We start from the raw sequence: 72089 nt of genomic DNA on the forward strand, positions 1-72089 counted from the left end.
ATAAAATGTATTATTAATCAGAGAAGGGAAATAAATGAAACAACATGACCATCAGAGCATGAAATTGCTCCGTTCGCACCTTGAATGAATTCTTTGCTTTAATATTTCTTGGGCACGTGACTACACTCAACTTTATATAGTGCCGCAAGTATATCTACTACTTCCTCAGTTCCTAAATATAAGTCTTTGTAGAGATTCCACTAGATGGACTATATACGGAGCAAAATGAATGAATCTACATTTAAAATGCATCTATATACATCCGTATATGGTTCATAGTGCAATCTCTACAAAAACTTATATTTAGGAACGGAGGGAGTATCTAGCATCCGGGTTGCAAAGAAAATTCTGACGTTTGTGCTGAAAATAGTATAGACTTGTAGGCTCTTTCTCCCCACAGCAACTGGATGTGCAGCCACGCAGCGGTGTCAGCATACACTGCAAGGAGTAGATGCAGCATGCATATGCATGTGAAGGCCAACTGGGCATCGTAACGGGTCTGGCACAGCATGGTGACCTGCTCGTGTAGGGGATAGAAATCAGACATGTACTTGAAGGAAAGAAATCAAGCGACGAGGGAGTCATGTGTGAGCGACCTGTTGTGTTGCATATGATGCTTTGGTAGAAGGCAGAGACGGATGGCCTAGATTGAGCGCTTCATGGTTTCACCCCACGCTTCATGGCGTCGGCAACATAATCAGTAGTGTAAGACATCCAACTTGGCCGGTATGGTGGAAGACATGCATGCAATGCCTCGCTCCCTCGTCGGTGTCTCCGTCTCCATCATCTCCAGTCTTTTATGGAGAAACTGACCTCAACAATGAATCATTGCTATTTAGGAAGACGTTGTGTGAGAAGAATGGGAACGACGGGCATGCAACATTTGTGGTCTAATAATGAGGTATTTAAAGGTGAAAACAATTTCTCAACGCCTCTTGGGTTGCTCTTTGCATGTAGAAGTTTTTTCTTTCAGAAACGTACATGGAAAAGTTGAAGGGCCATGAGATAGTGGGAATATTAAGAACCATCCGTTTCTTTTTTCATCATTTGCGTGGAAGATATGGCGGCCCAGACCGTAGACCGAAGTAAAGGAAGCTGAGCTGGAAGGTTGCATGTCTTAACGGCTGCAAACAAAATGCATGCCGTTGTGGAAATTGGTGACATGGCATGAAGCTGATGTGGACAACGTGCATGTTGAGAGAATTGGTAGAAGTAAGGAGCAACTTCTTAAGAATGTAAGATGTTCTGAAATGTTATATATGTGCTGAAATATTGTATATTTGTGCTGAAATGTTGTATGTATCTACTGAAATGTTGTCAATATGTGTCAAAATGCTGAGATGTAAATACTCAAGTATACACCTAGTTGAATATTTTTACCCGTACGGGTATGTGAACGGTTTAAAACCCAGGGTGCGGGTACAGGTATGGATACGGGCGACAAATTTTGAGACAGCTGCGGGTATGGGCATGTAATATTGTACCCATACCCAAACCTTGCGGGTGCCATGTTAACTACAATACCTGCTGCGTCTCATTGACTATGGGGACAGCACGCTGGCTCCTGGGTTCATCCCACAGCACGACGAAGCCGGGGGCTCCGGCCCCGGCCGTGGCGGCGGTGGCTGAAGCAGAGGCCAAAAGACAGCCTCTACTATCTTCACGTGCGGCAGCGCGCCCTCCGCTCCTTTGCTTGCTTGTCCTGGTTGGTCGGCGTTGGTTTTTCCAAGGAAAAACAAGAACATTCTTTCACGAACATGGGGAGATCGCTGAGTTGCTCCTCATCGTTCGTAGGCTCATACTTGCTGTCTGTCTGTCTGTCTGTGTTAAGTAACTTTAGGTTTTCTGAAACGAGGCAAACGACTTGCCATTCCATTAATTAAGGAGAAGGTGCAATGTAGCCATCAGTTGATATTCGCATAGTACATATTGTAGAAAGCGACTTACAAACTTCCCATATAGCAAATGATTGATTCAGTTGGCAATTCCATGACCATACATACATTACATACAGTGCAGTGCATCCTACCATTGTTTGTAGGCTTGGAAGAGTGTTTCTGAACCTATTTTTTTACCAGTTGAAACCATTCCTACCATCAGAACATGAACTCACTTCAGTCTCAGTGACAACACGACTGAACAAGGCCCATGAAACCAGGCTCTACTACAGGTTGATTCTCTTCTTTCCATCAAGTGCAAGCGCATTGCGTCACATGCGCTTGAGGACAAACATGCCGAAACCGCTGCCGAGGAAGGTGGCGATTGCAATGCCGAATATGCCGGCGAGGATCCCGGGGACGACCAGGGAGCTCCAGCCCTTGGTGGTGGCCATGCCGCAGGCGGTGGTCGGCCCGCCGACGTTGGCGTTGGACGCGATGAGCAGCAGCTTCTCCTCCAACCCCAGCAGCTTCCCAGCGCCCAAGATCACCAACAGGTGCACGGCGATCTGCACCAACGAGAACGCGAAGATGCCGGGCGCCGTGTGGATGACGTCGCGGATGCTCCCGCTGGCCCCCACCACGGCGAAGAACACCTGCATCAGGATCACGGCCATGGCCTCGCCGGCGGGGGCGAGCTTGCCGACGTGCAAGGGGAACAGCGTCGCCAGCGCCACCACGATTGCCGTGATGCAGGGGAGGCTGCCGCCCTGTACGCCCAGCAGGGCCGTCATGTGCCTGCCTGCTCTGCATATCGCGAGCGACACGGCCAGCGCCGTTGCGCTCTCCAGGACCGGCAGCCTGTCGCCGCCGCCGGCAGCCGGAGTGGGCTCGCCGTTGGCGTTGACTCCCCCTTTGGGGTGCGCCGTCTCCTCAGCGGGGATCTTGGCGGCCAGCGCGAATAGCGTGGTGAAGTAGAGCGCGCAGATGACGTTGTCGGCGGCCAGCCCTGCGGCCAGCACCGACGGGGTCACCTGCAGGGCCTCCGCGACGGCCACGTAGTTGACGGCTCCTCCGATGTGCCGGCCCATGAGGGCCGCCGCGATCTTCCAGTTGTCCGGCCCCAGCGACCGCATCGGCACCAGCGCGAACGCCACCACCGTGCCCACCGTCGTCGCCACTGCCATTTCCAAGAATCTTTAGCTAGCTGAGTAGTGGAACTGCAGATCGATGAAGCGCGCGTACCAGATCCGAGGAGGAATGCGAGGAGGAGGGCGCCGGCGGAGCGGACCACGCGGCGGAGGTCGGCGCGGAAGAGGAGCAGCGGCACGGCCAGCGGGAGCAGGTACTCCAGCACCACGCGGTAGGCGGGGGCGTCGGCGGCGACGAGCCCGGCCGTGGTGGCGGCCAGGCCGAGCAGCACGCTCACCAGCGCGCCGCTCAGCGCCTTGCCGGCGCGGGTGCTTTTCTCGGACCAGACGCCCAGCGCGGCCGCGGACAGGAGGACCGTCCAGTTGCCCCAGTGGTCGGAGGCCGGGACCAGAGGGAGGCCGTGGGGCAGCAGGGCTCGGGCTCGAGGGAGCCGGAGCGGGAGGCGCCGGCGTGCAGCGTGGCCGCGGTGGTGGACAAGAGTGGTGCGGGTGCCGGCGCCGGCGGTAGAGATAGAAGAGGGGTGGCTAGCTGAGTGTCGGCTGTGTGGGAGCAGGACCACGAAGGCTGCCGTCGCCGTCGCGGTGGCCATCGATGGTCAACCCCGTCTTCCCGTCGAAAGCCAAGTGAAGTGGATGCCTGGGAGAAAAAAATCCTATAAGACCTTGGTCGTACGCCCCCGTCGTGAGACCACCTCCAGCGGATGACACATGGCAATCCGAATCTCAAAGTAACCTATTCTCAATTCCTCTGTTTGATTTTTTTTCCTGTACGACCAGATCGTGCACAACCAATCGTGCGACCTTCTCCCGCATGCGACACCTGGCAATACAAATCTTAAAGCAACAGTCGTTGCCCCTAGTGTGGTGATGCGCCGCCTTCCAATCGTCAGGCCTTGTTTGGATGTGAGGGTAGATATTTTCAGACAAAAGACGCCCCCCACTCAAAAAAAAAGGCAAAAGACACCCGGGGTGAAATATTCTCGGCAAAACAGAAAGCACGTGGGAAATTCACATAGCCCTTTGGTAGAGATGGGGATAGTGTCGTCTTCATTCTCAACTTACACGATGCAGCCTTCCGTTGCGTTGGTGCAACCAGATTGAGTTGCGGCCCTTCGGTGCTATGGTTCTCGCCGAAGAGCAGCATCATTTCCGAAATCACATAGGGCGTGTTTTGTTGCCCGCATCGAGCCCAACCAAGCCCGCGCGGGAAGGAAGAAGCTTGTTTGGTTGCCTGGTTTCACTGTTGGCCCTGCATCGCACACTTCTCAAAGCAGCCCAGAGCCTGGCTCGCTGGAAACGCTCGGATCGACAGTTTCTTGCGAGCCAGGCTGAGTGCGGTGCGAGGTCGCACGGGCGGGTGCGACGCGAGGGCGAGGGAGGATGGCGGGAGATGGGAAATCTGGCGCGCCGTCCCGGCGCCAAATCTAGCCTCATCCCGATTAGGATTTGTCACTCCGATTGTCGGAGAGGTATCTCTGGGCCCTCTCGGTAATGCACATCACTATAAGCCTTGCAAGCAATGTGACTAATGATTTAGTTGCGGGATGATGCATTATGGAACGAGTAAAGAGACTTGCCGGTAACGAGATTGAACTAGGTATTGAGATACCGACGATCGAATCTCGGGCAAGTAACATACCGATGACAAAGGGAACAACGTATGTTGTTATGCGGTTTGACCGATAAAGATCTTCGTAGAATATGTAGGAGCCAATATGAGCATCCAGGTTCCGCTATTAGTTATTGACCGGAGACGTGTCTCGGTCATGTCTACATAGTTCTCGAACCCGTAGGGTCCGCACGCTTAACGTTTCGTGACGATCGGTATTATGAGTTTATGTGATTTGATGTACCGAAGGTTGTTCGTAGTCCCGGATAAGATCACGGACATGACGAGCAGTCTTGAAATGGTCGAGACGTAAAGATCGGTATATTGGAAGGCTATATTCGGACATCGGAAAGGTTCCGAGTGGTTCGGGCATTTTTTCAGAGTACCGGGAGGTTACCGGAACCCCCCGGGAGAAGTTATGGGCCTTATGGGCCATAAGAAGGAAGCACGCCAGCCCACAAGGGGCTGGTGCGCCCCCTTGGGCAGGAGGCCGAATTGGAATAGGTTTGGGGGGCGGCGGCCCCCCTTTCCTTCTCTCCTACTCCTCCTTCCCTTCCTCTCCTACTCCAACTAGGGAAGGGGGGAATCCTACTCCCGGTGGGAGTAGGACTCCCCTAGGGCGCGCCATAGAGAGGGTCAGCCCCTCCCCTGCTCCACTCCTTTATATACGCTGGAGGGAGGCACCCCATAGACACACAAGTTGATCATTGATCTCATAGCCGTGTGCGGTGCCCCCCTCGACCATAATCCACCTCGGTCATATCGTCGTAGTGCTTAGGCGAAGCCCTGCGCCAGTAGCTTCATCATCACCATCATCACGCCGTCGTGCTGACGAAGCTCTCCCTCGAAGCTCTACTGGATCGTGAGTTCGTGGGACGTCACCGAGCTGAACGTGTGCAGATCGCAGAGGTGCTGTACATTCAGTACTAGGATCGGTTGATCGTGAAGACGTACGACTACATCAACCGCGTTGTCATAACGCTTCCGCTTTCGTTCTACGAGGGTACGTGGACAACACTCTCCCCTCTTGTTGCTATGCATCACCATGATCTTGCGTGTGCGTAGGATTTTTTTTAAATTACTACGTTCCCTAACAATGACTAGTGAGTAGCTTAACATCATCCTTAGTTTCATGCAACACTTTTTGGTATGGTAAGCAACTTAGTTTCATAGATAGGCAACTTGCCAACATTGATGGACCACTTTTTCAATGTATTCTTGGCAACTGAAATAGAAATGGCAGGCAACAGAGCATCACGAATAGGCAACTTAGAAAAAGAACGATGAGAAACTTCCCAATATTAGTAGGCAACTAATTCGTAAAGTTATGCAACTAAGCAGCAATGATAGGCAACTAATTACCAATAACAAGCAATTGGGCAACAGTCTTAGGTAATTTCATATTATTTGTAGGCAATTGAGCACCAATCATAGGCAACTGGTCACTAATGGTAGGCAAATAGACATGAATGTTAGGCAATTTCATCGTATTTTTAGGCAACTAGGCATCAACCATAGACAACTGGTCATCAATGATAGGCAATTGGGCATCAATGTTAGGCAATCACATAGTATTTGTAGGCAACTGAGCATCAACTGTAGGCAACTGAGCATCATTGATAAGCAACTTGGCATCAATGTTAGGAAATTTCATAGTATTTGTAGGCAACTTAGCATCAATCGTAGGCAACTAATAATCAATAATAGGCAACTGAGCAACCATGATAGGCATCTTGGGATAAAGTTAGCAAGATTTACAAGTACACATAGTGTAGTGAAGTTGCTTGTATGTAGCACTAAGGCGCCTCATGTTTTGTGTGATTCTCTTGTTTTTACACAAATTGACCTAACAGGAAGTTATACTAGGCAAAAAAAATAAGAAGTTGCTTCCCTATAGCACTAAAGTTGCCTCCATTCCACCCAAAGTTGCCCACAAAAAATTCATCAAAACATACTGATGGGATCTAGTTTTGAAGAACTCGTCGTGAGGAACCCAACAGTCAAAACAAATCTGAATTCCGACCTTCGAATCAAAAGTTATAGCTTTTTAATTTTTTTGGAACCTCAATTAAATGCACGTGAGACACGAATCTTGGCTGATTTGTTAGACGAGCGTCACGGGGAAAGAGGACAACTTTTTCCAAAACAAGACAGCTAGATGAGACCGACGGTACAGAAAAGCTATAATTTCCTATTTGGGTAGGTCTGCTCGATGGCGCAGACGGACGCACGGGCGCTCCCTAGCCACATCCTTTAGGAAAATACATCCGGCGTTCCCAGGCTGAACCCAGCGCACCGGGGTGCGATTGGGTGCTCCGTCGGAAGGAAAAGGTCGCGTGGGTCAGCTCTATCGGTGAGCCAGCACCAGATCCGCCCTCTACCGACACCACCCCTCTGCCCTCCACGCTGAGAACCGGCGCCCCCACGCCGAAATTAGCACCTCCCCCCCGCCCAAGCAGCGCTATTTACTGTCCAAAAATGTCCTAGGGGCGCTTACTGCTGGAGATGCTCTAATCTTGCTGAAGAGTCGACATGAGGATCTTCATAGCGGGTACAAAATACCCACCTTTTTATTGTGCTTACGATATGATTCTGAGCAACTAATCAGTAGAGGCTTGGAATGGCATCACTGTAGCCTTGGGTAACTTAGTTCATGTATTGTGTTGCATAAGGACTGGTTGTAACATCCCAATTTTCAATTTGGATGTTATACATTGGTCGTCATATGCATATCATATTTTATTTGCATTTTTTGTTGTGATCCTAGAAATCTTAAGCAACTCAAGGACCCACGGAGAGAGTTGGGGATTTCATAATTTTCATATTTGAATTTTTCTCAAATTTGAAAAACGAGGAACATTTTGGTTTTAATAATTTTTCTCTCCGAATATTTCAAATAGCAAAATAAAAGACAGAAGATAATATGGCTTCTTCAAAAAGAGAGAAATATTGGAGGAAATTTTTTAAAATCAAATAAATATTTTATTTGGTTTTTATTCGAGATTTATTTGAATTAGAAAAATTTGTATTTTTAAAATTGCATTTTAGGCCAGAAAAATGTTCACTTTGTTCTAAATATTTTATTTAGACGGTGAAAATTGTTCTCGGCGGAATTTATTTAAAAAAACGTTTCGCCCGACTGGGCCAAGGGCCCAGCCGAGCCGGGCCGCCGCCGCTTTCCCCGCGCGGGAACAGCCCTGCCGCCGCCAGCCGTGTCCAGCTCGGGCACGCCTCCCGAGGCCGGTGCCCCCTCGCCCAAGCCACGCCGCCGCCGCCTCGCCTCCCTCTTTATAAGGCCTGGCCCCGGCCCCCTCTCCTTCCCAAGTCGCCGCCGCCGCCCCACGCAGCAACAGCAGCAGCACCGCGCCCCCGCCTGCCCGCGGTGCCGTCGCCCCACCCCGCCGAGCCGCAGCCTCACCGGAGCCCCGTCTCGCCGGATCTCGCCGCCGCCGGTCTTTTTCGAAGAACCGGTAAAAACCGTCGCCGTCGCCCGATTTTTTTCTGGTTTTCGTTGGATCGGTTAGATCGGGTTTTTTCGGTTTCACTAATTAGCGAACGTTCGCCCGAACGCCTCTGTTCGCGAACGCGTTCATTCATTCGACTCTGATAACGAACGTTCGTCCGTTAGTCTTTTTCTTTTATTTTATTTTCGGCCAGGGACCGATCCGTGAGTATTTTTATCGCAGATTAGCCCCTGATCTTAAATCCCTCGCAACTTTTTAACCGTTCGTCCAAATCCAGTGAAACCAACGCCAAAATCTTCGTCTCGAACCCCTCTTTCCAGTTAACCAACTTGAATATGATTTTGAAAATTTAAAATTTGGTTTCAAGCAGTTTTGAATTCAAAATTTTTTTGATCGTAGTTTGAATTTTGTAGCTCTGATTCGATTGATTCTTTTTGCAAATCGAAGCTCTTTAGTTGAACTTCCAGTTTGGACTATCTCATCTGAGTTTTACCTTCGCATATATGCTTGAGTGCTTATGTATGCTATTGTTTGTTTACGATAGAATTTCCGGAGTGCGAAGCGTGCTACTACGAGTCTCTAGGGTTTGCAGATCGTCAGCAAGGCAAGTAACACTTTGACCATATCCCTTTATTACCCAGTTTTATGCATTAGTTTCAACCCTCAAACATTGCATGAGTAGGATCTGCTGAACATGTGGGTATTGGGAAGTAGTAGTTGAGGTAGTACCTATTGCCCTTTTATTCAAACCTTGGGAGTTACTTCTATGTTATGATATTACTGCTATGCTATGCTCGTAGACGTGGATTGGTTGAGTGTATTCCATGACAGATGTGAGAGTTTTTAATTAATGATTAACTTAAGGTGGCTACTTTAATACACATCTGGGTGGATTGGTTTTGCGGACACCTGGGGAACCTAGTGTTGTCCTAGGAGATTCCGGGGTACCCGTGTGATCATCCTATGGTTCGCCACACAGGCTCAAAGGGATCATAAGATTATTCATGCTAGAAACTTCCGTGTGCAGCCACAAGCCATTATGGGCTCTGGCATAGTTGAGTATGTTGTGGGAATCCTTTCCATGATGGGCTAGCAGATGTAGGGGATTGTAGGTGTACCGGCCTATCTATCGGTTAAGGGGACCTCTTCAGAAAGACTGTGTCTCGGTCATCCGTTTCTCAAACATCATGCCGTGCGAGAAATTCAGCGGAGGAGATCGAGTCTTGTGGGGAAAAGTGCGCAAACCTCTGCACAGTGTACAAACTAACCATGGTTAGCCGTGTCCCGGTTATGGACATCTTGAGTATCTGGTTCTTGAATTACAGATGTGATCTCAACACTCTTAATTAATTTTGTTGGGTTGTTAATTACTTTTTAATTGGGATTGAGATGGGGTTTACCATTCTCAATGTTTTTCAACCAACAATGTAGTAAAATAAAATCATATTCCTTTGCAATAGGGAAAAACTGGCTTTTCGCAAAAACATGATAACCGTAGAGCCCCACCAGCCATATATTCATTTATCTTGTTCTTTGCTCTACAGTGTTATTTTGCCAGCATATTCCATGTGTTGACCCGTTTTCGGGCTGCAACGTATTATGTTGCAGACTTTTCAGATGAAGAGTAAGGTGAGGTAGGTCGTTGTCATGCACTCAGCTATGCCGTTGGAGTTGATGGACTCATTTACCTTCGATGCTTCCGCAGTTATCTTATTTAGATGGCCTTAAGCCATATTATTGTAATAAGTTCTCTTGTGAGACATTCGATGTAATAGGTGTGTGATTGCACTCTGTTATAAATCCTTCAAGTACTGTGTGTGTCAGCATTACCGATCCAGGGATGACACTTATGCACAGAGATTTGACCGTCTGAGGTCGGATCACTACACCGGTTTAAATAGTTCAACGGAGTTCATCCATTAATCCTGACATGTCCTGATATATCATATATGTACTTGGTTGGAATAGTAGGAGTGCAATCTTGGGTAACTTTGACCAAGAATGTGTATTGTGTTGCATAAAGATCTGGTTTAGATGGTGTAATGGAAGGTAATGTATTTATTCGCTGCAGTTGCAACTTCAAACATCTAGGAGTTAATCCAAACTGGTGCAGTTATATTGGTCCTCTCCTTGTCCAGCTACAATGATTGTAAAAGTCCACGAACTTTGAGTTCTTAATGCCACTCTTCATATCTGCATATCACACTGGGTTGATTATACGTCTCACCTTTAGCTGTGTGTGTAGTTCAAGTTGTGAATTCAGAAATTAATTAGTGAGCTGCAGACATACAACCTATTGTTGGTACGTTCTTAAAGATGTATTATCCGGCATTTTGGAAGTTGTTTTATACTTTGTGCTTATCTCTTCGTGCCAAAAATTGCTCAATCTAAACTCTAAAATGACATATAAATGATTAAGATATCCTTGCTTATGGTGACGTTTGCTTGAGTCATCAAGGGAAGTGTTTGTCTTAAAAGTGTTTATACTATCTAGTGAGGTGCTGCTACTGATACGTCTCCAACTTTTCTATAATTTATGGAGTATTCATGCTATTATATTATCCATCTTGGATGTTTAATGGGCTTTACTATGCACTTTTATATTATTGTTGGGACTAACCTATTAACCCAGAGCCCAATGCCAGTTTCTGTTTTTCCCTTGTTTCAGTGTTTCGCAGAAAAGGAATATCAAATGGAGTCCAAACGGAATGAAACCGTCGGGAGCGTGATTTTTGGAACGAACGTGGTCCAGGAGACTTGGAGTTGAAGTCAGGGAAGCTTCGAGGTGGCCACGAGGCAGGGAGGCGCGCCTGCCCCCCCTGGGCGTGCCCCGCACCCTCATGGGCCCCTCGTGGCTCCCCTTACCGACTTCTTTCGCCTATATATATCCATATACCCTAAAAACATCGGGGAACAGAATAGATCGGGAGTTCTGCTGCCGCAAGCCTCTGTAGCCACCAAAAACCAACCGGGACCCTGTTCCGGCACCCTGCCGGAGGGGGATCCCTCACCGGTGGCCATCTTCATCATCCTGGCGCTCTCCATGACGAGGAGGGAGTAGTTCACCCTCGGAGCTGAGGGTATGTACCAGTAGCTATGTGTTTGATCTCTCTCTCTCTCTCTCTCTCTCTCTCTCTCTCTCTCGTGTTCTTGAGGTGGTACGATCTTGATGTATCGCGAGCTTTGCTATTATAGTTGGATCTTATGATGTTTCTCCCCCTCTACTCTCTTGTAATGGATTGAGTTTTCCCTTTGAAGTTATCTTATCGGATTGAGTCTTGATACGTCCATTTTGCATCATTCTTTTATATCGATATTTATTGCATTATGGGTTGTTATTACACATTATGTCACAATACTTATGCCTATTCTCTCTTATTTTACAAGGTTTACATAAGGAGGGACAATGCCGGCAGCTGGAATTCTGGGCTGGAAAAGGAGCAAATATTAGAGACCTATTCTGCACAACTCCAAAAGTCCTGAAACTCCACGAAAGTTATTTTTGGAAATAATAAAAACATACTGAGCGGAAGAAATACAACAGGGGGCCCACACCCTGGCCACGATGGTGGTGTTGGGGAACGTAGTAATTTCAAAAACTTTCCTACGCACACGCAAGATCATGGTGATGCATAGCAACGAGAGGGAAGAGTGTTGTCCACGTACCCTCGTAGACCGATAGCGGAAGCGTTTAACACAACGCGGTTGATGTAGTCGTACGTCTTCACGATCCGACCGATCAAGTACCAAACGCACGGCACCTCCGAGTTCAGCACACGTTCAGCTCGATGACGTCCCTCGAACTCCGATCCAGCCGAGTGTTGAGGGAGAGTTTCGTCAGCACGACGGCGTGGTGACAATGTTGATGTTCTACCGACGCAGGGCTTCGCCTAAGCACCGCTACAATATTATCGAGGTGTAATATGGTGAAGGGGGGCACCGCACACGGCTAAGAGATCAATGATCAATTGTGTGTCTATGGGGTGCCCCCCTGCCCCCGTATATAAAGGAGCAAGGGGGAGGCCGCCGGCCAAGGAGTAGGAAAAGGGAAGGGAGAAGGAGAAAGAAGGAAGGGGGCGCCCCCTCCCTAGTCCAATTCGGACTAGTCCATGGGGAGGGGTGCGGCCACCCTTTGGGGCCTTTCTCTCCTTTCCCGTATGGCCCATTAAGGCCCAATACGAATTCCCGTAACTCTCCGGTACTCCGAAAAATACCCGAATCACTCGGAACCTTTCCGATATCCGAATATAGTCGTCCAATATATCGATCTTTACGTCTCGACCATTTCGAGACTCCTCGTCAAGTCCCTGATCTCATCCGGGACTCCGAACTCCTTCGGTACATCAAAACATATAAACTCATAATATAACTGTCATCGTAACGTTAAGCGTGCGGACCCTACGGGTTCGAGAACTATGTAGACATGACCGAGACACCTCTCCGGTCAATAACCAATAGCGGAACCTGGATGCTCATATTGGCTCCCACATATTCTACGAAGATCTTTATCGGTCAAACTGCATAACAACATACGTTGTTCCCTTTGTCATCGGTATGTTACTTGCCCGAGATTCGATCGTCGGTATCTCAATACCTAGTTCAATCTCGTTACCGGCAAGTCTCTTTACTCGTTCCGTAATACATCATCCCGCAACTAACTCATTAGTTACAATGCTTGCAAGGCTTATAGTGATGTGTGTTACCGAGTGGGCCCAGAGATACCTCTCCGACAATCGGAGTGACAAATCCTAATCTCAAAATACGCCAACCCAACAAGTACCTTCGGAGACACCTGTAGAGCACCTTTATAATCACCCAGTTACGTTGTGACGTTTGGTAGCACACAAAGTGTTCCTCCGGTAAACGGGAGTTGCATAATCTCATAGTCATAGGAACATGTATAAGTCATGAAGAAAGCAATAGCAACATACTAAACGATCGAGTGCTAAGCTAACGGAATGGGTCAAGTCAATCACATCATTCTCCTAATGATGTGATCTCGTTAATCAAATGACAACCCATGTCAATGGCTAGGAAACTTAACCATCTTTGATCAACGAGCTAGTCAAGTAGAGGCATACTAGTGACACTCTGTTTGTCTATGTATTCACACATGTATTATGTTTCCGGTTAATACAATTCTACCATGAATAATAAACATTTATCATGATATAAGGAAATAAATAATAACTTTATTATTGCCTCTAGGGCATATTTCCTTCAGTCTCCCACTTGCACTAGAGTCAATAATCTAGTTCACATCGCCATGTGATTTAACATCAATAATTCACATCACCATGTGATTAACACCCATAGTTCACATTGTCATGTGACCAACACCCAAAGGGTTTACTAGAGTCAATAATCTAGTTCACATCGCTATGTGATTAACACCCAAAGAGTACTAAGGTGTGATCATGTTTTGATTGTGAGATAATTTTAGTCAACGGGTCTGTCACATTCAGATCCGTAAGTATTTTGCAAATTTCTACGTCCACGATGCTCTGCACGGAGCTACTCTAGCTAATTGCTCCCACTTTCAATATGTATCTAGACTGAGACTTAGAGTCATCTAGATTAGTGTCAAAACTTGCATCGATGTAACCCTTTACGACGAACCTTTTGTCACTTCCATAATCGAGAAACATATCCTCATTCCACTAAGGATAATTTTGACCGCTGTCCAGTGATCTACTCCTAGATCACTATTGTACTCCCTTGCCAAAATTAGTGTAGGGTATACAATAGATCTGGTACACAACATGGCATACTTTATAGAACCTACGGCCAAGGCATAGGGAATGACTTTCATTCTCTTTATATCTTCTGCCGTGGTCGGGCTTTGAGTCTTACTCAATTTCACACCTTGTAACACAGGCAAGAACTCTTTCTTTGACTGTTCTATTTTGAACTACTTCAAAATCTTGTTAAGGTATGTACTCATTGAAAAAACTTATCAAGCGTCTTGATCTATCTCTATAGATCTTGATGCTCAATATGTAAGCAGCTTCACCGAGGTCTTTCTTTGAAAAAACTCCTTTCAAACACTCCTTTATGCTTTGCAGAATAATTCTACATTATTTCCGATCAACAATATGTCATTCACATATACTTATCAGAAATGCTGTAGTGCTCCCACTCACTTTCTTGTAAATAAGGCTTCACCGCAAGTCTGTATAAAACTATATCCTTTGATCAACTTATCAAAGCGTATATTCCAACTCCGAGATGTTTGCACCAGTCCATAGATGGATCGCTGGAGCTTGCATATTTTGTTAGCTCCCTTTGGATCGACAAAACCTTCCGGTTGCATCATATACAACTCTTCTTCCAGAAATCCATTCAGGAATGCAGTTTTGACATCCATTTGCCAAATTTCATAATCATAAAATGCGGCAATTGCTAACATGATTCGGACGAACTTAAGCATCGCTACAGGTGAGAAGGTCTCATCGTAGTCAATCCCTTTAACTTGTCGAAACCTTTTCGCAACAAGTCGAGCTTTATAGACAGTAACATTTCCGTCAGCGTCAGTCTTCTTCTTGAAGATCCATTTATTTTCAATGGCTTGCCGATCATCGGGCAAGTCAACCAAAGTCCATACTTTGTTCTCATACATGGATCCCATCTCGGATTTCATGGCCTCAAGCCATTTCGCGGAATCTGGGCTCATCATCGCTTCCTCATAGTTCGTAGGTTCGTCATGGTCAAATAACATGACCTCCAGAACAGGATTACCGTACCACTCTGGTGTGGATCTTACTCTGGTTTACCTACGAGGTTTGGTAGTAACTTGATCTGAAGTTACATGATCATCATCATTAACTTCCTCACTAATTGGTGTAGGAGTCACAGGAACAGATTTCTGTGATGAACTAATTTCCAATAAGGGAGCAGGTACAGTTACCTCATCAAGTTCTACTTTCCTCCCACTCACTTCTTTCGAGAGAAACTCCTTCTCTAGAAAGGATCCATTCTTAGCAACGAATGTCTTGCCTTCGTATCTGTGATAGAAGGTGTACCCAACTGTCTCCTTTGGGTATCCTGTGAAGACACATTTCTCCGATTTGGGTTTGAGCTTATCAGGATGAAACCTTTTCACATAAGCATCGCAACCCCAAATTTTACGAAACGATAACTTTGGTTTCTTGCCAAACCACAGTTCATAAGATGTCGTCTCAACGAATTTAGATGGTACCCTATTTAACGTGAATGCAGCTGTCTCTAATGCATAACCCCAAAACGATAGTGGTAGATCGGTAAGAGACATCATATATCGCACCATATCTAATAAAGTACGGTTACGATATTCGGACGCACCATTACACCGTGGTGTTCCAGGTGGCGTGAGTAGTGAAACTATTTCACATTGTTTTAACTGAAGGCCAAACTCGTAACTCAAATACTCTTCTCCATGATCAGATCGTAGAAACTTTATTTTCTTGTTACGATGATTTTCCGCTTCACTCTGAAATTATATGAACTTTTCAAATGTTTCAGACTTCTGTTTCATTAAGTAGATATACCCATATCTGCTCAAATCATCTGTCAAGGTCAGAAAATAATGATACCTGCTACGAGCCTCAATATTCATCGGACCACATACATCTGTATGTATGATTTCCAACAAATCTGTTGCTCTCTCCATAGTTCCGGAGAACGACGTTTTAGTCATCTTGCCCATGAGGCACGGTTCGCAAGCATCAAGTGATTCCAAAATCCCATCAGTATGGAGTTTCTTCATGCGCTTTACACCAATATGACCTAAACGGCAGTGCCACAAATAAGTTGCACTATCATTATTAACTTTGCATCTTTTGGCTTCATTATTATGAATATGTGTATCACTACGATCGAGATCCCACAAACCATTTTATTGGGTGTATGACCATAGAAGGTTTTATTCATGTAAACAGAACAACAATTATTCTCTAATTTAAATGAATAACCGTATTGCAATAAACATGATCAAATCATATTCATGCTCAACGCAAACACCAAATAACACTTATTTAGTTTCAACACTAATCCCGAAAGTATAGGGAGTGTGCGATGATGATCATATCAATCTTGGAACTACTTCCAACACACATCGTCACCTCGCCTTTTACTAGTCTCCGTTTATTCTGCAACTCCCGTTTCGAGTTACTACTGTTAGCAACTGAACCAGTATCAAATACCGAGGGGTTGCTATAAACACTAGTAAAGTACACATCAATAACATGTATATCCAATATACCTTTGTTCACTTTGCCATCCTTCTTATCCACCAAATAGTTGGGGTAGTTCCGCTTCCAGTGACCAGTCCCTTTGTAGTAGAAGCACTTAGTCTCAGGCTTAGGACCAGACTTAGGCTTCTTCACTTGAGCAGCAACTTGCTTGTCGTTCTTCTTGAAGTTCCCCTTCTTCCCTTTGCCCTTTTCTTGAAACTAGTGGTCTCGTCAACCATCAACACTTGATGTTTTTCTTGATTTCTACCTTTGTCGATTTCAGCCTCACGAAGAGCTCGGGAATTACTTTCGTCATCCCTTGCATACTATAGTTCATCACGAAGTTCTACTAACTTGGTGATGGTGACTAGAGAATTCTGTCAATCACTATTTTATCTAGAAGATTAACTCCCACTTGATTCAAGCGATTGTAGTACCCAGACAATCTGAGCACATGCTCACTGCTTGAGCTATTCTCCTCCATCTTTTAGCTATAGAACTTGTTGGAGACTTCATATCTCTCAACTCGGGTATTTGCTTGAAATATTAACTTCAACTCCTGGAACATCTCATATGGTCCATGACGTTCAAAATATCTTTGAAGTCCCGATTCTAAGACGTTAAGCATGGTGCACTAAACTATCAAGTAGTCATCATATTGAGCTAGCCAAACGTTCATAACGTCTGCATCTGCTCCTGCAATAGGTCTGTCACCTAGCGGTGCATCAAGGACATAATTTTTCTGTGCAGCAATGAGGATAATCCTCAGATCACGGATCCAATCCGCATCTTTGCTACTAACATCTTTCAACATAATTTTTCTCTAGGAACATATCAAAAATAAACATTGGGAAGCAACAACTCGAGCTATTGATCTACAACATAATTTGCAAAATACTATCAGGACTAAGTTCATGATAAATTTAAATTCAATTAATCATATTACTTAAGAACTCCCACTTAGATAGACATCCCTCTAATCATCTAAGTGATTACGTGATCCAAATCAACTAAACCATAACCGATCATCACGTGAAATGGAGTAGTTTTCAATGGTGAACATCACTATGTTGATCATATCTACTATATGATTCACGCTCGACCTTTCGGTCTCAGTGTTCTGAGGCCATATCTGCATATGCTAGGCTCGTCAAGTTTAACCTGAGTATTCTGCGTGTGCAAAACTGGCTTGCACCCGTTGTATTTGAACGTAGAGCCTATCACACCCGATCATCACGTGGTGTCTCAGCACGAAGAACTTTCGCAACGGTGCATACTCAGGGAGAACACTTTTATCTTGAAATTTTAGTGAGAGATCATCTTATAATGCTACCGTCAATCAAAGCAAAATAAGATGCATAAAAGATAAACATCACATGCAATCAATATAAGTGATATGATATGCATAAAAGATCATCTTGTGCTTGTGATCTCCATCTCCGAAGCACCGTCATGATCACCATCGTCACCGGCGCGACACCTTGATCTCCATCGTAGCATCGTTGTCGTCTCGCCAACTATTGCTTTTACGACTATCGCTACCGCTTAGTGATAAAGTAAAACAATTACATGGCGATTGCATTGCATACAATAAAGCGACAACCATATGGCTCCTGCCAGTTGCCGATAACTCGGTTACAAAACATGATCATCTCATACAATAAAATATAGCATCATGTCTTGACCATATCACATCACAACATGCCCTGCAAAAACAAGTTAGACGTCCTCTACTTTGTTGTTGCAAGTTTTACGTGGCTGCTACGGGCTTAGCAAGAACCGTTCTTACCTACGCATCAAAACCACAACGATAGTTTGTCAAGTTGGTGATGTTTTAACCTTCGCAAGGACCGGGCGTAGCCACACTTGGTTCAACTAAAGTGAGAGAGACAGACACCCGCCAGTCACCTTTAAGCAATGAGTGCTCGCAACGGTGAAACCAGTCTCGCGTAAGCGTACGCGTAATGTCGGTCCGGGCCGCTTCATCTCACAATACCGCTGAACCAAAATATGACATGCTGGTAAGCAGTATGACTTATATCGCCCACAACTCACTTGTGTTCTACTCGTGCGTATAACATCAACGCATAAAACCTGGCTCGGATGCCACTGTTGGGGAACGTAGTAATTTCAAAAAAATTCCTACGCACACGCAAGATCATGGTGATGCATAGCAACGAGAGGGAAGAGTGTTGTCCACGTACCCTCGTAGACCGATAGCGGAAGCGTTTAACACAACGCGGTTGATGTAGTCGTACGTCTTCACGATCCGACCGATCAAGTACCGAACGCACGACACCTCCGAGTTCAGCACACGTTCAGCTCGATAACGTCCCTCGAACTCCGATCCAGCCGAGTGTTGAGGGAGAGTTTCGTCAGCACGACGGCGTGGTGACAATATTGATGTTCTACCGACGTAGGGCTTCACCTAAGCACCGCTACGATATTATCGAGGTGTAATATGGTGAAGGGGGGCACCGCACACGACTAAGAGATCAATGATCAATTGTGTGTCTATGGGGTGCCCCCCTGCCCCCGTATATAAAGGAGCAAGGGGGAGGCCGCCGCCCAAGGAGGAGGGCGCGCCAAGGGGGGAGTCCTACTCCCACCGGGAGTAGGACTCCTCCTTTCCTTGTTGGAGTAGGAAAAGGGAAGGGAGAAGGAGAAAGAAGGAAGGGGGCGCCCCCCTCCCTAGTCCAATTCGGACTAGTCCATGGGGAGGGGTGCGGCCACTCTTTGGGGCCTTTCTCTTCTTTCCCGTATGGCCCATTAAGGCCCAACACGAATTCCCGTAACTCTCCGGTACTCCGAAAAATACCCGAATCACTCGGAACCTTTCCGATGTTCGAATATAGTCGTCCAATATATCGATCTTTACGTCTCGACCATTTCGAGACTCCTCGTCAAGTCCCTGATCTCATCCGGGACTCCGAACTCCTTCGGTACATCAAAACATATAAACTCATAATATAACTGTCATCGTAACGCTAAGCGTGCGGACCCTACGGGTTCGAGAACTATGTAGACATGACCGAGACACCTCTCCGGTCAATAACCAATAGCGGAACCTGGATGCTCATATTGGCTCCCACATATTCTACGAAGATCTTTATCGGTCAAACCACATAACAACATACGTTGTTCCCTTTGTCATCGGTATGTTACTTGCCCGAGATTCGATCGTCGGTATCTCAATACCTAGTTCAATCTCGTTACCGGCAAGTCTCTTTACTCGTTCCGTAATACATCATCCCGCAACTAACTCATTAGTTACAATGCTTGGAAGGCTTATAGTGATGTGCGTTACCGAGTGGGCCCAGAGATACCTCTCCGACAATCGGAGTGACAAATCCTAATCTCAAAATACGCCAACCCAACAAGTACCTTCGGAGACACCTGTAGAGCATCTTTATAATCACCCAGTTACGTTGTGACGTTTGGTAGCACACAAAGTGTTCCTCCGGTAAACGGGAGTTGCATAATCTCATAGTCATAGGAACATGTATAAGTCATGAAGAAAGCAATAGCAACATACTAAACGATCGAGTGCTAAGCTAACGGAATGGGTCAAGTCAATCACATCATTCTCCTAATGATGTGATCTCGTTAATCAAATGACAACCCATGTCAATGGCTAGGAAACTTAACCATCTTTGATCAACGAGCTAGTCAAGTAGAGGCATACTAGTGACACTCTGTTTGTCTATGTATTCACACATGTATTATGTTTCCGGTTAATACAATTCTAGCATGAATAATAAACATTTATCATGATATAAGGAAATAAATAATAACTTTATTATTGCCCTACCCCCTGGCCGCGCCCCCCTGCCTAGTGGGCCCCCTGTTGGCCCTCCGGTGCCCATCTTCTGCTATATGAAGTCTTTCGTCCGAAGAAAAATCATAAGCAAGGTTTCGGGACGAGACTCCGCTGCCACGAGGCAGAACCAATCTAGAGCTCCGGCAGAGCTGTTCTGCTGGGGACACTTCCCTCCGGGAGGGGGAAATCATCGCCATCGTCATCACCAACGCTCCTCTCATTGGGAGAGGGCAATCTCCATCAACATCTTCACCAGCACCATCTCCTCTCAAACCCTAGTTCATCTCTTGTATCCAATTCTTGTCTCTAAGTCTGGGATTGGTACTTGTAGGTTGCTAGTAGTGTTGATTACTCCTTGTAGTTGATGCTAGTTGGTTTATTTGGTGGAAGATCATATGTTCAGATCTTATATGCATATTAATACTCCTCTGATTATGAACATGAATATGCTTTGTGATTAGTTACGTTTGTTCCTTAGGACATGGGAGAAGTCTTGCTATTAGTAGTCATGTGAATTTGGTATTCGTTCGATATTTTGATGAGATGTATGTTGTCTCTCCTCTAGTGGTGTTATGTCAACGTCGACTACATGACACTTCACCATTATTTGGGCCTAGAGGAAGGCATTGGGAAGTAATAAGTAGATGATGGGTTGCTAGAGTGACAGAAGCTTAAACCCTAGTTTATGCGTTGCTTCGTAAGGGGCTGATTTGGATCCATATGTTTCATGCTATGGTTAGGTTTACCTTAATACTTTTGTTGTAGTTGCGGATGCTTGCAATAGAGGTTAATCATAAGTGGGATGCTTGTTCAAGTAAGGGCAGCACCCAAGCACCAGTCCACCCACATATCAAATTATCAAAGTACCGAACGCGAATCATATGAACGTGATGAAAACTAGCTTGACGATAATTCCCATGTGTCCTCGGGAGCGCTTTTCTTTATATAAGAGTTTGTCCAGGCTTGTCCTTTGCTACAAAAAGAATTGGGCCACCTTGCTGCACTTTATTTACTTTTGTTACTTGTTGCTCGTTACCAATTATCTTATCACAAAACTATCTGTTACCTATAATATCAGTGCTTGCAGAGAATACCTTGCTGAAAACCGCTTATCATTTCCTTCTGCTCCTCGTTGGGTTCGCCACTCTTACTTATCGAAAGGACTACGATAGATCCCCTATACTTGTGGGTCATCAAGACTCTTTTCTGGCGCCGTTGCCAGGGAGTGAAGCGCCTTTGGTAGGTGGAATTTGGTAAGGAAAAATTTATATAGTGTGCTGAAATTTACTGTCACTTGTTACTATGGAAAGTAATCCTCCGAGGGGCTTGTTCGGGGTATCTTCACCCCGACCAGTAGAGCAAAGAGTTGCTCCTCAACCTACTGAACCGAAAATGAAAATGTCTACTTTGAAATTCCTTCGGGTATGTTAGAAAAACTGCTAGCTAATCCTTATGCAGGAGATGGAACAATGCATCTTGATGAACACCTAATATATGTGGATGAAGTTTGTGGATTATTTAAGCTTGCAGGTATACCCGATGATGTTATTAAGAAGAAGGTCTTCCCTTTATCTTTGAAGGGAGATGCATTGACATGGTATAGGCTATGTGATGATATGGGATCATGGAACTACAAACGATTGAAATTGGAATTTCATCAGAAGTTTTATCCTATGCATCTTGTTCATCGTGATCGCAATTATATATATAATTTTTGGCCTCGCGAAGGAGAAAGCATCGCTCAAGCTTGGGGGAGGCTTAAATCAATGTTATATTCATGCCCCAATCATGAGCTCCCAAGAGAAATAATTATTCAAAAAAATTATGCTCGGCTTTCTGATAACAATCGCACCATGCTCGATAATTCTTGTGCGGGCTCTTTTATGATGAAGACTATTGAATTCAAATGGGATTTATTGGAAAGAATTAAACGCAACTCTGAAGATTGGGATCTCGACGAAGGTAAGGAGTCAGGTATGACACCTAAGTTCGATTGTGTTAAATCTTTTATGGATACCGATGTTTTCCGTAAATTTAGCACTAAATATGGACTTGACTCTGAGATAGTAGCTTCTTTCTGTGAATCTTTTGCTACTCATGTTGATCTCCCTAATGAGAAGTGGTTTAAATATCATCCTCCCATAGAAGTAAAAGTAGCTGCACCTATTAAAGTTGAAGAAAAGACTATCACTTATAATGATCCTATTGTTCCTACTACTTATGTTGAGAAACCACCTTTCCCTGTTAGAATAAAGGATCATGCTAAAGCTTCAACTGTGGTTCGTAAAAGCAATATTAGAAATTATACACCTCCTGAGCAAGTTAAAGTTGAACCTAATATTGCTATTGTTAAAGATCTCTTGTCTGATAATATTGATGGGCATGTTATTCATTTCCGTGATGAAACTGCTAGAATTGCCAAACCTTGTGCTAAAGATAAACATAGACCTGTGGTAGGCATGCCTGTTATTTCTGTTAAAATAGGAGATCATTGTTATCATGGCTTATGTGATATGGGTGCCAGTGCTAGTGCTATACCTCAAGACTTATACAAAGAAATTATGCATGATATTGCGCCTGCTGAGATAGAAGATATTGATGTTACCATCAAGCTTGCCAATAGAGATACCATATCACCCATTGGAATTGTTAGAGATGTTGAAGTCTTGTGTGGGAAAACTAAATATCCTGCTGATTTTCTTGTTCTTGGTTCCCCACAAGATAGCTTTTGTCCCATTATATTTGGTAGACCCTTATTGAACACTGTTAATGCTAGGATAGACTGCGAAAAGGATGTTGTTACTATTGGTCTAGGTGATATGTCTCATGAGTTTAATTTTTCTAAATTTCGTAGACAACACCGTGAAGAGGAATTGCCTAGTAAGGATGAAATTGTTGGTCTGGCTTCTATTGCCGTACCTCGTAGTGATCCTTTAGAACAATATTTGCTAGACCATGAAAATGATATGTTTATGAATGAAAGAAGGGAAATAGATGAAGTATTCTTTAAACAGGAACCTATCCTGAAACACAATTTGCTTGTTGAAATCCTAGGGGATCCTCCTCCACCCAAGGGTGATCCCATGTTTGAGCTTAAACCGTTGCCTGATACTCTTAAATATGCTTATCGTGATGAGAAAAAGATATATCATGTTATTATGAGTGCTAACCTTTCAGAGCATGAAGAAGAGAGATTATTGAAAACTCTGAAGAAGCACCGTGCTGTTATTGGTTATACTCTTGATGATCTTAAGGGCATCAGTCCCATTCTATGTCAACACAAAATAAATTTGGAGAAAGATGCCAAACCAGTTCTGATCACCAACGACGGCTGAATCCTAAGATGAAAGAAGTGGTAAGAAAGGAAATACTAAAGCTCCTTGAGGCAGGTATAATTTATCCCGTTGCTGATAGTCAGTGGGTAAGTCATGTCCATTGTGTTCCTAAGAAGGGAGGTATTACTGTCGTTCCTAATGATAAAGATGAATTGATTCCGCAAAGAATTATTACAGGTTATAGGATGGTAATTGATTTTCGCAAGTTAAATAAGGCTACTAAAAAGGATCATTACCCCTTACCTTTTATTGATCAAATGCTAGAAAGATTATCCAAACATACACATTTCTGCTTTCTAGATGGTTATTCTGGTTTCTCTCAAATACCTGTGTTAGCCGATGATCAATCAAAGACAACTTTTACTTGCCCTTTCGGTACTTTTGCTTATAGACGTATGCCTTTTGGTTTATGTAATGCACCTGCTACTTTCAAAGATGCATGATGGCTATATTCTCTGACTTTTGTGAAAAGATTTGTGAGGTTTTGATGGATGATTTCTCCATTTATGGATCCTCTTTTGATGATTGCTTGAGCAACCTTGATCGAGTTTTGCAGAGATGTGAAGACACTAACCTTGTCTTGAACTGGGAAAAGTGCCACTTTATGGTTAATGAAGCTATTGTCTTGGGGCATAAAATTTCTGAGAGAGGTATTGAAGTTGATAAAGCCAAAGTTGATGCTATTGAGAAGATACCATGTCCCAAGGACATCAAAGGTATAAGAAGTTTCCTTGGTCATGCCGGTTTTTATAGGAGGTTCATTAAGGACTTCTCAAAAATTTCTCGGCCTCTAACTAATTTATTGCCAAAAGATATACCATTTGTCTTTGATGATGATTGTGTAGAAGCATTTGAACTATTGTTCAGCCACCTGATTGGAATTTACCCTTTGAAATTATGTGTGATGCTAGTGACTATGTTGTAGGTGCTGTTCTAGGGCAAAGAGTTGATAAGAAATTAAATGTTATTCAATATGCTAGTAAAACTCTAGACAATGCTCAGAAAAATTATGCTACTATTGAAAAGGAATTCTTAGCAGTTGTATTTGCTTGTGATAAGTTCAGACCTTATATTGTTGACTCTAAAGTAACTATTCACACTGATCATGCTGCTATTAAATATCTTATGGAAAAGAAAGATGCTAAACCTAGACTTATTAGATGGGTTCTCTTGCTACAAGAATTTGATTTGCATATTATTGATAGAAAGGGAGCTGAGAACCCCGTTGCAGACAACTTGTCTAGGTTAGAAAATGTTCTTGATGACCCACTACCTATTGATGATAGCTTTCCTGATGAACAATTAAATGTCATAAATGCTTCTCGTACTACTCCATGGTATGCTGATTATGCTAATTACATTGTTGCTAAATTTATACCACCTAGTTTCACATACCAGCAAAAGAAAAAGTTTTTCTATGATTTAAGACATTACTTCTGGGATGACCCACATCTTTATAAAGAAGGAGTAGATGGTGTTATTAGACGTTGTGTACCTGAGCATGAACAGGAACAGATCCTACACAAGTGTCACTCCGAGGCTTATGGAGGACACCACGCTGGAGACAGAACTGCACATAAGGTATTGCAATCCGGTTTTTATTGGCCTACTCTTTTCAAGGATGCCCGTAAGTTTGTTTTATCTTGTGATGAATGTCAAAGAATTGGTAATATCAGTAGACGTCAAGAAATGCCCATGAATTATTCACTTATTATTGAACCATTTGATGTTTCGGGCTTTGATTATATGGGACCTTTTCCTGCCTCTAATGGATACGCACATATTTTAGTTGCTGTTGATTACGTTACTAAGTGGGTAGAAGCTATTCCAACTAGTAGTGCTGATCATAACACTTCTATTAAAATGCTTAAAGAAGTTATTTTTCCGAGGTTTGGAGTCCCTAGATATTTAATGACTGATGGTGGTTCACATTTTATTCATGGTGCTTTCCGAAAAATGCTTGCTAAATATGATGTTAATCATAGAATTGCATCTCCTTATCACCCACAGTCTAGTGGTCAAGTAGAATTGAGCAATAGAGAGCTCAAATTAATTTTGCAAAAGACTGTTAATAGATCTAGAAAGAATTGGTCCAAGAAACTTGATGATGCATTATGGGCCTATAGAACTGCATATAAAAATCCTATGGCTATGTCTCCGTATAAAATGGTTTATGGAAAAGCATGTCACTTACCTCTCGAACTAGAACATAAGGCTTATTGGGATATTAAAGAGCTCAACTATGATTTCAAACTTGCTGGTGAGAAGAGGTTATTTGAAATTAGCTCACTTGTTGAATGGAGAACCCAAGCCTATGAGAATGCCAAATTGTTTAAAGAAAAAGTTAAAAGATGGCACGACAAAAGAATACAAAAGCGTGAGTTTAATGTAGGTGATTATGTATTGCTATACAACTCTCGTTTAAGATTTTTTGCAGGAAAACTTCTCTCTAAATGGGAAGGCCCTTACGTTATCGAGGAGGTCTATCGTTCCGGTGCCATAATAATCAACAACTTCGAAGGCACAAATCCGAAGGTAGTGAACGGTCAAAGAATTAAACATTATATCTCAGGTAATCCTATAAATGTTGAAACCAATGTTATTGAAACCGTAACCCCGGAGGAATACATAAGGGACACTTTCCGGAATGTTTCAGACTCCGAAAAGGAATAGGTATGTGGTACGGTAAGTAAACCGACTCCAAAACTGTTCTAATGGCAATTTTTCTCCGTTTTGGAATATTTAGAAAAATAGAAAAATAAGAAGCGGTCCGGGAAGGACACGAGGCCTCCACGAGGGTGGAGGGCGCGCCCTACCCTACTGGGTGCGCCCCCTACCTCGTGGGCACCTCGTGTGCTCTCCGGACTCCGTTTTCTTGCATGATACGTATTTTGGTCGGTAAAAATTCATTATATAATCTCCCGAAGGGTTTGACTGCTGTATCACGCAAATATCCTCTGTTCTTGTTTCGAGCTGTTTTTCTGACAGATCTAGATCATCATGACGTCTCCAAGTGCCCCCAAGGACAAGTTCTTCGAGAAGGTCATCAACCCCTACCTTGCGGAGGTGCTGCAACATCCTCAAACCATTGAGATGCGTGATGGGTTGCTGCACATCCGCGATGTTGAGGGACCACGGAGGACCGGAAGCATGGAGACAAGGCTTGAAGCAATGGAGCAACAAGTTTTCAAGTGCCAGGAGATGGTGGAGCGTGGATTTGACTCCAATCACATAATGATCACGGAGTTCACCAAAAACCACAAGCTGGATGCCAACGACATTGGGGAGGCCATCTTCAAGCTCCACGAGAAAATCGAGCACCTCCAAGCCCAAATCTATGACCTACAAAACCAAAACTGTGAGTATGAATATAGATTCAAGAGGATGAGTTTGGCTGCAGATTTAAGGATCCCGGAGACTCGGTCATCCTTCCATGATGGTGAGCCTATGCCTTGGAAGATGGACGACAAGCCTACATCATCAACAATCCCTTCACCAGCAAAGGAGACATAATCACATGGGTATGGGCACTCCCCTTGGCAACTGCCAAGCTTGGGGGAGATGCCCCGGTATCGTATCACCACCACATCTCCTATCTTTACCGTTTTTCTTAGTTCGATCCTATTAGTAGTATCTTGATCTAGTGGAATAAAGTTTTGGTATGATCTAGTTTCGAGTTTTGCTTTATGATCCTTCTATGTAATCGACTCCGTGAACTATATATAATAAAGATTAGTTTTGAGTCAAGGGCTTGATTATCTTGCTATGATCTTGAGTGAATAAGAGAAAAGAGAAAAGAATAAAAAGAAACAAAGAGATCATATTGATCTTATGGAGAGTAATGACTTCACATAGAAAGAGTATGATGATTAAAAATTGTTGAGAGTTGATAAACATAGTTTTGGTCATCGTTGCAATTAATAGGAAGTAATAAAGAAAGAGAGGTTTCACATATAAATATACTATCTTGGACATCTTTTATGATTGTGAGCACTCATTAAAATATGACATGCTAAAGAGTTGATGTTGGACAAGCAAGACAACGTAATGGGTTATGTTTTCTTATATCTGAGATAAAGTATATTGTCATGGATCATCCAACATGTTGAGCTTGCCTTTCCCCCTTATGCTAGCCAAATTCTTTGCACCAAGTAGAGATACTACTTGTGCTTCCAAATACCCTTAAACCAGTTTTGCCATGATAGTCCACCATATCTACCTATGGATTGAGTAAGATCCTTCAAGTAAGTTGTCATCGGTGCAAGCAATAAAAATTGCTCTCTAAATATGTATGATTGATTGGTGTGGAGGAAATAAGCTTTATACGATCTTGTGATGTGGAAGAAATAAAAGCGACGGACTGCATAATAAAGGTTGATATCACAAGTGGCAATATAAAGTGACGTTCTTTCGCATTAAGATTTTGTGCATCCAACCCTGAAAGCGCATGGCAACCTCTGCTTCCCTCTGTGAAGGGCCTATCTTTTACTATTATCTTCTACCTTATGCAAGAGTCATGGTGATCTTCACCTTTTCTTTTTACATTTTATCCTTTGGCAAGCACAGTATGTTGGAAAGATCCTGATATATATATATATATATATATATATATATATATATATATATATATATATATATATATATATATATATATATATATATATATCTAATTGGATGAAAGTTAGCATGACTTATTATTGTTGACATTACCCTAGAGGTAAAAGGTTGGGAGGCGAAACTATAAGCCCCTATCTTTCTCTGTGTCCGATTAAAACTCCGTAACCACAAGTATTGCGTGAGTGTTAGCAATTGTGAAAGACTAAATGATAGTTGAGTATGTGGACTTGCTGAAAAGCTCTGACATAGACTCTTTCTGACGTTATGATAAATTGCAATTGCTTCAATGACTGAGATTATAGTTTGTTGGTTCTCAATAAAGTTTCTGATTCATACTTCGCATTGTGAATAGATTATTACTTGAGCATAAGAGATCATATGACAATATCCATATATGTTGCTGTTATGAGAATAATCATGATGCCCTCATGTCCGTATTTTATTTTATCGACACCTCTACCTCTAAACATGTGGACATATTTATCGTTATCGGCTTCCGCTTGAGGACAAGCGAGGTCTAAGCTTGGGGGAGTTGATACGTCCATTTTGCATCATTCTTTTATATCGATATTTATTGCATTATGGGCTGTTATTACACATTATGTCACAATACTTATGCCTATTCTCTCTTATTTTACAAGGTTTATATAAGGAGGGAGAATGCCGGCAGTTGGAATTCTGGGCTGGAAAAGGAGAAAATATTAGAGACCTATTCTGCTCAACTCCAAAAGTCCTGAAACTCCACGAAGGTTTTTTTGGAAATAATAAAAAATACTGAGCGGAAAAATACCAGAGGGGGCCCACACCCTGGCCACGAGGGTGGGGGCGCCCCTACCCCTGGGCGCGCCCCCTGCCTCGTGGGCCCCCCTGTTGGCCCTCCGGTGCCCATCTTCTGCTATATGAAGTCTTTCGTCCGAAGAAAAATCACAAGCAAGCTTTCGGGACGAGACTCCGCCGCCACGAGGCGGAACCTTGGCGGAACCAATCTAGGGCTCTGGCGGAGCTGTTCTGCCAGGGACATTTCCCTCCGGGAGGGGGAAATCATCGCCATCGTCATCACCAATGCTCCTCTCATCGGGAGAGGGCCAATCTCCATCAACATCTTCACCAGCACCATCACCTCTCAAACCCTAGTTCATCTCTTGTATCCAATTCTTGTCTCTAAGTCTGGGATTGGTACCTGTAGGTTGCTAGTAGTGTTGATTACTCCTTGTAGTTGATTCTAGTTGGTTTATTTGGTGGAAGATCATATGTTCAGATCCTATATGCATATTAATACCCCTCTGATTATGAACATGAATATGCTTTGTGAGTAGTTACGTTTGTTCCTGAGGACATGGGAGAAGTCTTGCTATTAGTAGTCATGTGAATTTGGTATTCGTTCGATATTTTGATGAGATGTATGTTGTCTCTCCTCTAGTGGTGTTATGTCAACGTCGACTACATGACACTTCACCATTATTTGGGCCTAGAGGAAGGCATTGGGAAGTAATAAGTAGATGATGGGTTGCTAGAGTGACAGAAGCTTAAACCCTAGTTTATGCGTTGCTTCGTAAGGGGCTGATTTGGATCCATATGTTTCATGCTATGGTTAGGTTTACCTTAATACTTCTTTTGTAGTTCCGGATGCTTGCAATAGGAGTTAATCATAAGTGGGATGCTTGTTCAAGTAAGAACATCACCCAAGCACTGGTCCACCCACATATCAAATTATCAAAGTACCGAACGCGAATCATATGAACGTGATGAAAACTATCTTGACGATAATTCCCTGTCCTCGGGAGCGCTTTTCTCTATATAAGAGTTTGTCCAGGCTTGTCCTTTGCTACAAAAAGGATTGGGCCACCTTGCTGCACTTTATTTACTTTTGTTACTTGTTGCTCGTTACAAATTATCTTATCACAAAAACCATCTGTTACCTATAATTTCAGTGCTTGCAGAGAATACCTTGCTGAAAACCGCTTATCATTTCCTTCTGCTCCTCGTTGGGTTCGACACTCATACTTATTGAAAGGACTACGATAGATCCCCTATACTTGTGGGTCATCAGTTGGCACACGTTTTCGTCTTGACTCTCCTGTAGAAACTTTGGGGCACTCTTTGTAGTTCTTTGTGTTGGTTGAATAGATGAATTTGAGATTGTGTGATGCATATCGTATAATCATACCCACGGATACTTGCGGTGACATTGGAGTATCTAGGTGACATTAGGGTTTTGCTTGATTTGTGTCTTAAGGTGTTAGTCTAGTACAAACTCTATGATAGATCGAACGGAAAGAATAGCTTCGTGTTATTTTACTACGGACTCTTGAATAGATCGATCAGAAAGGATAACTTTGAGGTGGTTTCGCACCCTACAATAATCTCTTCGTTTGTTCTCCGCTATTAGTGACTTTGGAGTGACTCTTTGTTGCATGTTGAGGGATAGTTATATGATCCAATTATGTTATTATTGTTGAGAGAACTTGCACTAGTGAAAGTATGAACCCTAGGCCTTGTTTCCTAGCATTGCAATACCGTTTGTGCTCACTTTTATCATTAGTTACCTTGCTATTTTTATATTTTCAGATTACAAAAACCTATATCTACCATCCATATTGCACTTGTATCACCATCTCTTGGCCGAACTAGTGCACCTATACAATTTACCATTGTATTGGGTGTGTTGGGGACACAAGAGACTCTTTGTTATTTGGTTGCAGGGTTGCTTGAGAGAGACCATCTTCATCCTACGCCTCCCACGGACTGATAAACCTTAGGTCATCCACTTGAGGGAAATTTGCTAGTGTCCACAAACCTCTGCACTTGGAGGCCCAACAACGTCTACAAGAAGAAGGTTGTGTAGTAGACATCAAGCTCTTTTCTGGCACCGTTGCCGAGGAGGTGAGTGCTTGAAGGTATATCTCTAGATCTTGCAATCGAATCTTTTAGTTTCTTGTTTTATCACTAGTTTATTTTATAAAAGAAAACTACAAAAAATGGAATTGAGTTTGCCTCATACGCTTCATCTTTTTAATATCTTTCGTGAGAATGATGGAAAGGAAAATTGTGCTCAAGTGCTAGAAGAAGAAGTCTATAAAATGTTTGGCACTGAATCTTTGAATGATGAGCATGATTGCAATGTTGTTAGTATGAACTCTTTCAATATCCATGGGACTAATGATGATTGCACTATTCATGATGAAAATGTTTCCTATAAGCATGTCGATTTCTGTGGAGTGCATAGAGTTTGCAAATACATACCAAAAGGGAAGATAGATTTTGTAAGAGGCATAAGTATTTGGAAACTAAATGGTTGCAAGAAAGGTTAGATGTTTGTGCTGAAAATTTAAATTTTCTTAGCCGTACTTGTGAACTTTGCAATGAACATGATCATTTCAGTACCCAATGCAAATTGTTTCATGACCGTATCGTGTCCAAAAATTGTGATGACTTGATTTCCCTTGCACATCATAATGAACTTAGTTTGCTCTTGGGTTATGAAGAAATGAAACGTATAACTAAGGTTATTCTAGAATTTGCCCTTGATAGAGTTCTTGATTTTGATCTAGAGGAAATTTATTTGTATTTATTGTCTGTTGTCTGAGAATTCTGCGAAATATGGAGTATGAAACAATTTGTGTGTTGCTAGCATGAAAAGGAGAACTCAGTTTACCCAAGAAATATTAGACTATTAAAGTTTCCTTGAGCCATCCCTTTAGTTGCCTGCTACATGACTTGTTCAATTTTTCATTAGCCTGTTAAAGTTGTGTGGCTAGTAGCAAAAGCACATGGTTCCCAAAAGTGGAATGAAGGATCAAAGTTTCATGGGCTGGTTTTCGACTAGTTAATTTTAGGCAGTGCTCAAGTTCAGATTAATCAAAGGTGGATATTATAATGAAACGCAAATATTCCTTCTCCAACCTGAGAGTAGCGTCGCGTGCTGAGAGAAGAGTAATCGGGAATCCAGGATCGATTTCCTAATAACAAGAAAAATGGAATTCAGGATCGTCGTCACATACGAGCATCTCCACTCGTTCGGCCCCCTAGGGGCTTGAAATAGCGCCGCCTGGGGGCGCGCTGGCGAAAAAATCGGCGTGGGGCCGGTCGGTTTCCCAACCGCCACCACAAGGCCGCCCCCAGACACCGTTTTTTGAATACTAAACTCGTCCAAAATTCGGCCAAACACAACACAAATTCGGCCAAACTAGGCGATTTCATAGATATTTGTACAAAAAACTGAAAATATAAATTAAAAACAACTAAATACGACTACTAAATACTACTACTATTAAATAATAAAGCCGCCCGCCTTCTACATGCCGAGCGGCCTATACATCTTGGTGTAGTCGCCGTCGTCGTCGTCGTCGCCGCCGTCCCTATTGCACCCCTTACCAGCGTCGCCGATGCGTGGGGGGTTGGACGGCCCGAGTGCCTCCTTGTCGCTGTCGTCAAGGATGACGATGCCACCCTCCTCGCGGCCGCGGCGCCGGGCAGCGATCTCCTCGTGGACTTAGTCCTCTCGCGCCCATTTGAGGGTGGTCTCGTCGGCGGCGGCCATGGCCTCGTGCTACTTCTTCACGGGGAGCAGCCCCGGCTCGGCCTTTGGCCGGACAAGGCAGGAAGAGGGAGGAGAGGGGCCACGACCTCCCTCATTGATAACAAGGGCGACGCCGTGGGTGTGGCGCCTGAGCGGCGTCTCCTCTGGCTCCGGCTTGATGGGGCGCAGCGCCGGCGAGCCGGAGGAGAGGGAGCCCGACGACGAGGAGCTCGCCGTCTCCATTCACCGCGACGTCTAGGAGCTGTCGCAGCGGCAAGAGAAGGAGGGGGGCTGCTACCTCTTGAGCATGCGTTGGTTTTCCCTTGAAGAGGAAAGGGTGATGCAGCAAAGTAGCGTAAGTATTTCCCTCAGTTTTTGAGAACCAAGGTATCAATCCAATAGGAGACTAGATGCAAATCGCCTAGTACCTGCACAAACAATCAAGAACCTTGCAACCAACGTGATAAAGGGGTTGTCAATCCCTTAACGGTCACTCGCAAAAGTGAGATTTAATAAAGATAGTAAAGTAAATATTTTTGGTATTTTTGTTGTATAGATTGGAAAGTAAAGATTGCAAAATAGTAAACGAGATGCGATGTAAATAAAAGAGATGTAATATAACAGGAAAGAGACCCGAGGGCCATAGGTTTCACTAGTGGCTTCTCTCAAGATATCATGTATTACGGTGGGTGAACAAATTACTGCCGAGCAATTGATAGAAAAGCGCATAGTTATGAGAATATCTAGGCAATGATCATGAACATAGGCATCACGTCCGTGTCAAGTAGACCGAAACGATTCTGCATCTACTACTATTACTCCACACATCGATCGCTATCCAGCATGCATCTAGAGTATTAAGTTCATAAGAACAAAGTAACGCATTAAGCAAGATGACATGATGTAGAGGGATAAACTCAAGCAATATGATATAAACCCCATCTTTTTATCCTCGATGGCAACAATACAATACCTGCCTTGCTGCCCCTGCTGTCACTGGGAAAGGACACCGCAAGATTGAACCCAAAGCTAAGCACTTCTCCTATTGCAAGAAAGACCAATCTAGTAGGCCAAACTAAACCGATAATTCGAAGAGACTTGCAAAGATATCAAATCATGCATATAAGAATTCAGAGAAGAACCAAATATTATTCGTAGATAGACTTGATCATAAATCCACAATTCATCGGATCTCGGCAAACACACCGCAAAAAGTATTACATCGAATTGATCTCCAAGAACATCGAGGAGAACTTTGTATTGAGAATCAAAGAGAGAGAAGAAGCCATCTAGCTAATAACCATGGACCCGAAGGTCTGTGGTAAACTACTCACACATCATCGGAGAGGCTATGGTGTTGATGTAGAAGCCCTCCGTGATCGAATCCCCCTCCGGTGGAGCGCTAGAAAAGGCCCCAAGATGGGATCTCACGGGTACAGAAGGTTGCGGCGGTGGAAAAGTGGTTTCGTGGCTCCCCCTGATGTTTTTATGGTATAAGAGTATATATAGGAGGAAGAAATAGGTCGGTGGAGCTACGAGGGGGGCATGAGGGTGGGGGCGTGCCCTCCTGCCTCGTGGCCGCCTCGTTGCGTCTCTCACTTCCACTCCAAGTCTCCTGGATTGCGTTTGTTCCAAGAAAGATCCTCATGAAGGTTTCGTTCCGTTTGATATTCCTTTTCTGCGAAACACTGAAATAGGCAAAAAAACAGAAACTGGCACTGGGCCTTTGGTTAATAGGTTAGTCCCAAAAAATATAAAAGAGCATATTAAAGCCCATTAAACATCCAAAACAGATAATATAATAGCATGGAACAATCAAAATTATAGATACGTTGGAGACGTATCAAGCATCCCCAAGCTTAATTCCTGCTCTTCCTTGAGTAGGTAAATGATAAAAACAAAATTTTTGATGTGGAATGCTACCTAGCATAATTATCAATGTAATTTTCTTTATTGTGGCATGAATGTTCAGATCTGAAAGATTCAAGACAAAAGTTCAATATTGCCATAAGAATAATAATACTTCAAGCATACTAACAAAGTAATTATGTCTTCTCAAAATAACATGGCCAAAGAAAGTTCATCCCTACAAAATCATATAGTTTGGTTATGCTCCATCTTCGTCACACAAAATACTCAAATCATGCACAACCCCGGTTTCAACCAAGCAATTGTTTCATACTTTAGTATTTTCAAACTTTTTCAACCTTCACGCAATACATGAGCGTGAGCCATGGACATATTACTATAAGTGGAACAGAATGGTGGTTGTGGAGAAGACAAAAAAGAGGAAGATGGTCTCACATCAACTAGGCGTATCAATTGGCTATGGAGATGCCCATCAATAGATATCAATGTGAGTGAGTAGGGATTGCCATCCAACGGATGCACTAGAGCTATAAATGTATGAAAGCTCAACAAAAGAAACTAAGTGGGTGTGCATCCAACTTGCTTGGTCATGAAGACCTAGGGCATTTGAGGAAGCCCATCGCTCAAATATACAAGCCAATTTCTATAATGAAAAATTCCCACTAGTATATGAAAGTGACAAAATAAGCGACTCTCTACAATGAAGATCATGGTGCTACTTTGAAGCACAAGTGTGGAAAAAAGGATAGTAACATTGTCCCTTCTCTCTTTTTTCTCATTTTTTTATATGTTTTTTTGGGCCTTCTATTTTTTATGGCCTTTCTCTTTTTTTATGGCCTTTCTTTTTTTATGGCCTTTCTCTTTTTTTCCTCACATGGGACAATGCTCTAATAATGAAGATCATCATACTTTTATTTATTTACAACTCAAAAATTACAACTTGATACTAGAACAAAATATGACTCTATATGAATGCCTCCGGCGGTGTACCGGGATATGCAATGAATGAAGAGTGACATGTATGAAAAAATTACGAATGGTGGCTTTGCCACAAATGTTGGAAATATGCCCTAGAGGCAATAATAAAATGGGTATTATTGTATTTCCTTGTTCATGATAATTGTCTGTTGTTCATGCTATAATTGTATTAACTGGAAACCGTAATACATGTGTGAATACATAGACCACAACATGTCCCTAGTAAGCCTCTAGTTGACTAGCTCGTTGATCAATAGATGGTTATGGTTTCCTGACCATGGACATTGGATGTCATTGATAACGGGATCACATCATTAGGAGAATGATGTGATGGACAAGACCCAATCCTAAGCATAGCACAAGATTGTGTAGTTCGTTTGCTAGAGCTTTTCTAATGTCAAGTATCATTTCCTTAGACCATGAGATTGTGCAACTCCCGGATACCATAGGAATGCTTTGGGTGTACCAAACGTCACAACGTAACTGGGTGGCTATAAAGGTGCACGACAGGTATCTCCGAAAGTGTCTGTTGGGTTGGCACGAATCGAGACTGGGATTTGTCACTCCGTATGACGGAGAGGTATCTCTGGGCCCACTCGGTAATGCATCATCATAATGAGCTCAATGTGACCAAGGAGTTAGCCACGGGATCATGCGTTATGGTACGAGTAAAGTGACTTGCCGGTAACGAGATTGAACAAGCTATTGGGATACCGACGATCGAATCTCGGGCAAGTAACGTATCGATTGACAAAGGGAATTGTATACGGGATTGATTGAATCCTCGACATCGTGGTTCATCCGATGAGATCATCGTGGAACATGTGGGAGCCAACATGGCTATCCAGATCCCGCTGTTGGTTATTGACCGGAGAATCGTCTCGGTCATGTCTTCATGTCTCCCGAACCCGTAGGGTCTACACACTTAAGGTTCGGTGACGCTAGAGTTGTAGAGATATTAGTATGCGGTTAACCGAAAGTTGTTTGGAGTCCCGGATGAGATCCCGGACGTCACGAGGAGTTCCGGAATGGTCCGGAGATAAGGATTTATATATGGGAAGTCCTATTTTGGCCACCGGAAAATGTTCGGGATTTTTCGGTATTGTACCGGGAAGGTTCTAGAAGGTTCCGAAGTGGGGCCCACCTGCATGGGGGGACCCACATGAACGTGGGTAGTGGGGGCAAGGCCCCACACCCCTGGTCAAGGCGCACCAAGATCCCACCTTAGAAGGAATAAGATCATATCCCGAAGGGATAAGATCAAGATCCCTAAAAAAGGGGGATAACAATCGGTGGGGAAGGGAAATGATGGGATTTCTTTCCCCCACCTTTGCCAACGCCCCAATGGACTTGGAGGGCAAGAAACCAGCCCCCTCCACCCCTATATATATAGTGGGGAGGCGCATGGGAGCAGCACCCCAAGCCCTGGCGCCTCCCTCCCTCCCGTGACACCTCTTCCACCCCGCTTGCGCTTGGCGAAGCCCTGCCGGGATCCCGCTACTTCCACCACCACGCTGTCGTGCTGCTGGATCTCCATCAACTTCTCCTCCCCCCTTGCTGGATCAAGAAAGAGGAGACGTCCCCGCTCCGTACGTGTGTTGAACGCGGAGGTGCCGTCCGTTCGGCGCTAGGATCATCGGTGATTTGGATCACGACGAGTACGACTCCATCAACCCCGTTCTCTTGAACGCTTCCGCTCGTGATCTACAAGGGTATGTAGATGCACTCCTCCCCTCTTGTTGCTAGCATCTCCTAGATTGATCTTGGTGACACGTAGGAATTTTTTTGAATTTCTGCTACGTTCCCCAACAGTGGTATCAGAGCCAGGTTTATGCGTAGATTCTATGCACGAGTAGAACACAAAGTAGTTGTGGGCGGGATTTGTTCAATTTTCTTACCGTTACTAGTCTTATCTTGATTCGGCGGCATTGTGGGATGAAGCGGCCCGGACCGACCTTACACGTACTCTTACGTGAGACAGGTTCCACCGACTGACATGCACTTGATGCATAAGATGGCTAGCGGGTGTCTGTCTCTCCCACTTTAGTCGGATCGGATTCGATGAAAAGGGTCCTTATGAAGGGTAAATAGCAATTGGCATATCACCGTTGTGGCTTTTGCGTAGGTAAGAAACGTTCTTGCTAGAAACCCATAGCAGCCACGTAAAACATGCAACAACAATTAGAGGACGTCTAACTTGTTTTTGCAGGGTATGCTATGTGATGTGATATGGCCAAAAGGATGTGATGTATGAGATTGATCATGTTCTTGTAATAGGAATCACGACTTGCATGTCGATGAGTATGACAACCGGCAGGAGCCATAGGAGTTGTCTTAATTTATTGTATGACCTGCGTGTCAATGAAAAACGCCATGTAATTACTTTACTTTATTGCTAACCATTAGCCATAGTAGTAGAAGTAATAGTTGGCGAGACAACTTCATGAAGACACGATGATGGAGATCATGATGATGGAGATCATGGTGTCATGCCGGTGACGAAGGTGATCATGCCGCGCCTCGAAGATGGAGATCAAAAGGCGCAAGATTTTATTGGCCATATCATGTCACTTTATGATTTGCATGTGATGTTTGTCATGTTTACATCTTATTTGCTTAGAACGACGGTAGCATAAATAAGATGATCCCTCACTAAAATTTCAAGAGATGTGTTCCCCCTAACTGTGCACCGTTGCGAAGGTTCGTTGTTTTGAAGCACCATGTGATGATCGGGTGTGATAGATTCTAACGTTCGCATGCAACGGGTGTTGACGAGCCTAGCATGTACAGACATGGCCTCGGAACACAAGCAAAACACTTAGGTTGACTTGACGAGCCTAGCATGTACAGACATGGCCTCGGAACACAAGAGACCGAAAGGTCGAACATGAGTCGTATAGTAGATACGATCAACATGGAGATGTTCACCGATGATGACTAGTCCGTCTCACGTGATGATCGGACACGGCCTAGTCGATTCGGATCATGTATAACTTAGATGACTAGAGGGATGTCTATCTAAGTGGGAGTTCATTAAATAATCAGATGAACTTAATTATCATGAACATAGTCAAAAGGTCTTTGCAAATAATGTCGTAGCTTACGCTTTAGTTCTACTTAGATATGTTCCTAGAGAAAATTTAGTTGAAAGTTGATAGTAGCAATTATGCGGACTGGGTCCGTAAACTGAGGATTGTCCTCATTGCTGCACAGAAGGCTTATGTCCTTAATGCTCCGCTCGGTGTGCTGAACCTTGAGCGTCGTCTGTAGATGTTGCGAAACATCTGACATACACGTTTTGATGACTACGTGATATTTCAGTGTGTGATGCTAACGGTTTAAAATTGTGGCACCAAAGACGGTTTTGAAACGTCGCAAAACATATGAGATGTTCCAAAGACTGAAATTGGGATTTCAGACTAGTGCCCACGTCAAGAGGTATGAGACCTCTGACAAGTTTCTTAAGCCTGCAAACTAAGGGAGAAAAGCTCAATCGTTGAGCATGTGCTCAGATTGTCTGAGTACTACAATCACTTGAATCGAGTGGGAGTTAATCTTCCAGATGAGATAGTGATGGTTCTCCATAGTCACTGCCACCAAGCTATTAGAGCTTCGTGATGAACTATAACATATCAGGGATAGACATGATGATCCTTGAGCAACTCGCGATGTTTGACACCGCGAAAGTAGAAATCAAGAAGGAGCATTAATTGTTGATGGTTAGTAAAACCACTAGTTTCTAGAAGGGCAAGGGCAAGAAGGGATACTTCATGAAACGGCAAATCAGTTGCTGCTCTAGTGAAGAAACCCAAGGTTGAACCCAAACCCGAGACTAAGTGCTTCTGAAATGAGGGGAACGGTCACTGAAGCAGAACTACCCTAGATACTTCATAGATGAGAAGGCTGGCAAGGTCGACAGAAGTATATTGGATATACATTATACTAATGTGTACTTTACTAGTACTCCTAGTAGCACCAGGGTATTAGATACCGGTTCGGTTGCTAAGTGTTAGTAACTCGAAATAAAAGCTACGGAATAAACGGAGACTAGCTAAAGGTGAGATGACGATATGTGTTGGAAGTGTTTCCAACGTTGATGTGATCAAGCATCGCATGCTCCCTCTACCATCGAGATTGGGGTTAAACCTGAATAGTTATTATTTGGTGTTTGCGTTGAGCATAGACATGATTGGATTATGTTTATCGCAATACGGTTATTCATTAAAGGAGAATAATGGTTACTCTGTCTATTTGAATAATACCTTCAATGGTCTTGCACCTAAAATGAATGGTTTATTGAATCTCGATCGTAGTGATACACATGTTCATGCCAAAAGATATAAGATAGTAATGATAGTACCACATACTTGTGGCACTGCCACTTGAGTCATATTGGTATAGAACGCATGAAGAAGTTCCATGTTGATGGATCTTTGGACTCACTCGTTTTTGAAAAGATTGAGACATGCGAACCATGTCTATTAGTATATATGCATGAAGAAAGTCCATACAGATGGATCATTTGGACTCACTTGATTTTGAATCACTTGAGACATGCAAATCATACCACATGGGCAAGATGACTGAAAGGCCTCGTTTTCAGTAAGATGGAACAAGAGAGCAACTTATTGGAAGTAATACATTTGATGTGTGCAGTCCAATGAGTGCTGACGCACGCACTGGATATGGTTATGTTCTTACTTCATAGATGATTTGAGTAGATGCTGAGAATATTTACTTGATGAAACACAAGTCTGAATTATTGAAAGGTTCAAGTAATTTCAGAGTGAAGTTGAAGATCGTCGTGACAAGAGCATAAAATGTCTGTGATATGATCATAGAGATGAATATCTGAGTTACGAGTTTGGCACACAATTAAGAAATTGTGGAAATTGTTTCACGACTAATACCGCCTGGAACACCATATTGTGATGGTGTGTCCGAACATCATAACTGCACCCTATTGGATATGGTGCATACCATGATCTCTCTTATCGAATTACAACTATCGTTTATGGGTTAGGCATTAGAGACAACCGCATTCACTTTAAATAGGGCACCACGCAATTCCGTTGAGACGACACCGTATGAACTATGGTTTAGAGAAACCTAAGCTGTCGTTTCTTAAAAGTTTGGGGCTGCGACGCTTATGTGAAAAAGTTTCAGGCTGATAAGCTCGAACCCAAAGCGGATAAATGCATCTTCATAGAATACCCAAAACAGTTGGGTATACCTCCTATTTCAGATCTGGAAGCAAAAGTGATTGTTTCTAGAAACGGGTCCTTTCTCGAGGAAAAGTTTCTCTCGAAAGAATTGAGTGGGAGGATGGTGGAGACTTGATGAGGTCATTGAACCGTCACTTCAACTAATGTGTAGCAGGGCACAGGAAGTTGTTCCTGTGGCACCTACACCAATTGAAGTGGAAGCTTATGATAGTGATCATGAAACTTCAGATCAAGTCACTACCAAACCTCATAGGACGACAAGGATGCGTACTACTTCAGAGTGGTACATAATCCTGTCTTGGAAGTCATGTTGTTGGACAACGATGAACCTATGAGCTGTGGAGAAGCGATGGTGGGCCCGGATTCCGACGAATGCTCGAGGCCATAAAATCCGAGAGGATCCATGTATGAAAACAAAGTATAGACTTTGAAAGAACTACTTGATGGTCGTATGGCTGTTGGGTACAGATGGATTTTAAAGGGAAGACAGACAATGATGGTAAGTGTCACCATTAAGAAAGCTCGACTTGTCGTTAAGATGTTTTCCGGCAAGTTCAAGGAGTTGACTGCGATGAGACTTTCTCACTCGTAGCGATGCTAAGAGTCTGTTAGAATTATATTAGCAGTTACTGCATTATTTATGAAATCTTGCAGATAGGATGTCAAAACATTGTTTCCTCGATGATTTTCTTGAGGAAAGGTTGTATGTGATACAACCAGAAGGTTTTGTCAATCCTGAAAGATGCTAACAAGTATGCAAAGCTCCAGCAATCCTTCTAAGGATTGGAGTAAGCATCTCGGAGTTGGAATGAACGCTTTGATGAGATGATCAAAGATTTTGGGTTTATACAAAGTTCATGAGAAACTTGTATTTCCAAAGAAGTGAGTGGGAGCACTATAGAATTTCTGATGAGTATATGTTGTTGACATATTGTTGATCAGAAATGATGTAGAATTTTTGGAAAGCATACAGGGTTATTTGAAAAGTGTTTTTCAATGGAAAACCTGGATTAAGCTACTTGAACATTGAGCATCAAGATCTATAAGGATAGATCAAAAATGCTTAATAGTACTTTCAAATGAATACATACCGTGACAAGATTTTGAAGGAGTTCAAAATAGATCAGCAAAGAAGGAGTTCTTGGCTGTGTTACAAGGTGTGAGTATTGAGTAAGACTCAAGACCTGACCACGGCAGAAGAAAGAGAAAGGACGAAGGTCGTCCCCTATGCTTTAGACGTAGGCTCTACAATATGCTATGCTGTGTACCGCACCTGAAGTGTGCCTTGCCATGAGTTAGTCAAGGGGTACAATAGTGATCCAGGAAGGGATCACATGACAGCGGTCGAACTTATCCTTAGTATCTAGTGGACTAAGGAATTTTCTCGATTATGGAGGTGGAAAGGGGGTTCGTCGTAAAGGGCTACGTCGATGCAAACTTTGACACTAATCCGGATGACTCTGAGTAGTGAACCGGATTCGTATAGTAGAGCAGTTATTTGGGATAGCTCCAAGTAGCGCGTGGTAGCTGCATCTACAAGATGACATAGAGATTTGTAAAGCACACACGGATCTGAATGTTGCAGACCCGTTGACTAAAACCTCCCTCGTAAGCATAACATGATCAAACCCTAGAACTCATTGAGTGTTAATCACATGGTGATGTGAACTAGATTATTGACTCTAGTAAACTCTTGGGTATTAGTCACATGGCGATGTGAACTTTGAGTGTTAATCACATGGTGATGTGAACTAGATTATTGACTCCAGTGCAAGGGGGAGACTGTTGGAAATATGCCCTAGAGGCAATAATAAAATGGTTATTATTGTATTTCCTTGTTCATGATAATTGTCTGTTGTTCATGCTATAATTGTATTAACTGGAAACCGTAATACATGTGTGAATACATAGACCACAACATGTCCCTAGTAAGCCTCTAGTTGACTAGCTCGTTGATCAATAGATGGTTATGGTTTCCTGACCATGGACATTGGATGTCATTGATAAGAGATCACATCATTAGGAGAATGATGTGATGGACAAGACCCAATCCTAAGCATAGCACAAGATCGTGTAGTTCGTTTGCTAGAGCTTTTCTAATGTCAAGTATCATTTCCTTAGACCATGAGATTGTGCAACTCCCGGATACCGTAGGAATGCTTTGGGTGTACCAAACGTCACAACGTAACTGGGTGGCTATAAAGGTGCACTACAGGTATCTCCGAAAGTGTCTGTTGGGTTGGCACGAATCGAGACTTGGATTTGTCACTCCGTATGGCGGAGAGGTATCTCTGGGCCCACTCGGTAATGCATCATCATAATGAGCTCAATGTGACCAAGGAGTTAGCCACGGGATCATGCGTTACGGTACGAGTAAAGTGACTTGCCGGTAACGAGATTGAACAAGGTATTGGGATACCGACGATCGAATCTCGGGCAAGTAACGTACCGATTGACAAAGGGAATTGTATACGGGATTGATTGAATCCTCGACATCGTGGTTCATCCGATGAGATCATCGTGGAACATGTGGGAGCCAACATGGGTATCCAGATCCCGCTGTTGGTTATTGACCGGAGAGTCGTCTCGGTCATGTCTGCATGTCTCCCGAACCCGTAGGGTCTACACACTTAAGGTTCAGTGACGCTAGAGTTGTAGAGATATTAGTATGCGGTTAACCGAAAGTTGTTCGGAGTCCCGGATGAGATCCCGGACGTCACGAGGAGTTCCGGAATGGTTCGGAGATAAAGATTTATATATGGGAAGTCCTATTTTGGCCACCGGAAAATGTTCGGGATTTTTCGGTATTGTACCGGGAAGGTTCTAGAAGGTTCTGAAGTGGGGCCCACCTGCATGGGGGGACCCACATGAACGTGGGTAGTGGGGGCAAGGCCCCACACCTCTGGTCAAGGCGCACCAAGATCCTACCTTAGAAGGAATAAGATCATATCCCGAAGGGATAAGATCAAGATCCCTAAAAAAGGGGGATAACAATCGGTGGGGAAGGGAAATGATGGGATTTCTTTCCCCCACCTTTGCCGACGCCCCAATGGACTTGGAGGGCAAGAAACCAGCCCCCTCCACCCCTATATATAGTGGGGAGGCGCATGGGAGCAGCACCCCAAGCCCTGGCGCCTCCCTCCCTCCCGTGACACCTCTTCCTCCCCACTTGCGCTTGGCGAAGCCCTGCCGGGACCCGCTACTTCCACCACCACGCCGTCGTGCTGCTGGATCTCCATCAACTTCTCCTCCCCCCGTGCTGGATCAAGAAAGAGGAGACGTCCCCGCTCCGTACGTGTGTTGAACGCGGAGGTGCCGTCCGTTCGGCGCTAGGATCATCGGTGATTTGGATCACGACGAGTACGACTCCATCAACCCCGTTCTCTTGAACGCTTCCGCTCGCGATCTACAAGGGTATGTAGATGCAATCCTCCCCTCTTGTTGCTAGCATCTCCTAGATTGATCTTGGTGACACGTAGGAAATTTTTTGAATTTTTGCTACGTTCCCCAACAACAAATACGATGTCAACTACATGATCATGCAAAGCAATATGACAATGATGAAGCATATCATAATGAACGGAACGGTGGAAAGTTGCATGGCAATATATCTCGGAATGGCTATGGAAATGCCATAATAGGTAGGTATGGTGGCTGTTTTGAGGAAGGTATATGGTGGGTTTATGGTACCGGCGAAAGTTGTGCAGTACAAGAGAGGCTAGCAATGATGGAAGGGTGAGAGTGCGTATAATCCATGGACTCAACATTAGTCATAAAGAACTCACATACTTATTGCAAAAATCTACAAGTCATCAAAACAAAGTACTACACGCATGCCCCTAGGGGAAGGGTTGGTAGGAGTTAACCATCGCGCGATCCCGACCTCCACACAAAGCAAGACAATCAAAGAAATACCTCATGCTTCAAATTTGTCACACAACGATTACCATACGTGCATGCTACGGGACTTGCAAACCTCAACACAAGTATTTCTCAAATTCACAATTACCCTACTAGCATGACTCTAATATCACCATCCTCATATCTCAATACAATCATCAAGCATCAAACTTCTCATAGTATTCAATGCACTTTATATGGAAGTTTTTATCATACCCATCTTGGATGACCATCATATTAGGACTAAATTTATAGCCAAAGCAAATTACAAGGCTGTTTTATAGGATTCTCAAAATGATATAAGTTAAGCATGAGAGATCAATAATTTCTATAAAATAAAACCACCACCGTGCTCTAAAAAGATATAAGTGAAGCACTAGAGCAAAATTATCTAGCTCAAAAGATATAAGTGAAGCACATAGAGTATTCTAATAAATTCCGATTCATGTGTGTCTCTCCCAAAAGGTGTGTACAGCAAGGATGATTGTGGTAAACTAAAAAGCAAAGACTCAAATCATACAAGACGCTCCAAGCAAAACACATATCATGTGGTGAATAAAAATATAGCCTCAAGTAAAGTTACCGATAGACGAAGACGAAAGAGGGGATGCCTTCCGGGGCATCCCCAAGCTTAGGCTTTTGGTTGTCCTTGAATTTTACCTTGGGGTGTCTTGGGCATCCCCAAGCTGAGGCTCTTGCCACTCCTTGTTCCAAAGTCCATCAAATCTTTACCCAAAAACTTGAAAACTTCACAACACAAAACTTAACAGAAAATTTCGTGAGCTCCGTTAGTATAAGAAAACAAACCACCACTTTAAGGTACTGTAATGAACTCATTTTTTATTTGTATTGGTGTTAAACCTATTGTATTCCAAATTCTCTATGGTTCATACCCCCGATACTACTCATAGATTCATCAAAATAAGCAAATAACACACGAAAAACAGAATCTGTCAAAAACAGAACAGTCTGTAGCAATCTGATAGTTTCGAATACTTCTGCAACTCCAAAAATTCTGAGAAATTAGGAAGTCCTAAGCAATTTTTTTATTAATCTTCTGCAAAAAGAATCAACTGAAAAGCACGTTCCTGTGATTTATTAAAATTATTTTCGTGTGCGCAAAAGTTTCTATTTTTTAGCAAGATCAAATTAACTATCACCGTAGGTTATCCTAAAGGTTCTACTTGGCACAAACACTAATTAAAACATAAAACCACATCTAACCAGAGGCTAGATGAATTATTTATTACTAAACAGGAACAAAAACAAAGAACAAAACTAAAATTGGGTTGCCTCCCAACAAGCGCTATCGTTTAACGCCCCTAGCTAGGCATAAAAACAAGAATAGATCTAGGTATTGTCATCTTTGGCATGCAATCCATAAGTGGCTCTCATAATAGATTCATAAGGTAATTTGATTTTCTTTCTGGGAAAGTGTTCCATGCCTTTCCTTAACGGAAATTGGAATCTAATATTTCCTTCTTTCATGTCAATAATTGCACCAATCGTTCTAAGGAAAGGTCCACCAAAAATAATAGGACATGTAGGATTGCAATCTATATCATGAACGATGAAATCTACGGGCACATATTCCTATTTGCAACGATAAGAACATCATTAATCCTTCCCATAGGTTTCTTAATGGTGGAATCCGCAAGGTGCAAATTTAAAGAACAATCATCAAATTCACGGAAATCTAACACATCACACAAAGTTTTTGGAATCGTGGAAACACTAGCACCCAAATCACACAAAGCATAGCATTCATAATCTTTAATCTTAATTTTAATAGTAGGTTCCCACTCATCATAAAGTTTTCTAGGAATAGAAACTTCTAGCTCAAGCTTTTCTTCATAAGATTGCATTAAGGCATCAACGATATGTTTAGTGAAAGCTTTATTTTGACTATAAGCATGAGGAGAATTTAACACGGATTGCAACAAGGAAATACAATCTATCAAAGAGCAATTATCATAATTAAATTCCTTGAGATCCAAAATAGTGGGCTCATTGCTATGTAAAGTTTTGACCTCTTAAGTCCCACTTTTATTAATTTTAGCATCAAGATCTAAAAACTCCGAATCATTGGGACGCCTTTTAAGTAAGGTTGACTCATCTCCAGTCCCATCTTTATCAAGATTGATATTGCAAAACAAATATTTAATAGGAGTCACATCAATCACTTTTAGATCTTCATCTTTATTATCATCAAAACTAGAAGAACACGCTTTCACAAAGCAATCTTTTTTAGTATGCATTCTAGCGGTTCTTTCTTTGCACTCGTCAATGGAAATTCTCATGGCTTTGAGAGACTCATTGATATCATGCTTAGGTGGAATAGATCTAAGTTTCAAAGAATCAACATCAAGAGAAATTCTATCCACGTTCCTAGCCAACTCATCAATCTTAAGTAGCTTTTCTTCGACCAAAGCATTGAAAATCTTTTGTGAACTCATAAATTATGTAACACTAATCTCAAAATCAGAGGGCATCTTATTGAAATTTCCATAAGAATTGTTGTAGGAATTACCATAATTATTAGAGGAATTACTAGGAAATGGCCTAGAATTAAAGTTTCCTCTATACGCGTTGTTACCAAAATTGTTCCTACCAACAAAATTCACATCCATAGATTCATTATTATTCTCAATCAAAGTGGACAAAGGCATATCATTAGGATCAGAAGAAACACTCTTATTAGCAAACAATTTCATAAGTTCATCCATCTTTCCACTCAAAACATTAATCTCTTCAATCGCATGAACCTTTTTACTAGTGGATCTTTCGGTGTGCCAATGAGAATAATTAACCATAATATTATCTAGGAGTTTAGTAGCTTCTCCTAAAGTGATTTCCATAAAAGTGCCTCCCGCAGCCGAATCTAAAAGATTTGTAGAAGCAAAATTCAATCCGGCATAATTTTTTTGTATAATCATCCATAAATTCAAGCCATGTGTAGGGCAATTACGTATCATTAATTTCATTATCTCCCAAGCTTGTGCAACATGCTCATGATCAAGTTGCTTAAAATTCATAATGTCGTTTCTAAGAGAGATGATCTTAGCGGGAGGAAAATATTTAGAGATAAAAGCATCTTTGCACTTATTCCATGAATCAATACTATTTTTAGGCAAAGAGGAGAACCAAGTTTTAGCACGATCTCTAAGTGAAAACGGAAACAACTTCAATTTAACAATATCATTATCCACATCTTTCTTCTTTTGCATATCACACAAATCAACGAAATTGTTTAGATGGGTAGCGGCATCTTCACTAGGAAGGCCAGAAAATTGTTCTTTCATAACAAGATTCAACAAAGCGGTATTAATTTCACAAGATTCAACATCGATAGTAGGAGCAATCGGATTGCTAAGAAAATCATTGTTGTTGGTATTGGAAAAGTCACATAATTTAGTATTATCTTGAGCCATCGTGACAAACAATCAATCCAACAAACAAGCACACAGGAAGCAAGCGAAAAGAGACGAACAGGAAAGAGGCAAAGGCAAAGGTTTTCAAAAATCGTTTTAGAAGTGGGGGAGAGGAAAACGAGAGGCGAATGGCAAATAATGTAATGCGAGGGAGAAGAGTTTGTGATGGGTACTTGCTATGTCTTGACTTGAGTGTAGATCTCCCCAGCAACGGCACCAGAAATCCTTCTTGCTACCTCTTGAGCATACGTTGGTTTTCCCTTGAAGAGGAAAGGGTGATGCAGCAAAGTAGCGTAAGTATTTCGCTCAGTTTTTGAGAACCAAGCTATCAAACCAGTAGGAGACAACTAAATACGACTAATAAATACTACTACTACTAAATAATAAAGCCGCCCGCCTTCTACATGCCGAGCAGCCTGTACATCTTGGTGTAGTCACCGCCGTCCTGTGTGCCGCCGCCGTCCCTGTTGCACCCCTGACCAGCGTCGCCGATGCGTCGGGGGTTGGGCGCCTCCTTGTCGATGTCGTCAAGGATGACGATGCCACCCTCCTCGTGGCTACGACGCCGAGCGGCGATCTCCTCGCGGACGTAGTCCTCCCGCGCCCATTTGAGGGCGGTCTCGTCGGCGGCGGCCATGGCCTCGTGCTCCTTCTTCATGGGGAGCAGCCCCGGCTCGGTCTTTGGCCGGACGAGGTGGGAAGAGGGAGCAGAGGGGCCACGACCGCCCTAGTTGATAACGAGGGCGCCGCCGCGGGTGTGGCGCCTGAGCGGCGTCTCCTCTGGCTCCGGCTTGATGGGGCGCAGTGCCGGCGAGCCGGAGGAGAGGGAGCCCAACGACGAGGAGCTCGCCGTCTCCATTCGCCACGGCGTCCAGGAGCTGTCGCAGCGGCAAGAGAAGGAGGGGGGCTGCTACCTCTTGAGCATGCGTTGGTTTTCCCTTGAAGAGGAAAGGGTGATGTAGCAAAGTAGCGTAAGTATTTCCCTCAGTTTTTGAGAACCAAGGTATCAATCCAGTAGGAGACTACACGCAAATCGCCTAGTACCTACACAAACAATCAAGAACCTTGCAACTAACGCGATAAAGGGGTTGTCAATCCCTTCACAGTCACTCTCAAAAGTGAGATCTAATAAATATAGTAAAGTAAATATTTTTGGTATTTTTGTTGTATAGATTGGAAAGTAAAGATTGCAAAATAGTAAACGAGATGCGATGTAAATAAAAGAGATGTAATATAATAGGAAAGAGACCCAGGGGCCATAGGTTTCACTAGTGGCTTCTCTCAAGATAGCATGTATTACGGTGGGTGGACAAATTACTGTCGAGCAATTTATACAAAAGCGCATAGTTATGAGAATATCTAGGCAATGATCATGAACATAGGCATCACGTCCGTGTCAAGTAGACCGAAACGATTCTGCATCTACTACTATTACTCCACACATCGACCGCTATCCAGCATACATCTAGAGTATTAAGTTCATAAGAACAGAGTAACGCATTAAGCAAGATGACATGATGTTGAGGGATAAACTCAAGCAATATGATATAAACCCCATCTTTATATCCTCGATGGCAACAATACAATACCTGCCTTGCTGCCCCTACTGTCACTGGGAAAGGACACCGCAAGATTGAACCCAAAGCTAAGCACTTCTCCTATTGCAAGAAAGATCAATCTAGTAGGCCAAACTAAACCGATAATTCGAAGAGACTTGCAAAGATATCAAATCATGCATATAAGAATTCAGAGAAGAACCAAATATTATTCATAGATAGACTTGATCATAAATCCACAATTCATCGGATCTCGGCAAACACACCACAAAAAGTATTACATCGAATAGATCTCCAAGAACATCGAGGAGAACTTTGTATTGAGAATCAAAGAGAGAGAAGAAGCCAGCTAGCTAATAACTATGGACCCGAAGGTCTGTGGTAAACTACTCACACATCATCGGAGAGGCTATGGTGTTGATGTAGACGCCCTCCGTGATCGAATCCCCCTCCGGCGGAGCGCCGAAAAAGGCCCCAAGATGGGATCTCACGGGTACAGAAGGTTGCGGCAGTGGAAAAGTGGTTTCGTGGCTCCCCCTGGTGTTTTTAGGGTATAAGAGTATATATAGGCAGAAGAAATAGGTCAGTGGAGCTACGAGGGGCCCACGAGGGTGGGGCGCACCTACCCCCCCTGGGCGCGCCCTCCTGCCTCGTGGCCGCCTTGTTGCGTCTCTGACTTCCACTCCAAGTCTCCTGGATTGCGTTTGTTCCAAGAAAGATCCTCGCGAAGGTTTTGTACCGTTTGGATTCCGTTTGATATTCTTTTTCTGCGAAACACTGAAATAGGCCAAAAAAACAGAAACTGGCACTAGGCCTTTGGTTAATAGGTTAGTTCCAAAAATAATATAAAAGAGCATATTAAAGCCGATTAAACATCCAAAACAGATAATATAATAGCATGGAACAATTAAACATTATAGATACGTTGGGGACGTATCAGGGGCGCCGGGTACTCCAGGCGCGGCGTGTTGCCGGCCTCGATGTACTCGAGGACGGCCTCGAGGGTGCGGCCGGGGATGCCCACCATTGGCGCCGCCCATCAGAGTTGAGGCAGTCGCGGGGCTCGACGCCGTTGGTGGAGGCGAGCTGCTCCTCGTGGCGCCGGGCAAAGTACGTCGTCCACAACGCGTCGCTGTCGGGGCGTACCTCGGCTCGTTCCACGCCGCCGCCGACAGCAAGGACCGGAAGCGCGTGATTTCGGCGCGCCGATCAGTTCCGGTGGGCGCTGGAGGCACCGAGACGCCGCCAGCGCTGGGCCTCCAGGAGCCCGGCACCCGCATGTCCGGCGACGCCTGGTAGCCGGCCTCGTAGAGGAGGCGTGACTCGTCCTTGTGCAGGTGGCAGCGGCCGAAGCCATTGGCCGCCGCACCATTGCCTGGGTAGCGGTCGACCATGCTCGTTGTCGGGGGGAGAGAGAAGAGACGCGCGTCGGCGGTGAGAGGTCAAAAGGGGGAGAGGGTTCACCGGCGAGGAAGGAGCCGGCTTATAGCGGCGGGGGGGCGGCAAGCGGGCGGCATGCGTGCGTACGCGTGGCGGGAGCGGGCGGGACGCGCGTCACCACGCCTTCACTGCGCCGCCTGTGAGGCATCAATGGAAGGCTAACCAGCGCGGCAGCCTTGGCATTGATTCCCCGCGGGAAACCGAGGCGATGAGTACGACGAGTGCACCCGGTCGCTGACTCGGCGGGCCCATCAGGCTTTCGCGCTAAAACCGTTTTCTCGGCGCGCCCGGACACCTTCGAGCGCATCGGGTTCGGCCTGAGTCCGTCGGCGCCAAATTCAGCCCTAACCGACGAAAAATAGGCTTCTAGTGCACGACTGGACTGATTTTTCGACACCGACAATAAAAAAGGACCTTGAAAAACTTGTTAGAAAAACTTGTTAGAGGCGCGGCGGAAAATGCTTAAGCGTCCAGGAATCTCGGCTCAGAGGCAACAAAAGGCAAACGCCATTGTTGCTTCTTCCGGCTTCCTCGCGTGGATTAACCGGTGGATTCCATTCGCCAAACAAAACGGCGGCAGCAGGGTGTCTCACCGTCGCTGTCTCCCTGACATTGCGAACATATATCTAAAACAAAACGACAGCGGGCAATATATTTAGTGCACGTTTGGCGCTTATACTCTACCGACGAGGACTGCTCCTCTGAGTAGGCACTAGGCGGTGTGCTAGTGCCACACAAACGACCCAACGAAGGGATCAAGTCGTATTCCATTCCACCGACGAATGACCAGTCCCTAAAAGCATTTACAGCCCCGCGCCGCAAACCTGTCTCAAACATACAGATGGTCATTAGCCGGTCAAGAAAAAGCGATCCAGGTGGCCTTCTTCAAACGGGTCCCAAACGTTCGGGTTGACCGGCACCCCTCATATCCAGCTCAAATATGGGGTTAATATAGGGCGCCCGGGCGCACCCAGCTGTGTATCTACACTTTAAAATATGGACTACATATAAATTATAACATGAACCACATACGGAGCAAAATGAATGAATCTATACTCTAAAATATGTCGATAGGACTTCCATCAGGCAGAAACACTTGAACCCAGGAGAACCCTCCTTGGCCCCCGCGTCGCTCCCGCAGGGGCGACTCTGGCGGCGCTAACCCTAGCCGCCGCCGGCCTCCCTCCCCCCTTCTCCTCTCCCTCGCCACCACCGGAGGGGGTTGCCGGAAAGCCGCGCGTCCGCCGGGGAGGGTGGCGGCGAGGATCTGTCCGCCTGTTTCGTGCAGGGGCTCTGGAGCCGGGGTGACGGCCTCGGGCGGTGGTGCGTCGTCGTCTTCAGCTCGCGGCGTCGCTAGTGCTGGCCGTCCCCCTTGGCCACACGGGTGGCAAGGCGGCGACAGGTGGTGGCTGTGGGGCGCGGTGGCCGCGGGGGCCCTCGCCCCGGATCTGATGCCTCCGCCCCCAATCCTTCCGGCCCTTGTCAGATCTGGTTTCCGGCTGGCCCAGGTCGCCGGCGCCGCGTCTGTGATAGGGGTGGGGGAGATGGGGGGCCTGGAGAAATCCACGACTGGCTATGTCGGCCACGATGACGGCGACGCCTGAGGGTGTCGTCTCCTACTTGTAGGCGTCGTCAAGGTGACCTCTTTCCCCCTTCTGCCTCTCTCCCCTGCTCGTGCACCGGGGTGAAAACCCAAATCCCTCTGGATTGGGCGGCAGCGACGCTCGCAGCGCCGTCACCTTCATGGAGGTGCCGCCTTCGGTTGAGCATGGGATGGTGGCAAGTTCGGTCTGGTTGGTGGGCGTCCGACGGCGACATGGTTGGAGTTGGTGGTGTCTTGGAGGTTCACCAAGTTCAGTGGCATCCCACCATTGTTGCTTTGTCATCAGCAGCCTCACCGTGCATTTTGCTTCTCCTTGAGTGTTGGTTCCCCCCCCCCCCACCCCCCGTTGCCATGTTTGCCTTTGTGGAGCTCGGCGACGCGAGTTGGTGGTGCCCTGGTCAGGCTTTCCGGGCGGCAATGGCGTCGGTTGTACATCTTTGCTCTTGGGAGAGCGTTTGCATCGTCCGACGGATCGGCGCCTCGTGCCAGGCGAGGGGCTAGGGAGCCCCTTCGCAGATGTAGGATGTTGTCAACAGTTCGGTCGGAGTCTATGGAGCTGTCAGCGTTACCCTTACATGCTAGTTGGATCTCCGCAAGGCTTGCTGGTGTCTCGACGGGATGGATTGCACTCGGTGGAGGGCTTCATTGTCTTCAAGCTGGTCTTGTTCTTTAGTTTCTTCATCTTTGCTTGTAGATGGTAGGAAGCCTATTAGCTGCTTGCACAACACTCTGTATCCTTTTAGCTGTTTCTTTGTTCTGTCTATGTAAGTTGGCGATTGGTGTAATCCTGGCCGGTTGATGGCTTTGTTAATTCAAAGCCGGGCTCGACTTGAGCCTTCGTTCTAATAAAAAAAATATGTCAATATACATCCATATGTAGTCTGTATTGAAATCTTCAAAAAGAATTATATTTAGAAACAAAGGGAGTAATAACTAGCTAAGCACCTCTTATTAGTTAAACACATCACATAACTATAATAATAACTAGTTAAACACCTACTAGTTAGCATGTTTTGTTGGCTTCCGCCAAACACTAGCAATGTTTAGCACCTATACGAATTTCACTAGCTTCGTTAGTTTCCGCCAAATGAGATGAAACATTTGAACCTTCTGCCAACGAAGCATCTGAAGAAAAATAAACAAAGTGACTAAGTATCTTCCGCCAAATTTCAATATGCTATCCGCAGCGCCAAGCATGCTAATACTTCCGCTAAACCCAAATAGCAGCAGCCTTCCGCCATCCGGATAGAGAGAAGAGGGGTACATGGTGGCTTTTGATTGGGCAGACGGATGTTCAGACTCCCACAAAGTCCCTTTTGTTTGGTTTCGGTTTTTGGAAAAACAAACGTCCGGACGCATCGGCGGAATGATACGGGTTTACGTTGGATAGCACATTTGTATCTAAGCAGCGCAGTCTAGATGCTTGCAGAGGTTTAAGGCCTCGAGAGTCCATTTTGAAGATGAGTGGATTCCATTCATCAAATTAAACCTCTCAGAGGGGAGCGCTTGCACATTCATGACGTGGGTTGGGATACGTCATAGAGAGAGAGCCACAGACGTGGTCGACTTATGAATTATGAATGTTATGTAGGTTCATGCATGTGCTGGGGTGTCTATGCGCGTATCTTATACTACTTCACCATCGATGACGAGGTAAGTAGTTGTACAGTACTCCCTCCGTAAACTAATATAAAAGCGTTTAAAGAGCGTTTAGAATACTAACATAGTGAGCTAAAACGTTCTTATATTAGTTTACAGAGGGAGTACTTAACAAACGACCGGACCGCGCGATCAAGTCGTATTCCAATATTCCATTCATGGATCACGAGTTCCTAACGATGGTTAAATGATGGAGGAAAGAAAATGGCAGCTCCCTACGTCTGTCCAGTTTGACTTTATTTGATCGAGAAAGCCTGCCTGAGAGGCCGATCGAGATGATAGGGTGGGGGGACGTGTACAGGGTGGCGGCCGCCATGGCGCCGCTCTACTTCGCCCTCGGCCTCGGCTACGGCTCCGTGCGGTGGTGGAAGCTCTTCACCCCGGACCACGGCGACGCCGTCAACCGCCTCGTCGTCTACTTCGCCTTCCCGCTCTTCGGCTTCGACTTCACCGCCCGCGCCGGCTCCTTCGCCGCCGGCTACCGCGTCCTGGCGGCCGACGCCGTCGCCAAGCTCATCGTCGTGCTCGCGCTCGCCGGGTGCGCCGCCGCCCGGCGCGCCAAGGCCGCGACGCGCCGCGGCGGTGGCGGCGCGCCCTCGTCCTACTCCTGGTGCATCACCGGCTTCTCGCTCGCGGCGCTCAACAACGGGCTCCTCGTGGGCGTGTCGCTGCTGGATGCCATGTACGGCAAGTGGGCGCGCGACGTCATCGTGCAGCTCTCGGTGCTGCAGGCCGTCGTCTGGCTCCCGCTGATGCTGGTCGTCTTCGAGGCGAGGCAGGCCTGGCTGGAGGTGACCCCGGAGCCGGCTGATCAAGGCGCGCGCGAAGAAGGCGACCAGGAGGCGCCGGGGAGCGACGTCCACCGGCCAGCAGCATCCAGAGACGGCCGGAAGACGGCGGCGACGGGGTGCGCGTTCTGGGCGCCGCTGCTGCGAGCGGTCGGGGTGAAGCTCGCCCGCAACCCCAACGTGTACGCCAGCCTCCTTGGGGTCGCGTGGTCTTCCGTGGCAAACAGGTTTGCATGTGCCATGTTGCACAACAGATTTGACTAATTAGCGAATTTCTCTTGGTAGTACAATGGTTGAATTAGTTGCAATAATTCATCCAATTAGTAATCTAGTGCATGTGTGTGCAATGATGCATATGTAGGTGGCACCTGAAGATGCCAAGCATCATAGATGGCTCGATCGCAATCATGTCAAAGACCTGCATTGGAATGGGAATGTTCAGCATGGGTACGTAACCACCTAACAAATCTCGGTGCAATTAGTAGCTATAAAAAAAGTCTAGTGCAATTAGATTCGTTTCGAGATGGGTTTTGCTATTCATTTGTCAAACCAAACTCCATGGTCAACCTTGTACGTGTTTCTTTTTTCTCTTTTCTAGGAGGTCAACCTTGCGTTTTTTTACTCCGTCCAATAAAATGAATAGGACACGCACGTATTGCAAAATCTTACTTTGACCAAAATTAGGCAAATAATATATTTTTAATTATATGATGGAAACTTATTTCGAGTACGAATTCAACAGTATATTTTTTTTGTCAAATATAACCTCCCCTACATTTGATTGATCTAGTTGATAGTCAAAGTTCATTAAAATGTGTGTGGGCCTTGTTCATTGGAGTGGAGGGGGCACCACATTTATAGTCAGTCGATCAATTTGTACTACTTGTTTCATGGCAACATTTTGAGTTTGGGTTATATTATGGTGTTGATTACACTAAACCACCACACTGAGAGCTAGGTTTGCAGAAACCACCGGTCTATGGGTTTGTGACAAAAACACTAATTGGTGGGTATTCTCTTTGCATAAACACTGATTGGCTGGTTAGGTGGGTTTTTGTGACAAACCTGTAGACCAATGGTTTCTGCAAACTTAGCGGTGGTTTTGTGTTATTAACTTATCTATTATGTTCACAAGAGGAAACGTAAGCTATACGTGGCATGTTCATAGAAAATCCATGTGTTACAACTTAAAAATAAACAAGTGTTACTAGTTTCTCAGTGTGGTACATGTATGATTAACACAAAGAAAACTAAGCAACTAAAATTCATAACATCACATTTATATGCCTTTTCTATTCATGTGTTTTCCAAATCATGTGATCTAGAGGGACACCTAACAATGTGAGTATTGAGGCATGGGAATAAACTCCGATTGTTGCATTGTAGGCATGTTTATAGGACTACAAGACAAGTTTATCGTGTGTGGACTAGGCTTGACCGTGTTGAGCTTGGGGTTGAGGTTCATCGTGGCACCGGCCGCCACCGTAGCTGGAGCCCTAATTTTAGGGCTCCGTGGTGACCTTCTGCGTGTTACTATCCTACAGGTGATTTGTGCATCATATGTTACAGCAATGTTATATTGCTTTTCTTAAGCCATCTATTGTAATCATACTTCATTGCATTCACCTTGATAGGCTGCACTGCCACAATCAGTTGCAACATTTGTCTTCTCACGAGAGTATGACCTACATGCTGGAGTACTTAGTACCGCGTAAGTAATTGTTGATCATCACATTATTTGATTTGACTGTTCCTTTCTTTATGTGCCCCTCATTTTTGGACAAATGCAATTGATTTTAGTTGTAGAATGTTATATATAGTAATAAGTCGAGCCATGTTTATTTTGCAGGGTTATAGTCAGCACATTGGCTTCGCTGCCTGTGTTAACCGCATATTATCTTGTTTTAGGGCTTGTAATATAGATTAACATTTTCCTCTCTACTAATTTTCGGTGCTTCATTGTTCGCTGTAAAACCGCAATGAATTTTTGTATGTATGTATGTATGTATAGGTTTTGTATGTGGAGTTCACTCCAAGTTGCAGCGAAGTTCGTTTCTTTATCAGGTTCTCCAAAAATGACGCAAGTTCTTTTAGAAAACCGGACTTGTCGTTTATATCTCCTTTTTAAAGTGTATATCTCCTTTTTTTTCTCTCGAAAACAAAGTTAAACCGGTATAACAAACTCGTGTACTAGGTTCCCCTATAAAAAGAACTCGTGTCCTAGGTAGGAGAATCTTGTTTTGCTTTGAACAGTATCGTCACGACTCAGGAGTCAACTGAATTAAAACCTCCCTATAAAATCGTGACTCCCATCCTCGGCCGTCGGCGTCGTTCAACGTTGGCATCGTGTTGGCAGAGCAAAAGATGGGAACAAGCGCGCTCCCGCCGCTGCTCGCGGCGGCCGTGGTGCTGCTGATGGTCGCCGCGGCGGCCATGACGGTGGAGGACTCGGCGCCGGACAACATCCAGCCGCTGTCGACGCTCAACCTGGCGGCCGCGCAGGTCGCCATGGACTCGGCGTCGGCCATCCACGCCTCCCCCGACGTGCTCGGCAAGGACGTGAGTACACGATCCACCCATGTATAGGTAATGCCGTATGCGTGGATGAAACCGCGCTGTTTAACCCGGCTACTCGATGCGTTGCGTTGCAGGGGGAGGATTCGGCGTGGGTGACTGTCAACTTCACGACGCCGTCGCCGTCGTCGGACCACTGGATCGGCCTCTTCTCCCCCGCCGATTTCAGGTACGTAAGCTACGCAAACAGCACTGCTGCACCACCAGCTTAACATGTCAGATTAAGATCACAATCGCCACAGTTAGTTACTCGTATAATGACATCTGTTGAGTTGTCCGTGCAATCTGTGATTGCAGCTCCGGCATCGGGAGCGCCAAGGTAGCAGGGGAAGGAGATGCGCCCGCAGGGCTCTCCGTGGCTCCGATCAAGGTCAGTGGATAGATTAGATACATAGGCATGCAGGCAGGATGCGCGTCTCATCACCGGCCTCTGCTCCTGATTTTGTGTGTTTGCTGTGGTCTGCTGTTGCAGTACAAGTTGGGCAACTGCGAGCCGGATTTCCTGCGCACCGGCGGCGGCAACACCAGCTTCCTCGTCATCAACCAGCGCTCCGACTACGCCTTCGGCCTCTTCTCCGGCGGCAAGGACAATGTAAGCCGCCTCGAGTGGACGGCGCAGCGTCAGCCATGATCGTTGTACAAGTAGAAAACCTGATCTGGTGTGGTTTTTCGTTGTCTGCAGCCCAAGCTTCTGGCCGTCTCGAACAAGATCTCCTTCGCGAACCCCAAGGCCCCCGTGTTCCCACGCCTGTCCCAGGGGAAAGAGTGGAACCAAGTGAGGAGCTAACTTACGAGAGAATATTACTAGCAGTAATTTTTCTGCAGATGTGTACTGCTAGCATGCTTATGTTTCCTGGTGTGATTGTTGCGTGCAGATGGCGGTGACTTGGACGAGCGGGTACAACATCGGCGAGGCGTACCCGTTCGTGGAGTGGAGGATGAAGGGCGAGGAGACCTCCAAGCGGACGCCAGCCGGCACGCTCACCTTCACGCGAGGCCATCTCTGCGGTACGTACGTGCGTGCGGTTCGCACTTCAGGCTTCAGGGATGTAGCTGCTGTTGATTCAGGGTTCTCAAAATTATCTCAGCCAGTGTTGTCTGACGCTGTTTCTTTAACTGCAAATTTATGGCAGGTGACCCCGCCCGTGGACAGGGTTACAGGGATCCGGGTTTCATCCACACCGCGTTCCTCAAGGACCTGTGGCCAAACAGAGAGTAAGAACATCAAAACTGACAGCTGAATCAGAGTATTTCACCTCTGAAATAGCTTTGTTTTCCTACTCATACTGGTTTTCTTCACTCAGGTATTCGTACCAGATTGGGCACGAGCTGCAGGACGGGACCGTGGCGTGGGGCAAGTCCGCCACCTTCCGCGCGTCCCCCTACCCGGGCCAGGCTTCGCTGCAGCGCGTCGTCATCTTCGGCGACATGGGACTCGTGAGAAATTTGCATCGCAAAAGAAAATAAATGTTCAGGTGTGTAAGCCAGGGCACTGAGCATGGTGTATATGTTGCTGGGTTGCAGGGCGCAAAGGACGGGAGCAGCGAGCTCCAGGGGTTCCAGCCCGGCGCGCAGGTGACCACCGACCGGCTGGTCAAGGACCTGCCCAACTACGACGCCGTGTTTCACATCGGCGACCTCTCCTACGCCAACGGCTTCCTCGCACAGTGGGACCAGTTCACCGCGCAGATCGAGCCCATCGCCTCCCGGGTCCCCTACATGGTCGCCAGGTTCGTCCGCTCACCCTGAAAATCTTGCAAGTTCAGATGCACTTTTGGTACTCAGCCATGTTAATAAGTTTCTAATGCAGCGGCAACCACGAGCGGACGTACATGGACACGGGCGGCTTCTACAACGGCAACGACTCGCACGGCGAGTGCGGCGTGCCGGCGGAGACCTACTTCTACGTGCCGGCGGCGGCGCACCGGGGCAAGTTCTGGTACGCCGCCGACTACGGCATGTTCCGCTTCTGCGTGGGCGACACGGAGCACGACTGGCGGCCCGGGTCCGAGCAGCACGCGTTCCTGGACGCCTGCTTCGCCGGCGCCGACCGGAAGCACCAGCCGTGGCTCGTCTTCCTGGCGCACCGCCCGCTCGGCTACTCCTCCAACGACTTCTACGCGCAGGAGGGCTCCTTCGCGGAGCCCATGGGGCGGGCTCTGCAGCCGCTCTGGCAGCGCCACCGCGTCGACCTCGCCGTATATGGCCACGTCCACAACTACGAGCGGACCTGCCCCGTCTACGAGAACACGTGCACCGTCAAGGGCAAAGACCGACAGAGCAGCTACGCGGGGGCGATGGGGGGCACGATCCACGTCGTGGCCGGCACGGGCGGCGCCAGGCTGAGGAGCTACGCCGGCGGCGCGTGGCCGCAGTGGAGCGTGGCGCGGAACGAGAGCTTCGGCTACGTCAAGCTCACCGCCAGTGACCACTCGTCCATGCGGTTCGAGTTCATCCACAGCGACGACGGCGCCGTGCACGACGCCTTCACCATCACCAGGGACTACAAGGACATCATGGCCTGCGCCGTCGACAGCTGCGCACCACACACCCTAGCCAACTAGCAGTATATAGCAAGCAGACTTGCACTAATTCGTAGGACAAGATTAAACTCTTTGTACGAAATTTCTTCCTCTTTCTTATTCTTAGAGTAGAATTTATACGTGTTCGTCTTGCATTCTTTGAGACCGCCTCCTTCTCTCCAATTTGCAAACTGAGTGATGGCCAAAATTGAGCATGTTCAACAAATGACCAAAAAGGGATCGAGTAGATGCAAGTTGACTAGTAATTTTTACTTTTGGGTCAGTCGACTGAACACAAGACGTTGAGGATGCGAACTGCTGGGTGTTATCTGGTGCTCGCCAACTCATTTTGCGAGAGTAGGATCGTAGTAATTGTATGCATGGATGATGTCGTGTGTTCAGTCTTTGGTGTTCACCCGAGTAATACTAAAAAAGAAGACTCTACGTCTGAAAAGATGGATTAGCCTTGTCCAATGCGCTGCTGCACCATCAACGTTGATTCCTCGCCCCTCGCAAAAAAAAAAAAAACGTTGATTCCTCGCCCTTCATGTGCTACCTAACGTATAGTTCCAGCCGGCTAATCAATGGAGATCTCAAAAAAGAGAGGCTACTCAGTAGAGAGCATTTTCTTTCTTCTTTTGCTTCAAACGTCCAAAATTTGAACAAATGAAAAACAAAGAAGACCAAATTTCTTTGCAAGGGAAAGTGAATCATGGGACTAGATTAACCCTAAATTAGGCCAAATACAATTTTTAAAGGAACATAATATTATGCAACTATAACAAAAATATGTCTACTTCATCTAGCCTTCTCATTCCCCTATATTAAGATACTAAAATAAAGATAAAATAAAAACAAAAAATTGATTTTTTCTAAGAAACAAAATGAATTAGTGTCATTTCTATTACCCTCCGGAACAAAGAAAATGAAAAGGAAAATATTGATCAATTTTCCACACAACTAAAACATAAATCGCACTTTTTATAATATAAAAAAACAAGCATATAATAGCAGAAACTGCGCCTTTTTATAACATACAAGAACAAACAGATATTAGTGTGATTTCCACAAAATGAGAAGTTTCCTAAGGAAGAATGAATTAGTGGCATAGGTATTATCATTAAATAAAAAAAACTAAAACTAAATCAAAATATTGAAGTTTTTCTGAGAAAGAATGAATTAGTGTCTTTGATATTACCTTTAAGAAAAACTAAAACTAAAACTAAAACTAAATCATAATGATGAAGTTTTCTAAGAAAGAATGCATTAGTGGCATTGGTATTACCTTGTAAGAAGAAAGACAATTTTAAAAATAAAAAAATTAATGACGAAATTGGCACAAAATTAACATAGAAATTGCGCTTTTTTGTAACATGCAAGAATAAGCATGTAATAGTGTAATTTTTCAAAAAAAAGGAAGTTTCCTAGGGGAAAAATGAATTAGTGGCAAGGCATTGGCATTACCATTAAATAAAAAAGGAAATTGCAACTAAAACGAAATCAAAATAATAAAGTTTTTCTGAGTAAGAATGAACCAGTGGCTTTGGTATTACTCTTAAGAAGAAATAAAATAAAATAAAAACTAAAATTATATCATAATGATGAAGTTTTCTAAGAAAGAATGCAGTAGTGGCGTTGGTATTGCCCTTAAGAAATAAAATAAAAATAATACTCCCTCTGATTCATATTAGTTGTCGCTGACTTAATACAACTTTAGTGGGGATTTTGCATCGACCGCCGCAAGCCAAGGTTGACGTCGCTGCCACCATACTCCCTCTGTCCCATAATGTAAGACGTTTTTTGACACTACACTAGTAAACATGCACGTGCAACACACATACAAACACTTGGAAGATATATTTCCTCATTCATCCTAGTTAAGAGGCACTTATTCAAATAAAAAAATTATAAAAATATTTTGCATGGCATGATGTTCCGGTCTCATTCGGGAAATGGTTGTTTTGCGCCTATTGTGATGTATAGGAAAAATTAATATGGCATGAAACGATGAATGTTCATGTCTCTAACACACAAACATACATGAAACTGGACAACTCCCTAAGTAACATGAAACTGCCATTAGCCGTAAATTAAAAAGTCGCTAAATAAGCTAATCTATGTTCAATAAACCTTTCTATACCATATTTCATAGAACTCAGAACTCCCTAACTAATATGGAATTGCCATTAGCCGCAAATTACAGTCATTAAATAAGCTAATGTAGTATACAATCCTAGTGAGCTACCTTAATTTTTAGACTGATGAAATAGCCAATGTTCTATAAAATAAATGGATTTGGAACATACCTAGTGGGCTACAATCCTAGTGTTAAAAAACGTCATCCCTTCGGGGACATCCGATAGTGTTAAAAAACGTCTTACATTATGGGACAGAGGGGGTACATTTTAGCTAATTGTGTGACGGATAAATACATATAATCTAATCATGGGAGTTTAAATAGTTATGGGTGTAAACAAAGCAACAAACATGGATGTACAGATGTTGAACCACAACAAAAATGGGCAAGCAAGGCAGCAACAGACATATGAAGAATCATACGTTGGGTTGGAAGCGGGTCGGGATAGAAAAATATGCACATTAAATAATCTCGGAATTATATTTTGTACGGGCGAGATCTGGGCGGATGAGAGCTACAAGGCCACCGGGCTGCCCGTGGAGATCCCCAGGCTCGCACTCATCCATCCCGAGAACCCCGACGTCGTCTACTTCTTCCTCCAGAACCAACTCTTCGGTGTGGACGTGCGTGCCTGCAAAGGTTGTGGAGTGTGCAGTGTACAGCTGCGTAGTCGCCGGCCGCATCGTTCGGGCTTGGAGGCTTCTACAGTTATTTACTAGGCAGCACATTATACATCAACACTCTCTCTCACGTGTGACTCTCTCAGGCCTAAACGTGTATTAAAAATGGACTGCAATTTAATTGCGTCAGCCGAGTCTTAAACTCAAGACCTCTTGGCTCTAATATCATGTAGAAGTGCATGCTCTAGCCAATGCAAACAAAAGACCGATCTAATGGAAGAGACTAGGCAGCACATTATACGTCAACAAGTCTGATGCATTCTAGCCTACAATACCAGGAGCTTAAGAGCGTCTCTAACAGACCCCGTATAATGCCGAACCGCATATATCTAGAGCTTCTTCACCATTATTGATGGGTGAGCTTAAAAGGCAAATCCAGTAGTGTCTAAGCTCTCACTCAACTGAGAGAGCGAAGGGGGAGAGAGAGAGAGAGAGAGAGGGTTGCATAATATTTTGTCAATTCCTTCAAATTTGATGTGAAGGTTTGGGGGACTTAAATTACATCAAAGACTTATCAGGGGATGTATGCCGTCGCTTCCTTGCTTTCAACCTGGAGCCCAGTTAGGTGCGAGCAAGAATTTTGCTTCGATCTTCAACTCTCGCCTGTGTATACCCTAGAGAATTTGATGTCGTTGTCTTTTGAATGATGCCTAACTGTGGTAGAAATCTATTCAGAATACAAGAATTGCAAATGCATGTCATGGTCATGCTATGGGAGGAGGAATCAGGCAAATATCCCATATGAGCTTTATCTTGTACAAATCATTTTTATTTTATGTGCTCTTGATTGTGGTTTGTGGTTGTTTCATAAATGGGTCCAGCTTGGTTATTTCCTGATGTTATCAACATATTTTGCACCTTCCATATTAAGTATTAACAATTTTAGTAAATTGTGCCTGATATTTATCTCTTAGTTGTTATCTATCCTTAGAGTGACATGCAATGACAAGGATAAGCTGGTTTTTCAACTTTCTTTTCTAAAGTCGTCATGTGAGCCTCACGAAACCTAATTCATTCATTGGGCTTGCGCTTTAAATTTTCTCTTTGTTCATTATATTTTCTTGATTGTTATCCATGCAATATTAATCAAATATTTATATTTCAGCTATATCTTTCATTATTTGGCTTTAGATGGTTTTCCCCGGTGAGAACATTTTGAAGGTTATCTCTTTAGGTTCTCGTATTTAGCTCACGGCTCCAACTTTTGTTGAAGGGAAACTCAAGGTTTCAACTTGATATGCCCTCTCTTTCATTTGGTTTATTAGAGCATAGAATTGGTAAATTTAGTTGCCTAAAAGCAGTTTTAGGTATATGAGATATAAAGTGAGGGGAATCCTTTTTTTGCTCTTCTATAACGGATACATAAATGTGTAGCACGAATAAGACATGTGCATACAAGGAAGGGAAGGGGAGAGAAACTTTGACATTTTTCATGCTTTGAAGAAAAATTTCTATTCATAACTTTCTTTTTCCGTGGCAACACATGAGCGTGGCGCCGCCGAGGTAGAGCCCGGGGATAAAGGGTGGGTCCAGTATAGAACAAGGAGCTACTAGCACTATGACGGAGAGGCGGTTCCCATCCTTGTCCCTTGTTGTTGGACTCCTGGGAAGTCTATTAGTGATGTACACGGTGAAGGAAAGAGAGCGACACGACGGATGTTAGGTGGGCACCATTCGGTTTTAAAGGAGAGGCTCCAACGAGAATGTCCCGATACGGCGACAAACCAAGCCGGGGGGATGGTCCGGCAGGAAAAGCGAAAGACACATCGTGGTGTGGGGATTTTTTTTTTGGTTGAGACAGTGTGTTGGAGATAACATGACAGATAGTCCGGACAACCACATTTCTCTCCCACATATGAGCTGGAGTTGGGGGAGCCCGAACTGTCCACATGGCTGAATGGAGTTGGGGGAGCCGAACTGTCCAGATGGTTGACTTTTAGAGAGCCCGCTAGACACCGATTAATGTCTGAACACACCCAGATGTATGAGAAAGAAATAACCTTCAACCCCGTAGATGACCTTAATTATTTGTTTGATTCATTTATTTGCATTGTAGCCTGTGGCAACGCACGGGCGTTCTGCTAGTTAGGAGTAGAGATTTACGTTTACAGGTCAACGCCCGGCTCATGACACGAAGACGTACCAGGTGATGGTGAGGTGATGATGTTGCTGTTGCGGCCACCGCAGCAATCCGAGCTCGCTCCCTCAAGACATCTCCGTGGCGGGGAGTCCGGCGTGGCCCCTGTAGGCGCGGCGAAGCATGCGGGGCGGCGCCATTACCGGAGGTTCCGAGGGGCGGCGTGGTCACAGGCGCCTCTTTTTTTTTGAAACCAAATCAAGGCGTCTCCTCTTTTTTGGAAGCCAAATCAAGGCGTGTCCTTTTTTTGGCAGCCAAATCAACGCGCCTCCATTTTCTGGGAGTAAACATTGAAAAAGTGGCGGCTTTCTTCTTTTCTGGAATCCAAATCAAAGCGCCTCCTCTTTTTTGGAAGCCAAATCAAGGCGCGTCCAATGTTTTGATAGCCAAATTAAGACGATTACTTTTATTTGGCAGCCAAATCAACGCGCCTAATAAATATTGAAAAAGTGGCGTCCTTTGGTTTTTTGTGTGGTTTGGTTTTTTAATCTGAGGAAAAAATCGAGTTGGAGGGGGTGGTGGGAGCACTAGTAGAAAAAGGGCCTATTGTCCGGATTCGTAAGGCCCATTTGTCCCGGTTCTTGAACCGGGACTAAAGGGTCGTTACTGAAGTCCAAGGCCTTTAGTCCCGGTTCTTACATGAACCGGGACAGATGGGCCTTCACGTGGCCGGTGCTGCGAGCCCAGGCAGGAGGGCCTTTGGTCCTGGTTGGTGCCACCAACCGGGACCAAAAGGCGTCCAAGCGTCAGCAGCTGGCAGGAGCTGAGGTTTTTTCTAAAGGGGGTGGGTTTAGGGGGATTTTGGGGGGGGTGAAGGAAATATGCCCTAGAGACAATAATAAATTTATTATTTATTTCCTTATATCATGATAAATGTTTATTATTCATGCTAGAATTGTATTAACCGGAAACTTGATACATGTGTGAATACATAGACAAACAGAGTGTCACTAGTATGCCTCTACTTGACTAGCTCGTTGATCAAAGATGGTTATGTTTCCTAGCCATTGACATGAGTTGTCATTTGATTAATGGGATCACATCATTAGGAGAATGATGTGATTGACTTGACCCATTCCGTTAGCTTAGCACTCGATCGTTTAGTATGTTGCTATTGCTTTCTTCATGACTTATACATGTTCCTATGACTATAAGATTATGCAACTCCCGTTTACCGGAGGAACACTTTGTGTGCTACCAAACGTCACAACGTAACTGGGTGATTATAAAGGTTCTCTACAGGTGTCTCCGAAGGTACTTGTTGGGTTGGCGTATTTCGAGATTAGGATTTGTCACTCCGATTGTCAGAGAGGTATCTCTGGGCCCTCTCGGTAATGCACATCACTTAAGCCTTGCAAGCATTGCAACTAATGAGTTTGTTGCGAGATGATGTATTACGGAACGAGTAAAGAGACTTGCCGGTAACGAGATTGAACTAGGTATTAAGATACCGACGATCGAATCTCGGGCAAGTAACATACCGATGACAAAGGGAACAACGTATGTTGTTATGCGGTTTGACCGATAAAGATCTTCGTAGAATATGTGGGAGCCAATATGGGCATCCAGGTCCCGCTATTGGTTATTGACCGGAGACGTGTTTCGGTCATGTCTACATAGTTCTCGAACCCGTAGGGTCCGGACGCTTAACGTTACGATGACAGTTTTATTATGAGTTTATGAGTTTTGATGTACCGAAGGAGTTCAGAGTCCCGGATGAGATCGGGGACATGACGAGGAGTCTCGAAATGGTCGAGACGTAAAGATCGATATATTGGACGACTATATTCGGACATCGGAAAGGTTCCGAGTGATTCGGGTATTTTTCGGAGTACCGGAGAGTTACGGAAATTCGTATTGGGCCTTAATGGGCCATACGGGAAAGGAGAGAAAGGCCCCAAAGGGTGGCCGCACCCCTCCCCATGGACTAGTCCGAATTGGACTAGGGAGGGGGGGGCGCCCCCTTCCTTCCTTCTCCTTCTCCCTTCCCTTCTCCTACTCCAATAAGGAAAGGAGGAGTCCTACTCCCGGTGGGAGTAGAACTCCCCCCTTGGCGCTCCCTCCTCCTAGGCCGGCCGACCTCCCCCCTTGCTCCTTTATATACGGGGGCAGGGGGGCACCCCATAGACACAACAATTGATCTCTTGATCTCTTAGCCGTGTGCGGTGCCCCCCTCCACCATAATCCACCTCGATAATATCGTAGCGGTGCTTAGGCGAAGCTCTGCGTCGGTAGAACATCATCATCGTCACCATGCCGTTGTGCTGACGAAACTCTCCCTCAACACTCGGCTGGATCGGAGTTCGAGGGACGTCATCGAGCTGAACGTGTGCTGAACTCGGAGGTGCCGTGCGTTCGGTACTTGATCGGTCGGATCGTGAAGACGTACGACTACATCAACCGCGTTGTGTTAACGCTTCCGCTTTTGGTCTACGAGGGTACGTGGACAACACTCTCCCCTCTCGTTGCTATGCATCACCATGATCTTGCATGTGCGTAGGAAATTTTTGAAATTACTACGTTCCCCAACAGTGGCATCCGAGCCTGGTTTTATGCGTAGATGTCATATGCACGAGTAGAACACAAGTGAGTTGTGGGCGATATAAGTCATACTGCTTACCAGCATGTCATACTTTGGTTCGGCGGTATTGTTGGATGAAGCGGCCCGGACTGACATTACGCGTACGCTTACGCGAGACTGGTTCTTCCGACGTGCTTTGCACAGAGGTGGTTGGCGGGTGTCAGTTTCTCCAACTTTAGTTGAACCGAGTGTGGCTACGCCCGGTCCTTGCAAAGGTTAAAACAGCACCAACTTGACAAACTATCGTTGTGGTTTTGATGCGTAGGTAAGAACGGTTCTTGCTAAGCCCGTAGCAGCCACGTAAAACTTGCAACAACAAAGTAGAGGACGTCTAACTTGTTTTTGCAGGGCATGTTGTGATGTGATATGGTCAAAGCATGATGCTAAATTTTATTGTATGAGATGATCATGTTTTGTAACCGAGTTATCGGCAACTGGCAGGAGCCATATGGTTGTCGCTTTATTGTATGCAATGCAATCGCCCTGTAATGCTTTACTTTATCACTAAGCGGTAGCGATAGTCGTAGAAGCATAAGATTGGCGAGACGACAACGATGCTACGATGGAGATCAAGGTGTCGCGCCGGTGACGATGGTGATCATGACGGTGCTTCGGAGATGGAGATCACAAGCACGAGATGATGATGGCCATATCATATCACTTATATTGATTGCATGTGATGTTTATCTTTTATGCATCTTATCTTGCTTTGATTGACGGTAGCATTATAAGATGATCTCTCACTAAATTATCAAGGTATAAGTGTTCTCCCTGAGTATGCACCGTTGCGAAAGTTCTTCGTGCTGAGACACCACGTGATGATCGGGTGTGATAGGCTCTACGTTCAAATACAACGGGTGCAAAACAGTTGCACACGCGGAATACTCAGGTTAAGCTTGACGAGCCTAGCATATAACCGATATGGCCTCGGAACACGGAGACCGAAAGGTCGAGCGTGAATCATATAGTAGATATGATCAACATAGTGATGTTCATCGTCGAAACTACTCCATCTCACGTGATGATCGGACATGGTTTAGTTGATATGGATCACGTGATCACTTAGAGGATTCGAGGGATGTCTATCTAAGTGGGAGTTCTTAAGTAATATGATTAATTGAACTTAAATTTATCATGAACTTAGTCCTGATAGTATTTTGCAAATTATGTTGTAGATCAATAGCTCGCGTTTATTGCTTCCGTGTGTTTATTTTTGATATGTTCCTAGAGAAAAATTATGTTGAAAGATGTTAGTAGCAATGATGCGGATTGGATCCGTGATCTGAGGATTATCCTCATTGCTGCACAGAAGAATTATGTCCTTAATGCACCGCTAGGTGACAGACCTATTGCAGGAGCAGATGCAGACGTTATGAACGTTTGGCTAGCTCAATATGATGACTACTTGATAGTTTAGTGCACCATGCTTAACGGCTTAGAATCGGGACATCAAAGACGTTTTGAACGTCATGGACCATATGGGATGTTCCAGGAGTTGAAGTTAATATTTCAAGCAAATACCCGAGTTGAGAGATATGAAGTCTCCAACAAGTTCTATAGCTAAAAGATGGAGGAGAATAGCTCAAGCAGTGAGCATGTGCTCAGATTGTCTGGGTACTACAATCGCTTGAATCAAGTGGGAGTTAATCTTCCAGATAAAATAGTGATTGACAGAATTCTCTAGTCACCATCACCAAGTTAGTAGAACTTCGTGATGAACTATAGTATGTAAGGGATGACGAAAGTAATTCCCGAGCTCTTCGCGATGCTGAAATCGATGAAGGTAGAAATCAAGAAAGAGCATCAAGTGTTGATGGTTAACAAGACCACTAGTTTCAAGAAAAGGGCAAAGGGATAGAAGGGGAACTTCAAAAAGAACGGCAAGCAAGTTGCTACTCAAGTGAAGAAGCCCAAGTCTGTACCTAAGCCTGAGACTAAGTGCTTCTACTGCAAAGGGACTGGTCACTGGAAGCGGAACTGCCCCAAGTATTTGGTGGATAAGAAGGATGGCAAAGTGAACAAAGGTTGGATATACATGTTATTGATGTGTACTTACTAGTGTTTATAGCAACCCCTCAGTATTTGATACTGGTTCAGTTGCTAAAGAGTAGTAACTCGAAACGGGAGTTGCATGAACATAAACTAGTTAAAGATGAAGTGACGATGTGTATTGGAAGTGGTTCCAAGATTGATATGATCATCATCACACACTCCCTATACTTTCGGGATTAGTGTTGAACCTAAATAAGTGTTATTTGGTGTTTGCGTTGAGCATGAATATGATTTGATCATGTTTGTTGCAATACGGTTATTCATTTAAATTAGAGAATAATTGTTGTTCTGTTTACATGAATAAAACCTTCTATGGTCATACACCCAATAAAATGGTTTGTTGGATCTCGATCGTAGTGATACACATATTCATAATAATGAAGCCAAAAGATGCAAAGTTAATAATGATAGTGCAACTTATTTGTGGCACTGCCGTTTAGGTCATATTGGTGTAAAGCGCATGAAGAAACTCCATACTGATGGGATTTTGGAATCACTTGATTATGAATCACTTGATGCTTGCGAACCGTGCCTCATGGGCAAGATGACTAATACGCCGTTCTCCGGAACTATGTAGAGAGCAACAGATTTGTTGGAAATCATACATACAGATGTATGTGGTCCGATGAATATTGAGGCTCGTAGCAGGTATCATTAATTTCTGACCTTCACAGATGATTTGAGCAGATATGGGTATATCTACTTAATGAAACAGAAGTCTGAAACATTTGAAAAGTTCATATAATTTCAGAGTGAAGTGGAAAATCATCGTAGCAAGAAAATAAAGTTTCTACGATCTGACTTCATGCAGAGCATTGTAGACATAGAAATTTGCAGAGCATTGTAAAATAAAGTTTCTACGATCCCACTCTAGCTAATTGAAAGTGGGAGCAATTAGCTAGAGTAGCTCCATGCAGAGCATTGTAGACATAGAAATTTGCAAAATACTTACGGATCTGAATGTGACAGACCCGTTGACTAAAATTATCACACAAGCAAAACATGATCACACCTTAGTACTCTTTGGGTGTTAATCACATAGCGATGTGAACTAGATTACTGACTCTAGTAAACCCTTTGGGTGTTGGTCACATGACGATGTGAATTATGGGTGTTAATCACATGGTGATGTGAACTATTGATGTTAAATCACATGGCGATGTGAACTAGATTATTGACTCTAGTGCAAGTGGGAGACTGAAGGAAATATGCCCTAGAGGCAATAATAAAGTTATTATTTATTTCCTTATATCATGATAAATGTTTATTATTCATGCTAGAATTGTATTAACCGGAAACTTGATACATGTGTGAATACATAGACAAACAGAGTGTCACTAGTATGCCTCTACTTGACTAGCTCGTTGATCAAAGATGGTTATGTTTCCTAGCCATTGACATGAGTTGTCATTTGATTAATGGGATCACATCATTAGGAGAATGATGTGATTGACTTGACCCATTCCGTTAGCTTAGCACTCGATCGTTTAGTATGTTGCTATTGCTTTCTTCATGACTTATACATGTTCCTATGACTATGAGATTATGCAACTCCCGTTTACCGGAGGAACACTTTGTGTGCTACCAAACGTCACAATGTAACTGGGTGATTATAAAGGTGCTCTACAGGTGTCTCCGAAGGTACTTGTTGGGTTGGCGTATTTCGAGATTAGGATTTGTCACTCCGATTGTCAGAGAGGTATCTCTGGGCCCTCTCGGTAATGCACATCACTTAAGCCTTGCAAGCATTGCAACTAATGAGTTTGTTGCGAGATGATGTATTACGGAACGAGTAAAGAGACTTGCCGGTAACGAGATTGAACTAGGTATTAAGATACCGACGATCGAATCTCAGGCAAGTAACATACCGATGACAAAGGGAACAACGTATGTTGTTATGCGGTTTGACCGATAAAGATCTTCGTAGAATATGTGGGAGCCAATATGGGCATCCAGGTCCCGCTATTGGTTATTGACCGGAGACGTGTCTCGGTCATGTCTACATAGTTCTCGAACCCGTAGGGTCCGCACGCTTAACGTTACGATGACAGTTTTATTATGAGTTTATGAGTTTTGATGTACCGAAGAAGTTCGGAGTCCCGGATGAGATCGGGGACATGACGAGGAGTCTCGAAATGGTTGAGACGTAAAGATTTATATATTGGACGACTATATTCGGACATTGGAAAGGTTCCGAGTGATTCGGGTATTTTTCGGAGTACCGGGGAGTTACGGGAATTCGTATTGGGCCTTAATGGGCCATACGGGAAAGGAGAGAAAGGCCCCAAAGGGTGGCCGCACCCCTGCCCATGGACTAGTCCGAATTGGACTAGGGAGGGGGGCCGCCCCCTTCCT

The 72089-nt window shown here is 44.5% G+C and overlaps 3 protein-coding genes across 3 annotated transcripts; 2 read left to right on the forward strand and 1 right to left on the reverse strand.

The window, feature by feature from the left end:
- Positions 1-1957: 1957 nt before the first annotated feature.
- Positions 1958-3671, reverse strand: LOC109734046 (uncharacterized). Its single transcript, XM_020293261.4, has 2 exons — positions 3123-3671; positions 1958-3057 (listed from the first exon to the last, which is right to left on the reverse strand). The coding sequence occupies exons 1-2, from the start codon at positions 3616-3618 to the stop codon at positions 2210-2212; spliced, it is 1344 nt and encodes a 447-aa protein (XP_020148850.1). The 5' UTR covers positions 3619-3671; the 3' UTR covers positions 1958-2209.
- Positions 3672-54508: 50837 nt separating this feature from the next.
- On the forward strand, positions 54509-57124 carry LOC109734033 (probable auxin efflux carrier component 5b). The gene is made up of 5 exons (XM_020293250.4): positions 54509-55278; positions 55413-55498; positions 56438-56595; positions 56686-56762; positions 56901-57124. Exons 1-5 carry the CDS (start codon positions 54539-54541, stop codon positions 56971-56973), a joined length of 1134 nt encoding a protein of 377 aa, XP_020148839.1. The 5' UTR covers positions 54509-54538; the 3' UTR covers positions 56974-57124.
- Positions 57125-57415: 291 nt separating this feature from the next.
- Positions 57416-60289, forward strand: LOC109734032 (probable inactive purple acid phosphatase 27). The gene is made up of 10 exons (XM_020293249.2): positions 57416-57610; positions 57703-57794; positions 57923-57995; positions 58098-58217; positions 58308-58400; positions 58501-58633; positions 58759-58840; positions 58930-59062; positions 59150-59355; positions 59436-60289. Exons 1-10 carry the CDS (start codon positions 57416-57418, stop codon positions 60187-60189), a joined length of 1881 nt encoding a protein of 626 aa, XP_020148838.1. The 3' UTR covers positions 60190-60289.
- Positions 60290-72089: the final 11800 nt, after the last annotated feature.

This window comes from Aegilops tauschii, chromosome 5 (genome assembly GCF_002575655.3).
Source record: "Aegilops tauschii subsp. strangulata cultivar AL8/78 chromosome 5, Aet v6.0, whole genome shotgun sequence".
Classification (NCBI taxonomy): domain Eukaryota; kingdom Viridiplantae; phylum Streptophyta; class Magnoliopsida; order Poales; family Poaceae; genus Aegilops; species Aegilops tauschii.

What these genes read in the sequence shown, in the direction of transcription:
- LOC109734046 (XM_020293261.4), bottom strand. Translation starts at nt 3,618, where the DNA reads ATGGCCACCGCGACGGCGACGGCAGCCTTCGTGGTCCTGCTCCCACAC. An exon ending in CGCATTCCTCCTCGGATCTG is followed by an intron (nt 3,058 to 3,122) that starts GTACGCGCGCTT and finishes TGGAAATGGCAG; the next exon opens with TGGCGACGACGGTGGGCACG.
- LOC109734033 (XM_020293250.4), top strand. Translation starts at nt 54,539, where the DNA reads ATGATAGGGTGGGGGGACGTGTACAGGGTGGCGGCCGCCATGGCGCCG. An exon ending in TGGTCTTCCGTGGCAAACAG is followed by an intron (nt 55,279 to 55,412) that starts GTTTGCATGTGC and finishes ATGCATATGTAG; the next exon opens with GTGGCACCTGAAGATGCCAA. An exon ending in AATGGGAATGTTCAGCATGG is followed by an intron (nt 55,499 to 56,437) that starts GTACGTAACCAC and finishes GTTGCATTGTAG; the next exon opens with GCATGTTTATAGGACTACAA.
- LOC109734032 (XM_020293249.2), top strand. Translation starts at nt 57,416, where the DNA reads ATGGGAACAAGCGCGCTCCCGCCGCTGCTCGCGGCGGCCGTGGTGCTG. An exon ending in GACCTGTGGCCAAACAGAGA is followed by an intron (nt 58,841 to 58,929) that starts GTAAGAACATCA and finishes TTCTTCACTCAG; the next exon opens with GTATTCGTACCAGATTGGGC. An exon ending in TCTTCGGCGACATGGGACTC is followed by an intron (nt 59,063 to 59,149) that starts GTGAGAAATTTG and finishes GCTGGGTTGCAG; the next exon opens with GGCGCAAAGGACGGGAGCAG.